This window comes from Drosophila yakuba, chromosome 2L (genome assembly GCF_016746365.2).
Source record: "Drosophila yakuba strain Tai18E2 chromosome 2L, Prin_Dyak_Tai18E2_2.1, whole genome shotgun sequence".
NCBI classification, from domain to species: domain Eukaryota; kingdom Metazoa; phylum Arthropoda; class Insecta; order Diptera; family Drosophilidae; genus Drosophila; species Drosophila yakuba.
In genome coordinates, this window is record NC_052527.2 from 30503875 (window position 1) to 30575963 (window position 72089).

The 72089-nt window shown below is 40.5% G+C and overlaps 3 protein-coding genes across 3 annotated transcripts; 1 reads left to right on the forward strand and 2 right to left on the reverse strand.

The window, feature by feature from the left end:
- Positions 1-21339: 21339 nt before the first annotated feature.
- LOC122319495 (craniofacial development protein 2-like) lies at positions 21340-22042 on the reverse strand. Its single transcript, XM_043206825.1, has 2 exons — positions 21829-22042; positions 21340-21734 (listed from the first exon to the last, which is right to left on the reverse strand). Exons 1-2 carry the CDS (start codon positions 22040-22042, stop codon positions 21340-21342), a joined length of 609 nt encoding a protein of 202 aa, XP_043062760.1.
- A 7281-nt stretch (positions 22043-29323) lies between these two features.
- Positions 29324-29949, reverse strand: LOC26536371 (thyrostimulin alpha-2 subunit). The gene is made up of 2 exons (XM_015189135.3): positions 29628-29949; positions 29324-29569 (listed from the first exon to the last, which is right to left on the reverse strand). The coding sequence occupies exons 1-2, from the start codon at positions 29928-29930 to the stop codon at positions 29477-29479; spliced, it is 396 nt and encodes a 131-aa protein (XP_015044621.2). The 5' UTR covers positions 29931-29949; the 3' UTR covers positions 29324-29476.
- A 9261-nt stretch (positions 29950-39210) lies between these two features.
- On the forward strand, positions 39211-44292 carry LOC122319516. Its single transcript, XM_043206876.1, has one exon. It carries the CDS (start codon positions 42958-42960, stop codon positions 44047-44049), a length of 1092 nt encoding a protein of 363 aa, XP_043062811.1. The 5' UTR covers positions 39211-42957; the 3' UTR covers positions 44050-44292.
- Positions 44293-72089: the final 27797 nt, after the last annotated feature.

Consider the following 72089-nt stretch of genomic DNA (forward strand, 5'->3'; position numbering starts at 1 on the left):
ATACGCCTTATCAGTTAAAAACCAACAACAACACTAACCATATAAAAAATTTTTTTTGGACAAACAAACGACATAAAAAGAGAAACAGAAAGAGACAAAGCAAAAAGGGCTAGTGGCCAATAAACAACAACAACAATGCCTCCCGATATAAATAGATTATTTAAATCATCCGACACTGGACCCAAATTCATAATCATAAAAAAAACAGACAATGAAACATTTAAAAACGTAAGCCCATTCTTAAGGAAAAAAGTTATTGACTATGCATGCAACGGTTAAGTGGAAACAGCCAAGGTCACAAAATAAGGATCGATGCTAATCAAATCTAAAGACACCCTACAAGCACAAAAACTTCTAAAAATGTCCAACTTTCACAACTTCGCCGTAGAAGTAAGTGAGCTCAAGACCCTCAACTTCTCCAAAGGAGTTATATACTCCAATGATCTCCGTAACATCGACGACGAAACAATTGTAAATGAACTAAAACCACAAAACGTGAAAGAAATACGGAAAATTAAAAAAATTGAAAACAACGAACCTAAAGAAACTGGCTTCATCATTATCACATTTGCATCACTAACGCTTCCAGAGACACTGATGATTGAATACGAGAGAGTGAATGTATGCCCATATATTCCTCTTCCACTCAGATGCCGAAACTGCCTAAGATTTGGACATTCAACAAATGCTTGCTCATCAAACAAAATATGCATCAACTACTCCGCAGAACAACACACAACAACAGACGAAATATGCACCAAAACTAAATTTTGCGTAAACTGCAAATACGATATTCCAGACAACAAGCACAGCCCATTAGAAAAAACATGCCCAGCATTTATAAAATAAAAGGAACTAACATCTATAAAAACCCTCGAAAAAGTCGACCACAAAAGGGCCCTAATGATTTACTACTCACGACTAACCCACCAACTTACACTATACTCAGCCAAACCAACTGAAAAAACAATAAAAGAAACCACGCCAATCACTAAACTACCCATCACCTTACCCAACTCACTTCAGAACGGAAAAAAAACTGCCTCCACCTCTTCAGCCGCTAAGCCCCCATCTAGAAACACAACAACATATGATGACCTCGACACACTCATGGACACCAGCCCGATCACAGCATCTACATCAACACTGAACTCCTCCATACAAGAAGACCTAAAACTAAGAATCTTCACCAACAAACCAAATACTCTCGCCAAACCCCTTAAATCTAAAGAAAAAACTGAAAAAAAAACAAAAAAAAAATAATAGGAACAAAATCCCACTTCTTAACAGCGACAGCGACAGTATCTAACAAAACAAAAATAAAATGAATACAAAAAGATAATGCAATTATACATTAAAACAGGTAAATTGTCTCTATTTCCTAAATTAATTAAAATCCCAATTTAAAAAAAATGCTTAAAGTAATATAGTGAGACATGAACGGTTACATTAACAACTACAACCAATTGCAAATTATTATAAAAAAACACAACCCTAAGAAAATATCCATACAAGAAACACACTTACACTCTACTCAAAACAAAGCTATTCCAATAAACTACACTATCTATCACGAAAACACCGCCACAAACAGTTTTGGAGGAGTTGCTCTCCTCGTCCATAACTTATAACAACATCAAAATGTACAAATCAGCGCCTTTGACTTCGGCACAATAGCAGTAACAATTCATTCAAAATTCAAGTTCACCATAGTTCATCTTACGTCCCACCCAATAAACCTTTTCAATACAAAACCTCAGAAATATATACGACAACTTACAACCACCCCTACTAATAACTGGAGATTTTAATAGCTGGCACAGAAGCTGGGGCTCACAAACCAACAACCAAAGAGGAAACACATTATTTAAATTTATCAACCAAAACTTACTCGTAACCCCATGCTCCAATGTTAATAAAGAACTCGCTATTATTACAAGAATAATAATTCAATCCGGCAATGAATCCATCCCCCAATCTAGAAATTACACACCGAAATTAGCCCAAGTTTACCCATCGAAAAAATATGGACTAAAATAAACCATTTCTGCGGCCTGAAAACTAGGCACCACATCCACTGCCTTACCGATCCCAATGACACAACACAAAGCATTATGGACAAACATGAAATAGCCAAAAACCTCTGCACCCACTGGTCTAAAGCATCGCTTGACTTCCACACAACATTCATACAAAAGGAAATCAAACCCAATCCCCCACACATCCAATCCCTACAGCGCTTAGCATCGAACATGACATATCTCTTACAGAACTCCTTGCTGCACTTAACCAACTCAAAGGAAAAACTCCAGGCCGAGACCGTATAAACTATCCTATGCTTAAAAACCTATCCACAAACCTACATAAAAGACTGCTAAAACTTTTCAACAACATCCTTAGCTCATATATACCTCAGCAACTTAAGAACAACGGACAAAACCAACATTAACTCCTACCGACCCATTTCACTCAATCCATGCATATCCATAGTCATTGATAAAATAATAGCAAAACGGCTATGGTGGCTAGCTTCAAATAGCAAGCTTCTAGATAACCGGCAAATGGGATTCAGAAAGGGAAAATCGGTTCTGATTCTCTAGCTATTCTAGATTATCAGATAACTGCATCCCTATCAAAGAAAAGCCACGCGTCGATCATCTCACTAGATTTCGCCAAAGTGTTTGACTGAGTAGGCATCCACAGCATCATTGACGAACTCATAGCCTGGAAAATAGGCCCAAGGATCTCCAACTACATAACAAACTTCCTCACCAATAGAAAAATAACAAATCCTACTCAAACCCCAACCACTACACAATGGAATACCGCAAGGATCCCCCTTATCTGTGATATTATTCGCAATAGCATTCAACCAATTAAACAAAATACTAGCTACGCACAAACAAATGGATTTCACTGCTTACGCCGACGACTTCACAACAATTTACAATCTTGGAAAAAAACAAAACAACCTCAAACTAGACGCACTTCTCAACGACATAAATCAATGGTGCAACTACTCGGGTGCATCCCTCTCTACCAACAAATGCAAACATCTGCACGTTTGTAGGAAAAGAACCTGCAACTTCACACTGCAAACCAACGATACCCCCATACAAAATGTAACGTCCCTCAAAATACTAGGAATAACAATAGCCAGAAACTACAGACGGAACAAACACATAGAAAATCTTACTTTAGAACCAGCTAAAAGACTAGACGTCATTAAATGTCTAGCCAACAAAAAATTCTGCACAATAATATATGTGGTCAAATCAATTATTATGTCCAAAATAGACTGCGGCGTACACATTTATGGAAATGCTCCAAAATCAACCCTGAGCAAACTAAGAACGATTTACCACTCAGCAATAAGAATCGCCTTCAATGCCTTTCGCACCACCCCAATAAAAAAGCTTTTGCAAGATGCTAACATACTGCCAATAGAACATAGAACAACATATGCAACACAAAAAAACATTAAAATCATAATCAACTCCAAGCTCTCACCAATTTAAAAAATTGACAACAAAATTAAAAATCCCATTTTCAATCAAGAAAGCTAAAGCATTATTGGTACTTATTTTAATGGGATGATTTTTCTCAATTTTCTTTTTTATATCAGATATGTTTTCACTGCTTATGCTTTTGTTTAACAAAAAGGCAAAATTTTGCAAAATTGAAGCAGCATGAACGAGAAGTGGTGTTGAATGCCCTTGTTCGGCAGCCAGCTAATAAGCTAATTATACCCGTTACTTCTAGAGTAAAAGGGTTCGTTGAAAAGTATGTAACAGGCAGAAGGATGCGTTTCCGACCATGTTAAGTATATATGTTCTTAATCAGGATCAATAGTCGATCTGGCCATGTCCGTCTGTCCGTATGAACGTCGAGATGGAAAGTTAAGATTAAGCATACACACTCCAGAGACATAGAGGCAGCTCAAGTTTGTCGATTCATGTTGCCATAACGCCCACAAACCGCCCAAAACTGCCACGCCCACACTTTTGAAAAAAAATTTTTTTTTTTTTCATTTTTGTATTGGTCTTGTAAATTTCTATCGATTTACCAAAAAAAAACTTTTGCCACGCCCACTCTAACGCTCACAAACCGCCAAAAACTGTCAGCGTTTAAGACTCTCCTTCGCACTTCCACTAGCTGAGTAACGGGTATCAGATAGTCGGGGAACTCGACTATAGCGTTCTCTCTTGCTTTCTTTTAAGTTGAGGCCCTGCATCTTCATATGTTAACTGCTTTCGACCAGGTTTGCATTGTGTCATTTCTGGCCTATCAATAACGACAACAATTTTAGATGCAAGCCACAATGAATGATTTCGTTTGAATCGCTCCAACATTCGATTGCATTTCCTTAACTGCTTGTTCACATAAGCAATAAATTGGTTCACTTTCTTTGAAATTGTAATCCTTAGCTCTTCAGTCATATAGTTCCCTTCTATATGTTCCAAAATATAACTGTTAACAGCGTCTGCATCGCGTTTGTTGTTGCTCCAAACATCCAGGAGCAAGTTTACCATTAAGACAATGTTTGCGCTGCAAGTTTTTCATTTTTTCCGCCAATTTTCACAATTGAAAGCCCCTCTGAATCAGCTGACTTTAAAAGCGCGCCAAAAATAAACAATAGCTCGTAAAAATGTTTTAATTATTTTTATGATATCTTGTTATTAAGGAATTAAAAAATTAAAGCATTATTAAAATATCAATAAAAAATTACATTACCCATAAAGCACTTTTGTTTTCGGGCCTATCTACTACGGTTCCGGCACGTAGAGTCAGCCCAATGCCTGTACTCCACCTATGGTGAAGAAACAGCAGAGCACGTTTTAATGCACTGATCCAGGTTTGCGGCGGAGATAGAGCAGCTGAAGGCCTTGACAAGCAGTCCGTTCATCCGTAGTGGCTTGTTCGCGGCAATGCAGGCAAAGATCGAGGCGTGGGAGCAGTGACACATAGTAATCAGTAATATGATGAAACGAGTCCGATCCGACGAGATGGCCAACAGAGCTGGTGGCTAAAAATAAAATACGTGTCCTGTGTGGTGGCGGGAGAAAAATACTACCTCAGTGTACCTGGCTTGTCGTAAAAGGCGACTAAAGGGTGGAAGGAGGAGCCCCCCATGGCCTACTACTAAGGAAGATAGTGCGATCTGGCCTCACATCCTGCTCATTAAAGTCATACCTTAGCTGGCAGTTCCGGTGAGCGAGAAAGGACTGAAGAGCACACGGAGGTTTTTGTTTAAGTACGTAGGCATAATCTCACTTGAGATTATGAATCGGCATGCCAACTACGTACGGTAGGTGGTATCTTTCAAAAATTTTAATTTTCCTACCGTTAGGCATAATATATAAAAACAAAATATATGCGAGTGTATGAGTTTGTGCAACAAAAACATATTAATAAAAATCAAAATCTTGTGAGGAGTTAAAACTCCGCACAAATGCGAATAGTGATCCGGTGCGAAGCCCGGAGAAAGAGAGTTTGGAGACTCTGGGCTGGAGAAAGAGAGTTTGGAGACTCTAGAGGAAAGAGTTTGGAGACCCGGGAAGTGGAGAGAGAGAGGATGGAGACTCCGGACTTGCTGAAAAGAGAGTTTGGAGAGTCAGCAGGCTCAAAGGCAAATAACGGGACAAATCGAACTTTGGACCGGGCCAACGGTAAAATCCTGGACTTTGCATCCGGAGACTGGAGACCAAAGGGGTAAACCGTTAGAGGAGGCCTATATAAACAGGCCGAACGCTGGAAGCGAGTCAGACAGTCGAGGAGAACAAGTGTACGAGTTAACAACGTTAGAACGAAGTCAGCAGAGGAGCTACGACCGTGATAGTCACCAAGGAGCAAGATCGCTACGTCAAGACGTTTGGGACGAGAAGGTCTCCAAACTGAGACGCAGGTAGCTGAGGTCCAAACGACGAAGCACGAGTAGCCAGGAGGCAAACAACAGGAGGGGCCAGACCTAAGCGGGCTCCCGAGGAAGCGTCAGGGATTGTGGTGTAGACCCGGTGGACTGTGTAGGAGATCGCGTGATTGAACCAGGCGATAGCCTGGTGTGTCCGTGCAATCCAAGCAGGCGGGGTACCGGCGCCAACAGTCCGATCCAGACGTGGGGTTGACGTGTTGCTGTTCCACAGGCGTTTGCGTTGGGGATCACAGCCGTGAGCTTCCGTGAGTCTGCGTACGACAACAATTCTCAGCCCACGCGACGAGCGCCCAACAACGAAGGTCCGCGGCACCCAGGATGACGAAAGCGGTAAGACAGTGGAACCAGGAGCAGGACATCCAGGTCCGACCGCACCGGCAGGAGAGAAAAGGTAGGGTGGAACGTTCGTCTTTCACTGGGCGTCTTGCTACAGGGACTGCGGCGTATCCGGGCGATAGCGCGGTGCGTCGGAAGGAACTGAACAAGCGTCTGGCGGGACCGGCCGGGACAGAGCAAGGGACAAGAGGTTGTGGCTAGCGAGGCGTATGCCTTTGAGAGCCCACCAATTGTTCACCCTAGTCTGGAAACGGTGACGCTTCCCTAAGCCCTCGACCTTCCTTCTTGCGCGTCAGCGGCAATATCAGGCGAAGGTCCGACGCTACGACGAGAGAGCAGAGGCGTCCGGACAATTGAAGTACATTGTAAACTGAGCTCAAATAAAGACCCGAGGACGAAACTGCGAGTGTTATTACTGGTAACCGGGTGATCACGTTATTCTATAAATTTGGTGGGACGAACGCACAAACTCTACTGAGCTAGCCGCACGTATTCCGTAGCGAGCAGACAAACAAAATAAGTTCGTTCAATCTAAATCAATAAAATAAAACCACGGAGCTAATCACTGCGGCAACGATTCACGTTAATGATGAAATTTTGTAAACGATAAACGCTGCGGCATTTTATTTTTTGCGAGTGTGTTTTAATAAATTAATGCTTGAAGGAGCTATAAAGTGGTGTGTGTCAGCACACTTGATACCCTTAGAGGTGCAAAAACATCCAGAAAAGAATGTCTCTATTGTAAGGAGGACCCAGACCTTAACCAAATAAATAAAAAAAAAATTACACCAATGATGTTTCTGGGTGAAACACCCTCTGGCCAAGGGTGAGTAAAACGCGCTGTGCAAAAAAAACCATATTGTTCTGCAAAAAAAGTAAAGAACCTACCAGCAGAAAATCAAAAATCCGACGAAAAGATACAAAAATTTCTCCCTTTTTTCCAATTTGTTCCTTTTATTTTCTAATCTCCCATTACACTTCCACTACGCTCAATTGTAATAAATTATCTGTTGAGCTAATGAGCTTTTTCAATAGCTGTTGCGAGAAATAAGTAGCCGAAGAAAGTTCTGTCTTTTGTCCGATACAGTTTATTTTGTTAATTATACTGGCAGTTAGGGCCGACCAAGAACTATAACGAATGCACAAGTAAAGTCTTTGCCGGAAAACGAAGAAGTGACATTGGCGGGACAGACAGCCAAATTCTGCCCCAAGCTTAATGTAGGTAGATAATAAGAGACGAAGGAATGAACGCCGTACAGATAAATTCATGCGAGAATAGCGCTTTGCACTATAGGCATCGCAACTGCTACTACTGACTACTTCGGCCCAACGTCCTCCCTCCGTTAAAAGCTTGGTTTTAAACAGAGTCCTCAAGGGGAAGCAGACACAGCTTGTTCACTGCCCGTCGTATTACTCCAGACGGTGCTCTCAATTCTGCAACTCGAGCGACGCCGTCTTTGCCAGGAATCAAATGCATGACTCTGGCCAAGGGGTATCTCATTGGGGGTAGACTCTCGTCCTTAACAAGAACGACGTTGTCTACGGCTACGTCAAGTATTCTTCCTTCCTTAGCGACCAAAAGATTTGCTGACGAAAGAAGATACGCTGTCAAGAGTCAAGCCGATTATAGTTAAGGCCCGTTACATCTGGCGAAGACTGATCACCATTGAGAAAATGCGCCGGCGTGAGGACGTCCAGATTGGCAGGGTTCTCTGAAATGGGAACTAAAGGTCTGGAGTTAATAACTGCCGAGATGTGGCACACCAGCGTCTTTAGCTCGTCAAAGGTCAGAACCGTCGTACCCACAGAGCAGTAGAAATGATGCTTGGCCGTATTCACCGCCGATCCCAAAGTCCACCGAAATGGGGCGACCGTGGAGGGATGAACCGCCAGTCAATCGTCTCCGAAAGGAGATGTTCGCTGTTTTAAGGGACTGCATATACCATACCTGCGCGCGCTGCACCAAACGTCATCTGAGTACCCTCTTAATTGTGTGCGATGGTAAGCCCAGGATGACGAATTACATTAAAAAATTTGTAAATGTATGCAAACACTCGTTGCAGTGAGGGGTAAGAACTTGAAAATTTGGAGCTAGCAACTACATCGACGGACGGCGGTTTCTCAGGACAAACAGATGGTGGCCAATTTTCAGGCTTCATAAGATAGGCGAGACCATGCGCCCATGACGACTCGCTAAGCTCAGACAGGAGGGATCCTTCGGATAAGATGTCAGCTGGATTTAACGCTGTTGGGACATAACGCCAAGCCGTGGCACCTGTCAGCCCCTGACTGGTAGCAACCCTATTTGCCACAAATATGTTGAACCTGGCGGGCTCATCTCGGATCCAGGAAAATTCCGTTACTCGTTTAAAACTATGTAACAGGCAGAAGGAAGAGTTTCCGACCATATAAAGTATATATATTCTTGATCAATAGCCGAGTCGTTCTGTCCATGTCCGTCTGTCCGTCCGTATGAACGTCGAGATCTCAGGATCTACAAAAGCCAGAAAGTTCAGATTAAGCATACAGACTTTAGACTTTGAATCATGTTGCCACGCCCACTCTAACGCCTAAAACTGCCACGCCCACACTTTTGAAAAATGTTTTGATATTTTTTCATTTTTAAATTAATCTTGTAAATTTCTATCGATTTGCCAAAAACGTTTTGCCACGCCCACAAACCGCCAAAAACTGTCAGTGTTGAGGAGTCTCCTACGCACTTCCACTAGCTGAGTAACGGGTACCAGATAGTCGGGGAACTCGACTAGAGTGCCAGCATTGATAGCAAGCTTGCGCTTTGGTATGGCTATTGAAATCGGGCGGACAAGTTCTCCAGATAATGTGCGCAGCTTAACTGCGCATGCATGGATTATGGATGGACTAGTCGCCTGCACTTACAATACGTTTTCTAAAGTCCATGCTCCTAAAAATCACCGTGTCCAGGTGCGACACGGTTCGACAACGTTCCCCTGAACGTTTTGCCAGTTATCCAGACTGTTGATTGCAACTTGGCCAAGATCGCCATCTGTTAAAGTAAGGGTTAAAGTAAGGAAGTAGTTTCCGATAGCTAGCCGGATATAAAGCTTTACGGGACGAACAGCTTATTCCCATTTTCCTTATCCCTATAATCATTGTTAAACGTCGTTCAGCAGTATCAGGTCTAGCATTTCCACAGCGTATGTTCTTGCTCGGCCTCTGGGTTTGGATACACTGCTGCCCCATACTACTGCATAGGCATTTAAGTCTCCAGAAATTATCTTCAAATTGCTCCCTCTCGCATGACTTGCAAGATCCTCTAGCATCTACTCGAACTGGTCGGTGCTGGCGCTAGACGCAACATGGCAGCTGTAAATATTCACACTTTTACCTTCGCATATGCAAGTCCCCGCATCTACGAGGCTGCCAATTCCCTTACATGAAGGAGGCTGAAACACTTATCTGTCTGGATCCTGAATAAGTGTCCCCAATCACTGGAGTATGGTTCGCTTAAGAGCAAGATGTCTACATTGCGCTCCACCGCCGTCTAAGCCAGTAAGCCCTGAGCAGCAGGGCAACGGTTAATATTCAGCTAGATAATGTTAATTTGGGCCTGCATTATGATAACTTCTAGCTTCTTTGAGGCAAGTTTTGCCGGTCGGGCATGCAAAACTGCCTTTTGTGTTTTTTTTTTTTCACCTCGCTGCTGCCGGTGGGTCTAGTAGGCGGATAAGAGAAAATTGATCTTCGGCGATCATGATGGCGACTTCGCTCCCGCCTTTTGTAATGGCAAGGTCTATCGTCTTCTGACTTGTCGAAGTAGTAGAAGCTGAAGGGGCCAAGATCTCCACCTCTACCACAACACTGCAGTCGCTAGTCATCGGAGGCAGCTTTCTCACCTCTCATCTCCGCCATAACCGTGTTTCCAGGTATATGCATCGGATGTCGGACTAGTTTAGTGGGGGACCTCAAAAATATGGAGCTCTTTAGTAAAACTTTAGAAAGGGTTCCACGTGGGCCACAAAATTTTTCCCTGGCTTTTTACAGGTCAGGAATTTTTTCTTCCTCTAATCGTACATCAGAGCCTCTGCATAGACCCCAAAACGGGAAAAGGATGATTTTTAATCCCCCTTTTAGTTCCCCTTTCTTAAAGGTTGGTCCGCTTGACAGAAATCAGTATCAAAATTAAATTTAAGTTTAAATACTATACTATTGATTGCCACTAGTTCTGGCTGGCAAGGCTCGGTAGGTCTTGAATTTTTTGCGCAGCGATACAACAACACGTCCGTATTACGCGGAAACTCCGACTCTACCGTCTGTACTGACAGAGTGCTAAAATGTGTTGTACTTAAATGTTTTATTTGCCCTGCAGTTCCAATCATTTATATATATATATATATATGTTGAATGACCATAATGGCCGTGAAGGGTGTTGTACCGAATGTTGGCGTTGACAATACATAAATGTTGATTGATTCATCCGCCAGCCATTAAAATAAATAAAAGATATTTTCGCCAATTGAGTATGACTACTACTGAATGGATGGCCCAGTCCAAAGAATGTCGTTTACCGATTGTCCGTTGCTAGTCCTTACGGAGGCATCGGAACTTGATGCGGAAGTACACAAGGTATTCCTAAACTGAACTGCTTTAATAGCCCACCGCCGGAGTTACCACACCCCCTAAACCCCCACGCCTACACCACTGGGAACATCGACACCCATGGGCCCTCGGGTACAACGAACAGGGAAACAAATAAACAAGTGTGTCAACATTGTATTACATTGTATCGATCAGCATTGTACCAACATCCGGACAAATGCTGACACCAACAGCAGCAAGACCAGACGACAAGAACGCTGACACAACATCAACCAACTCGTCTTTATTAAAAAGCTCCAATTTTATACAAGTGCCAACAACTTACAAAAGTATTACACCAGCGAACACCCAACATCTTTAGTCCTGCAGACTAAATCCTGTTAACTCACCTCCCTTCATTCGGCCTACTGGCGCAGCCGGTAGGATGCTATCCTACATCTGTATATTAACTTACCTGTAAGTAAGAAAATGTGTAGGAACAGAGCATAAGTGATAGCCGAATAAGAAAATTGACGACAAAATGTAAAAAGTGAATTGTGAGCTGCACACGGTGACGCATAAGTGCTTGAGTAAAATTAAAAAGAAAATTATTAAAACATAGCCAACAAACAAACCGAGTAATGTGCGCGAAATTGTTTGCAGCACACAACGCATTGTGTCAACAAAATAAATAAAAAAAAGGGAAAAAATTAAAATCGCAAAACATGTTTTTTCAACACAAAAAATTTTTTCCGCTGGGTTCACACCCAAACCGAATAAAATAATAGCTCACGGTACAACAAACTTAATATTCCCCCACCTTAATTTTTACAACCTAGGGTATTCTCTTTAATCGCAAATAAAAAAAAAAAAAATTTTTTTAATTAAATATCAAACATTACTGACTATTACTTAATAAAATATATTGCAATTATGTCACAATACACATTTTTTATTTTTATAAATCCACACACACTACAATGCGCACACAAGCCTGCAAATCAAATACTCTATGATATGGGTCCTATGGCATACGGCTCACGGAACAAGCGTGTTTCGTGCCGCTGTGGCATACCACCCATGCATACATATATATATCTAAAATACACAATATGCACACAAGCCTGCAACCAACGTATATACACATATATAGTAGCATAATATGCTTCTCATATTATGCTTACATAAACTTAAACCTAACAAAAACAACGCGCATACAATCTTGCGCGTGCATAAATACACAGCATAACGTAACGAAACTTGAATCCACAAAAAAGTAAAGCGCATGATTGTTGTATAACTTCATCATTCTTTTTGCATGCACTTAAACACAAATAAATAAAAATGCTGACAAACATATTTCCGTTTCTCGCGACTCACTTCGAGCCGATCAAAACTCTGTACATTCAGTCTTAAGCTGACAGTTTTAAAATAAAGACACTCACCGAAATCGTTCGTGTTTTAATTTATACTTGGCTTCAGCGTTGATCTTTGTCTTCGTTACAGACGGATCATTTATTTGACTCAAGAAAATAGTAACTACGTAAGTGGCGCAGTCGGTAGGATGAAACATTGTTGATGCGATAGAAACCCTATTCAATTCTTCAATCATCATCCGCTAAAGAACTTTCGCAAATCGCGTCGGTAATATCGGTACAATCGGTTCACAACAAAAAGTGCCAACCAACGGTGTACCTAATCCCACAAAGTGATTGTGAACGTGAAACAACTTAAAATTATAAAAATTTTAAGAAGACGCCTTTGAATTCGCTGAGTAGTAAATCCACAAAAGGTTACTCAAAACAAAGCGAAATAGCAAAGTGTGCAACAAATAATAACAGCTAAACTAAGTGAAAACCAAATAAACGTAAATACAACTAAGTGAACTACAATAACAACAGTTAACCTAAGCGAAAAATAAACTTAACCAGAAATAAACGAAAAATAATAATAACAGTGTAACTTAGTGAAAACTAAATAAACTTATTTACAACTAAGTGAACCATAATAATAACAGCTAAATTAAATGAAGACTAAATAAACTCAATTACAACTAAAACGAATTATAACGAATGAACAGTGCAACTAAGTGAAATATTATAATAATAAGTGAGCGAACTACAAGAAACCCTACCCAAGTTACGAACCGACAAATAAACCAACAGCAAATACACAAACATTAATCAAAATTCAAAGCCAACAAACCACAATGGCAGTAGCAGCGCCAACACAAATAGAACTGTCTGACTCGAATATGATTCAAGTCGAAAGACAAATACACGCAATCGAGGTTTTCAACGGAGATCCTAACACCTTGTACACTTTCATCAGTCGCATCGACTTCATCTTGGCTCTTTATCAGACTACAGATGAAAGGCAGAAGTTAATAATCTTTGGACACATCGAACGGAACATCAGTGGCGATGTTATCCGCGCCCTCGGAGTGACCAACCTCAGCAACTGGAGTGAACTCAGGACTCAACTTATACTTAACTACAAGCCCCAAGCACCGAACCACCAACTTCTAGAGGAATTCAGGAACACACAATATCGAGGTAACATTCGTCATTTCCTTGAAGAAGCCGAAAGAAAACGGCAGATACTTATAAGTAAATTAGAACTAGAAAACAATATTACTGAAACCACTCTATATACTAGATTAATACAAACCAGCATCGAAAATCTAATTCAAAAACTTCCAAGCCACATTTATCTCAGAATAATTAACTGTAATATTCCAAACCTGAGATCATTAATAAACATATTACAAGAAAAAGGTCTTTACGAGGCACCAACCTCAAGTAAAGATAATATAAAGCCAACTTCAATTCCAAACAAAGTAACAAACACTCCCCAAAACAGGCAAATGAGCTATCAAACCAGACCCCTTGCACCCTTCCAACCATTCTATAACAACGTCTATCAACCCTATCACCAAGCATATTCTCATGTACCCAGGTTTAACACAAATCCGATATCTCAATATCAAAATAGACCTATCTACCCACAACCTAACATACCTCTGACACAAGCACCCAGACCAAACACAGCTTTTAACCGACAAAATATTTTTGACCAAAATCGCTTTGGACCTAGCCACACTCACATGCCTACAACATATCCACAAACCGGAAACGTACGGACTAATAACCCAATAAAAAGACAGAGACCATCAGACAGCGGACAGTCTAAAATGAGCACAGAAGAGATAAGATACCAAGAAGTATCGTCTAATCAACCCGAATATCCTTATAACTATAATTACTATTATCCCTACTATCCAGAATATTTTCAACCTCAGCCTTATCCCTATCAATCGAACTATACCCCAGAATTAATTCAATGTCCCCCTGAACAGAACTATGACAATTCAGAAACAACAGAAAAGGAGACACCGACAACAAATGACAACGAACCAGACGACCCCGAACAAGCAGAAAATTTTCGGCTAGTAGCCCCGGATCAAGCCAATATATAACGATCAAACATAATAATACCGAATTGAAATGTCTAATTGATACAGGATCTACGATAAATATGCTCACGCGAAATATTTTTCAAACACCAACACAAGAAACCAATTACCTAATCCACACCAGTAATGGCCCGTTAATAATTAATGAACTTACGAATATACCACCTAACAACTACTTCCCTATTGCCCAAGAGTTCTTGATCCACCAGTTCTCAGATCATTATGACATGCTGATTGGACGCAAATTGTTGTCCGAAGCCAAAGCAATAATCGACTATAAAAAGAAAACTGCCACTCTATTTAACAAAATATACAAGATAAAAGACGGTAACAACATTACAGAACAGAACCATCTTCAAATGGACACTTCATTTCCACAAGACCCCACTTACTTAGAAACCTCCACACTTCAGGAGAACTTGTTCCGATTAGAACACCTTAACGTAGAAGAAAAACTAAAACTAACCAATCTACTGACAAAATACCAAGACATCCAATTTCGCGAAGGTGACAAGCTCACGTTCACAAACCAAGAAAAACATATTATTAACACCACACACAATATCCCCGTTTACTCTAAAGTTTATAGTTTCCAACAGACATATGAAAAGGAAGTAGAAAAACAGATCCAGGATATGTTAGAACAGGACATTATCCGAGAAAGTAATTCACCATACTGTAGCCCCATTTGGGTCGTACCTAAAAAACTAGATGCTTCTGGACAGCAGAAGCTTCGCATCGTAATAGATTATAGGAAATTGAACGAAATAACAATAAACGACAGATACCCCATACCAAACATAGATGAAATATTAGGGAAACTGGGGAGGTCAAATTATTTCACAACAATAGATCTTGCAAAGGGCTTTCATCAAATAGAAATGGACTCAGAGTCAATAGCCAAAACTGCCTTCTCTACAAAATATGGACACTACGAGTACACACGAATGCCATTTGGGCTTAAAAATGCCCCCGCTACATTTCAAAGATGCATGAACAATTTACTCCGTCCACTTTTAAATAAATGCTGTCTAGTATACCTAGACGACATCATAGTTTTCTCCACATCTTTAGAAGAACATCTTCAAGCCTTACAAGCTGTTTTCGAAAAATTATCACAGGCAAACTTAAAATTACAACTAGATAAATGCGAGTTCTTAAAACAAGAGACAACTTTCTTAGGACATGTTATTACTAAAGACGGGATTAAACCAAACCCGGATAAAATCAAAGCTATAGTTAAATATCCGTTACCAAGAAAAACTAAAGAAATTAAAGCCTTTTTAGGACTTACAGGATATTATAGGAAATTTATACCTAACTTTTCAGACATTGCCAAACCCCTGACCAAGTGCCTAAAGAAAGGAGCAACAATAGATATAAACAGTTTAGAATACTTAGAAGCATTCCAAAAGTTAAAATTATTAATCTCTGAAGATCCGATCCTAAAATTACCGAATTTCGAGAGGAAATTTACATTGACAACAGATGCCAGCAATGTAGCTTTAGGAGCTGTTTTATCACAAGACGGACACCCTATTAGTTACATCAGCAGAACACTAAATGAACATGAAATCAATTACAGCGCTATAGAAAAGGAATTATTAGCAATAGTTTGGGCAACCAAAACTTTCAGACATTATCTATTAGGGCGACACTTCGAAGTAGCTTCTGACCATCAACCATTGTGCTGGCTACACAAACTAAAAGAGCCTAACTCCAAGTTGACTAGATGGAAGATTAGACTATCGGAGTACGACTTCGACATAAGGTACATCAAAGGGAAAGAAAACCATGTCGCGGACGCACTGTCTAGAACCAAAATAGAACAGACATTTTTCGGAGAATCCACGCAACATAGCACGGAAGAAGATAGTAGCGGACTAATAGGACTATCTGAAAAAGCAATAAACTACCATAAAAGACAAATCATTTTTTCGAAAGGCCCCAATAATAATACAGAATATGAAACCTATTTCAAGAAACAAATAGTACGTATCTCCTATGCAGAAATGACCTTCGAAACAGCCAAACAATACTTACTCAACCACTTTTGTTCGAAGAATAGCGCCCTTTACATCGAAAGCGATGCAGACTTTGAAGTGATTCAAAGCGCGTACACAGAAACCATGAATCCAAAGTGTACAAAGATTTTCCGAAGTCTCGTCTTATTAAAAAACATTCCTACTTATGCAAAATTCAATGAATTAATCCTAAAAACACACGAAAAGTTATTACACCCAGGAATTCAAAAAACTGTAAAACTCTTTAGCGAAACTTACTACTTTCCTAATAGCCAACTCCTTATTCAAAATATAATCAATGAATGTCAAGTTTGTAACTTAGCCAAGACAGAACACCGCAATACAAAAATGCCAATGAAAATTACCCCTAAACCCGAACATTGCCGCGATAAGTTTGTAATAGATATCTATTCTTCTGAAGGGAATCACTATTTGAGCTGTATCGATGTTTACTCCAAATTCGCCACTCTCGAACAGATAAAGACAAAGGACTGGATAGAATGTAAAAACGCCTTAATGCGTATATTTAATCAGTTGGGGAAACCTAGACTTCTTAAAGCAGACAGAGACGGCGCATTCTCCAGCCTAGCCCTTAAACGTTGGCTCGAAACCGAAGACGTAGAATTACAACTTAACACTACGAAAACAGGTGTCGCTGACATAGAGAGGCTACACAAGACTATAAATGAAAAAATTCGCATCATAAAAAATTCTGACGACAACGAGACCAAGTTAAGTAAAATAGAAACAATCCTTTACATCTACAATCACAAGACCAAACACGACGCTACTGGACAAACCCCCGCTCACATATTCATTTATGCCGGACAACCAATTCTAGATACACAACACGATAAGGAAGTTAGAATTAACGAAATAAACAAAAACAGAACCGAATACAATGTTGACACTAGATACAGAAAGGGACCATTACAAAAAGGAAAATTAGAAAACCCTTTTAAATTAACAAAAAACGTCGAACAAACTGACGAAGACCATTATAAAATCACCAATAGGAATAGAGAGACACATTACTACAAAACTCAATTTAAAAAACAGAAAAAAATTAATGAACTTCCCATTCTGCAGGCCCCTGGTTCATCATAATACTCCTCCTCACGTCTACAAAATTATGCCAAACCCAACAACTTCAAATCAACAACATTGACACTAACCACGGATACCTCCTATTTTCCGATAAATCGATTCAAATCCCTTCAGAATACGAACATCATTGTCTTCGCGTAAACCTTTCCGATATAGATAACCTAACCCACTATTTTAACAATAAGATAACTAACTACACTAATATTCCCCAAATTGACCTTTTGTACAATAAAATGCGAAGAGAACTTAGCGGAATAACTTTACACCAGACAAATAGACAGAAACGAGGACTAATCAACATAGTAGGATCAGCGTTTAAATATTTATTTGGAACATTAGATAACAATGACCGAACAAAGATTGAAAAACAATTAGAATCAGTAGCAACAAGTTCAATAAATCTACATGAAATAAATGACATAATTCAACTCATTAACAGAAACATACAAAGAACAAAAGAATTCTTAGACGAACATAGTAACAGAGAACAGTTAATATACGAACTTATCCAATTTACCGAGTATATAGAAGACATTGCAATGGGAATGCAACTTTCACGACTAGGACTATTTAATCCCAAATTACTCAATTACGACAGACTAGAGAACGTTGACAACAGTAACATCTTACAAATTAAAACATCAACCTGGATTAGTACTAACCAAATACTTATCATAGCACATATCCCCATTAAGCAAAAAACTGTCCACACAATTAACATAATACCTTACCCAGATAATAACGGGTACCAACTCGATCACAACGAAAAAGATACTTATTTTGAAGAAAATGGAAAAATTTATAATCAAAATAGTAAAGAAATAAGTAACGAATGTATTAAGAACATTATAAAAAGAACTAAACCAATTTGCAATTTTGTCCCCACAACAGTTAACCAGATAATTAAATACGTTGAACCAAACAATATCCTTACTTGGAACATAAAGAATACTATTATAGAACAAGATTGCCAAGAAATAAATAAAAATGTAACAATTAACGGCAATAAAATAATAACAATAAAACAATGTAAAATTAAAATAGGAAAGATAACATTAAACGAAAACCAGCTAAATCCCGAAATAAATCTAACCCCATTGTACACACCCATTGAACTAATAAAAATAAAACCAATAGAACATAAGGACATTGTAAAACTAATATCAAATAATAATATTACAGTCTCTATTATTGTATCACTCATTAGCCTCACATTTTGTATAGTTTGTATCTACTTAAAACTAAAAACAACAAAAACAATTATGGAAACACAGGATACAAACCCAACTGCATTACCAAGATTATATACGTCAACCCCAATAGAAGCATAAGCTTCCTTTTAAGGGGAGGGAAGTAGCATAATATGCTTCTCATATTATGCTTACATAAACTTAAACCTAACAAAAACAACGCGCATACAATCTTGCGCGTGCATAAATACACAGCATAACGTAACGAAACTTGAATCCACAAAAAAGTAAAGCGCATGATTGTTGTATAACTTCATCATTCTTTTTGCATGCACTTAAACACAAATAAATAAAAATGCTGACAAACATATTTCCGTTTCTCGCGACTCACTTCGAGCCGATCAAAACTCTGTACATTCAGTCTTAAGCTGACAGTTTTAAAATAAAGACACTCACCGAAATCGTTCGTGTTTTAATTTATACTTGGCTTCAGCGTTGATCTTTGTCTTCGTTACAGACGGATCATTTATTTGACTCAAGAAAATAGTAACTACGTAAGTATATACACCAAAATACGCACACAAGCCAGCGAACCGATACTCTGTGATATGGGTCCTATGCTATACGGCTCATGGTACAAGCTTGTGCCATGACGCTGTGGCATACCACGCATTTACGCATAGATACCCAACGTATATACACATTTATACACGAAAATACGCACACAAGCCTGCGAACCGATACTCTGTGATATGGGTCCTATGCTATACGGCTCATGGTACAAGCTTGTGCCATGACGCTGTGGCATACCACGCATATACGCATTAATATCCAAACACATTATATGTACACATGCCTACAACCAATAAATACCCTTATACATATAACCATAAAATTACTGCAATATAAAAAAAAGATATACACTTCCACTCAAGTTTTTTTTTTTTTAATTCCTTTTATTCCTCTCGGGAACTTTGGGCTTCTACGAGAGCTTTCCATCTAACTCTATTTTGAGCTATCTGTTTTGCACTTGCCCATGTGGTATTTCTTTGGGCTAGTTCTTGGTAAGCGGTCCTTCTCAGGTTGCTCTTGGCCTTCCTACTCGCCTGCTTCCTTGGGGGTTCCAGTCTAGGGCCATCCTCACTATGCTACTCGGGTTTCTTCTGAGAGCGTGCCCTATCCACATCCATTTTTTCTTCCTTATTTGTATGTGATTTGGGGACTCGTCTGTAACGCGCCACAGTTCTGTGTTGGCTATTCTGTTTGGCCAGAATACACCACATATGACTCTCAGGCATTTGTTGCTGAAAGCCTGTAGCTTCTGCGTTATTTTCTTCGTGGCCATGTTTCACTTCCGTATAGCAGTATGGATTTCACACACGCATTGTAGATCCTGAGCTTTGTCCGTCGGCTGATTTGTCGGTCTCTACATATGCGGTATAATCTCCCAAATGCTGAGCGGGCTTTGCCAAGACGGCTGGAGACATCATCATCCACTCCACCACTGTTGGATATGATGGTGCCAAGGTATGGGAAACTGGCAACGAACTCGATTGGGTTCCCATTTACATATGTTGATGTTTACTTGGCTGGAGTGGTTGAAGTGCATAGCTTTTGTTTTCGCTATGTTTATCTCGAGCCCTACGCTGCTGGCTGTCCTGACGAGTCGTTGAGTCTGTGCGATATGAGACAGATGTCGTCTGCGTAGTCCAAGTCCTCAAGGTGTCTGGTGAGGTTCCACGTAATTCCGCGCTCGGAAGAGCATACTTCGCTCGTTAACTCGTCGACTACGATGTTGAAGAGGAGTGGTGACAGCGGGCATCCTTGCCGAATTCCGGTGTTTGTCTGGAAAGGTGCACTAGTTTTTCCATTGTGCAGTATTGCACAAGCGGGGCTCTTCATTCCACAGCTTGCTCGGTTATTATGCGTAGTGTATTTGCCTGGTCTACGCAACTCCTGTGTGGTCTGAAGCCTGCCTGTTCGTCTCGGATTGTTGGCTCAATTTTTTCCTGGAGGCGTTCGTTCAGAAGTGTAGCTAAGATCTTGTAGCTGTTGTTTTTGAGCAGTGTTATCCCTCTCCAGTTGTTGCAGTCACTAAGGTCGCCTTTTTTGGGAAGCTTCACAATGATTCCGCTTTTCCAGGAGGCTCGCCTTCCCATATGCGTGAGAGATGTGCAGAGGGTATCCTGCTACTCCCACTTGGCGGCACAACACTCCTGTAGTCTATGGCCACGTTTGGTGATGTGGTGTGGCTAATTCCCATGAAGTGTTGGCGCCATCTTCGGATTTGTGCGTCATCATTGGATAAGAGGTTACCTTCTAGATCTCTGACTGGTTTGTTCTGTTTGTGATATGTTCCTGTGATGTTGTTCTCGCCGGCTGCTCGTTCTGCGTCTGCCGCAAATCTATCCAGCTATGCTCTATTGTCCTTTCTGGCCGACCTTTTCACCGCTCTGCATAGTCCGCGATACTCCTCACGGTACTGTGTGAGCTGGACCGCCAGAGGCTTCAGGTGGTTCCTCCTTCTAATCAGGTCCCAGGTCCCTTCAGACATCCAGTCCGATCTTCCGCGTTGTTGCAGGCCGAGTACTTCCTCCGCCGTGGTCCATAGTTGCCTGCAGGTGTGCTCTAATGGGTGGTCTTCTAGGGGGACCAGCTGTTCTCGCAGCGTGAACGTCATTCTCGTCTTCAGAGTAGAGTCGCTAAGGAGGTGCAGGTTCAGGGGGTGCGCTCGACGGTGTTGAAAGTTATTGAAAGTTCTCCAATGACCAACTCATGGTCACTGTCTATGGCTGCTCCCCTTTTGTTCCGTACGTCCAGTAGCGAGTGTCTCCATTTCCTGCTAATGCATATGTGGTCGATCTGGTTGTGCGTATTACCACTTGGAGATGTCCAGGAGTATTTGTGGACATCTTTGTGTGGGAATATTGTGCCGCCGATGACTAGTTGAAATAGCTGGCAGAGTTCCACTAATCTCTCTCCGTTATCGTTGCGAGTCCCAGTTCCATACTGGCCCATGACAGATCTTAGTCCGGTGTTGTTGGGGCCAATTTTTGCATTGAAGTCACCCATGAGGATGTTAATGTCACCTTGCCGTAGCTTGTTGAGGGTTGCTGTAAGGACATGAAAAGAAGTCGTCCTTGGTGTCGTCGTTTGAGTCTTCCGTCGGGGCATAGCATTGAGTAATGTTTATGTATCTAGCTCTACATCTGAACCTGGCGGTCATGATTCTATCAGAAATGGGTTCCCAGGAAAACAGTGCCTTCTTTATGCGCTTGGACACGAAAATTCCCACTCCATATCTGCTGCCGTCACTGTTGCCACTGTGTAGGACTAGATTGCTATCTGATGTTGTTGTTTCCCCACTGCCACCCCACCTCATCTCGCTGATTCCAGCTACTGCAATGTGGAGTTTTTCCATCTCCGCCTCAAACTGTGCTTACCTAGATAGTTCTCTTAGAGTTCTAACGTTACATTGTCCAATTCGTGTCCGTTTTGAGATGCCTATGGTCGTTATCGAATTTGGGGAGCCGTTTATGTTTAAATTTCTCGTATTAGTTTCAGTAATCGTTGTAAGTTTTTCGACCGATCTGGTGATTGGCCAGGTGCGGCTTATCCCAGTGGTGGGGCTGCCACCTGTCGCCATTGGGGATTGGCGTCTACGGTGTTGTGTTGTTATTTGTAGAAAAGCGCACAGTCTGGTAACGCGCTCGCCCTGCTGGGTGTTGTTGCTGTTCGCAGAAAAACACAGGGTGCGCTTGGTACTATGTGGGTGCCCCCGTTTTTTTCGCATGTAGTGAGGAGGGGGTGGGGCGTTGAGGCAAGTGGAAGTTGCCGAAAATTGTTGTAATAGTCATTTATTATGTGGAAGAATACTTTCTAAAAGTTAGAAAAGCATATTAGAGAGTAAGTTTTTGTATGGCCATGCTCTCGTCATGGGTGGGGTTTGAACCCACGACCCCGTGGTTAGCAGGTAGTTGCGCTATCCACTACACCACGAGGCCCCATACTGAATGGCCCCACTCAAGTACTGAATGGCAAATGTAACACAATACCAATAGTCACGCCGTCAGCATAAACAAACAATCTATACTCTTGCACACCAATATGTGCTATACGATCACACTCGTACATATATATACGAATATGCATATATATAGTGAGTGGCCCAAGCCTATCGAGTCACAATTTCTTTATCCAATAATCGTCAACATTCACTTATGCTATGTTCCGAATACTATAAACTCTGTATATAACAATTTTATAATACCAACTATATTACAGATATTGAATCACATAAAATCCATACAAACACCAAACCCAAAATACGTTAAGTACAACCCTTCAGTACCAGTCCCTAAGGTTTCACTAACGAATCCCTAGGGAGTCCCCAGGACTCCTAGAGGAATCTTAGGGGAAGTCTCCATACAAATCTGACAGGAATTTCCATACAACAGGCGTTCGTGGCGAGGAATTCGAAGTTCCCGAGGAAATCCTCTGGAATTCCTCAGGTATTCCTCGGGAATATCGAAAAATAAGCAAGGGGTTTTCCTGAGGACGCATTGGCGTTGCCTATAGCGACAGTTTATTTTCTTAAAAAATTTAAAATCCTTAAATCCTTAAAAATATCCCACCAATAATTAGAACGGTCTCTCACTCTCATTTTCGGTCACTGCTCCTAACTACTTCGAAAAAAAACAACAAATATGAGCTTCGAACATAGGCAGCAGCAAAGCCATGACGAAATTCGGCCGGACTTCGGTGTTTGAAATGTTGTTAAAAAAGGCCTGTGAGATTTGTTTTTGTTTTTTCGAACTCTCGCGAGGGAAAATACGGGCGAGGAATTTTGGTACTGAAGGGTATATACACACAAATATATACTTATACACATTTATACAAATTTCACATTATATTAAAACTTGTTCATTATTTTCTTTTATATAAATTCCATATCAGAAAGAACGAAATTTCCTAATAAATTAGGTTAAATGTCCAAGAAATTAACTCAGAATATTAAGAAGACCGCACAGTCTGTATTAGAAGTCCCCACTCAGCTTCAAAACATACCCCGTTCGAACTATTTACCGGACGTACCCATACATTTGAAAACAATACTAAGTTCAACAATGAACACGAGTACTTAATTCAACTGAATGAATTTAAACAGAAAATATACCCACTCATCGCGTACAAATTAGTAGAAAAGGCATTACAAAGAACACTCAAAATCAATGAAACAAGAACAGTCCCCGTTATCCTACAACCCGAAACGTTGGTACTCAGAAAGGAGAATAGGAGAAATAAGATAACACCTAGGTTCTCATTACACAAAGTTTTACCAAGGTCCAACCCTGGTCACGCAGCGCAAGTTTGTCGATTCATATTTCCACGCCCACCCAAACGCCCACAAACCGTCCACGCCCACACTTTTGAAAAATGTTTAGATATTTTTTCATTTTTGTATTGGTCTTGAAAATTTCTATCGATTTTGCAAAAAACATTTTGGCGCGCCCACTCTAACGCCCACAAACCGCCAAAAACTGTCAAACAAATATTCAACTACAAAAACGTGATTTTTTCAAAAGGAACAAAAAGGAGCATATGAAACTAGTTGTATAATGTTATACACATGTTAGTTAATAACTTGCCGTTAAAATTTATTTGAAGTGGTTTGCCATACAATAGTTATTTTCCACGAAACACAGCTACATTTGTTAAGTTGACTGTAAAAACGGCACATAAACAAAATAAAACTACACAAAAACATATAACATACACAAAAATGTTAGTGAACTACAAATCTACATACCTGTGCTACTGTTTTCCATGACAACACTTTAAATTTTTTAATTCTCTGAGGAAATATAAACCACAAATGTCGCAAAATGATTTGCCGCCAATTTTGTCTTACGCATATTATCGACAATCAGCTGTCTTTGAGAGGTGTGCGATAAGCCTGTGTTGCATATAAAAGTAAAAATCGGCCGTTTTTATCTAATTGGACTATCCTAAATATAAAAAAACCATAAATCGATTTATTAGGTTAAAATTTTTTTTGACTTTCTGCCAAAATAAATAGAAAAAAACAGTGTGCATTGATTGGTTTTCTGCACTCGCGTACTCGTCGTCACTGTTATGGGCATTTTGTCCCTTCAATAAGATTTCACGACTTTCCGACGTTGAGAGTCCTGCTTCTCTGCATTTATGTTGCAGGTCTTTCTTGCTGACGTAATCCTTCTTCGGAACCATGTTTGGTGCACTATATCACTTATTGCGCACTATCCTATCCCACTTCTGAGAATGTTACATACACACCAAGAAATTTGGTTCGCGATGCATATGTGTGTAAGCTTTCAGTTTTGTCAGGAATTAAGCGAGTGCGTAGCTCGACACTATAGTATTAGGTAATTAATTAATCGAATAAGGGATGATACACGGAGTAAACAAAGAATAAGTTTTAATCGATGTTAGCGTTTTTGCCGCTCGTTGCAATCACGTCCGCTTCTATCGCTGGTTCTCTCTCGACTCTCTCATGGCATTCCCTTTTTATATTTTGCAACACCGAGTGTGTACATATGGAACTTATAAGGATGCCACCAAGTTGAGTTTTAATTGGAGTGTGACACATCTGTGGTGTACCGCTCCTCAAGTTCCGACATAGTTCGATCTTGCGAACCCATCTAGATTGACGATCACGGATTTCGATTCCTGAAACGCGTTCCGTAGTTCTTCCACCTGCTTCAGACGCTTTTTTAAATAAATTCTCGATTCGATTGCGAAATTCTGCAACGTCGATTTAAAGGCTTGGTACCGATTTGCCTGCAAATTAACTAATTCCACCAAACTCGGAGCCTCTGCATAAGATTTCATACTGAAGAGTGTAAACTCACACTAAGCGCAACTTACTAACCCAAATTCGGTAAATTCTTGTCCCAGCATCCACCCACAAGAAGCTGCCAAAACAGAAGAGAGCGTCGCAAAGTCTTCTTCTTTTCAGACAATTCGGCGAGTCGATTTGCAAACCTAACGCGGACGCGATCTAACGTTTTCTATTTACTTACAATAAACTGTGAAATTTAAACTTTTACACTTGCAGGTTGCCCTCATGGACCACTAACAACAGTTGTGTCCCCTAACAAGAGGTCATTGTAAGAGGGGTTCCCAGGCAAGAGTAAACACAGGTCGAATATATTTAGACGTTTTAATTATTCACTTATTTACTTTAAATTATGGTCTTGTACAGGCGTGTGTGTGTGTAGGTAAAATAGATAGCGCGTTTTACCGAATGCGGGCGTTCAGCGGCGTTCGCAAATTCAGACTGATTCTTTTCTCTCATCCGTTCTCTATCTCTTCTTCGTATGCACTGCCCAGCAACAAGCAAGCGAGTAAAAGCTGCCAACTTTTTTTTTTTTTTTTTTCGAACTTGTTGCGTTATTTATTGGATCTTCTTTTATTATGAGAGTAATAATAATTATTCAAATCTTATTATATAAATTAGTTTAAGTACAATATTAAATAGTTGTATTAGTTAGAGACGGCCCAAGGATTTTTACTTGATGGGCTGGAGAATCTTTGCGTTTTAGTCAGCTGTGACTACATACACGCGTGAGGAAATTCGCGAAAGGATTTTCGTGTGCGGCGAGCTTTGCTTGATGTTTACTCTTTCTCATCTGGATTTCCTCGTTGACGAGGTTTATGTTGAGGTCTCTATGGATGCTTTCGCTGCGTAGGTACCATGGTGCCCTTGTGATAGTTCGCAGAATCGCTGACTGAGCTCGCTGTATAATTTCAATGTTGGTTTTGGACGCGTTTCCCAAAATTCACAGCCGTATGTTCAAATGGGTTTCAGCACGGTATTGTAGAGAAGTACTTTGTATTCCAGACTAAGCGGAGAGTTGCAATTAATAAGCCAGTGGAGATTGCCTGCTTTAAGCTTCATATGAGTCCTTTTAGATTCTATATGTCGCCGCCAGGTGAGGCGTCTATCTAGGTGAACTCCGAGATATGTTACTACGTCTGATTGTGGGATGAGTGTATGGTTTAGGGTACATGGTGGGCAGGTTTGTCTATTCAGTGTGAATGTTACATGTCTGCTTTTGGTCTCCTTTATCTTAATGCGCCAGTCCGCAAACCATTTTTCTGTTGCCTTTGATGGGCATTTGGATCGGCTGAGTATTGCGGTATCGTCAGCAAACGTAGAGGTTGTGAGCTGATAGTTTGTAGGCATGTCTGCTGTATTTAAAGTGTAATGAACGGGGCCCAGCACACATCCTTGGGGAACTCCAGCATTGATGATGCGGTCGTGTGAAGTCGAACTGTTACACCTGATTGAGAACACTCTTTTGAAGAGATAAGATTCGAACACTTTGTGTGTATTCTGCGGAAGCAGTTTTGTTATCTTGTACATTAGTCCTTCCAGCCAGACTCAGTCAAATGCTTGTGCGACATCTAAGAATATTGCTGAGCAGTATTCCCGGTGCTCAAAAGCAGTACGAATTTCGATTGTGATGCGATTGACCTGTTCGATCGTTCCATGATTTTTGCGAAAACCAAATGGATGGGATGGTATTGTGTTTCGCATTCTTAAGTAGGGAGCTAGGTGTTTTAAAAATGCCTTTTCAAACAGTTTCGAGAGACACGATAGGAGACTGATTGGTTTGTAGGATGAGGGTTGCGTTTTATCTTTGCCTGGTTTGGGAATCATCACTATGACCGCCTTTTTCCACCTTTGGGGATAGTATCCAAATTTCGTAATAGCGTTAAAGAGATTGCATAAGGTCAGAAACGCACACTGTGGGAGTTCTATGATCATTTTTGGTGTTACCAAGTCGTGTCCAGGTGAGTTTTTAGGCTCAAGATCTTTTATTATAGATATTATCTCACGTTGACAAAATGTTATTGGATTTATTGGTGGGTGGATTTTAATTGCTACAGGTAGGACAAATGAGTTGCTAGCAGTATTTGGTTGAAATACGCCTTGAAGGTGATCGGCGAATGCACTTGCTCTGTCTTGTTCGCTTCGTATCCAGCTTCCTGAGGGGCCTCGCAGTGGAACGACTGTTTGTGCTGGTGGCTGAATATTTTTGTGTGCTTTCCACAAAGGGATCTTCTTGCTGGTGGGCGATAGTTGTTTGATATATAGGTGCTGGGCGTTTGCTTCCTCAAGCTTAAGTGCCCTGGTTAGTCTACGTGTTGCTATTTTTAGCTGTTCCTTAGCCTTTGGGGATCTGTGATTCTGCCATTCTTTTCTTAGTCTTCGTTTCGTCGATTTCGCGAGTTGTCTTGGTATGATTTGTCATTTTGTGTGTGTCTGGAGGGGTAGAGGCCTTGGCTGCAGCAACAAGATTTTCCTCCATCCCTATTCCTATTATTGCGAAGTCAATGAGAAGCTGCCAACTGAACCTATATTATTTTCACTGCAGCATCCTCGCACAAAGGTACCGTTATCTGCTTCTCCAATTATTTGTTCATTGCAATGGTTATACCCGTTACTCGTAGAGTAAAAGGGTATACTAGATTCGTTGAAAAGTATGTAACAGGCAGAAGGAAGCGGTTCCGACCATATAAAGTATAAATATTCTTGATCAGGATTAATAGCCGAGTCGATCTGGCCATCTCCGTCTGTCTGTCCATCTGTCCGTCTGTCTGTCCGTCCGTCCGTATGAACGTCGAAATCTCAGGAACTACAAAAGCTCAGATTAAGCATACAGACTCCAGAGACATAGAAGCAGCGAAAGTTTGTCGATTCATGTTGCCACGCCCACTCTAACGCCCACAAACCGACCAAAACTTCCACGCCCACACTTTTGGAAAATAATTTGATATTTTTTCTTTTTTGTATTGGTCTTGTAAATATATATCAATTCGCCAAACAACTTTCTGCCACGCCCACTCTAACGCCCTCAAACCGCCCAAAGCTGCCACGCCCACACTTTTGAAAAATGTTTTGATATTTTTTCATTTTTGTATTGGTCTTGTAAATTTCTATCGATTTGCCAAAAAACTTTTTGCCACGCGCACTGGCGTGGCAACATGAATCGACAAACTTGCGCTGCTTCTATGTCTCTGGAGTCTGTATGCTTAATCTGAACTTTCTAGCATTTGTAGTTCCTGAGATCTCGACGTTCATACGGACGGACAGACGGACGGACATGGCCAGATCGGCTCGGCTATTGATCCTGATCACGTTTCAACGAATCTAGTATACCCTTTTACTCTACGAGTAACGGGTATAAATATCAAAATATTTTTCAACGGTGTGACAGTTTTGGGTGGCTTGTGGGCGTTAGAGTGGGCGTAACTGCATTTGGAGCAAGCTTGCGCTGCGGCTATGTTTCTGGAAGCTGCATGTTTAATCTCAACATTCTAGCTTTTATAGTTTCTAAGATCGATGTGCCCATACGGACAGACAGACGGACAAGCTGACTTGGCCAGTTTAACTGGACTATTAATCCTGATCAAGAATATATATACTTAATATGGTCGAAAAAGTTTCGTTCTGCCTGTTACATACATTTCAACGAATTTAGTATACCCTTTTCCTCTACGAGTAACGGGTATAAATATTTAGCAAGTGGGTAATCACCGCGACCTTGTCAATAAATCGTGATTTGGTTTATAAATTATTTTTCACGGAGTTGTGCAAGAAAAATGTTAAAAAAATTTATGCGGAAAACAATTAATATAACAAATGTAGCATCGATTTTTCTTGTTTTCAGAATTTTGATGCTGATGCGATTTACAGAGCACCACTGAATAAGTATCATGTTTATTTATATTTGCTATTATGTTATAATTAAAAATGTAAATAAAAATGGTATTAAGAAATGGCTCAGGTATATAATTCTGTTCTCGTCTAATCTTTTTTGCAGTGATAACAACTACACGACAATGCACTTTTAAAAGTCACATTACGTATTCCTTCAATACATAGCACACGTCGTTGTATCTGAAACGATTTTAGAATTTTTTTTATGAAGGAATAGGGATCTAAAGGTGGAACTCACCTCCTCTGATTTCATCATGTTGCAGCATTGTCCAACGCTCACCACTGGTTTGGGCGTTTTAAATAAAACGGAAGCCGATGCACCCATTAAGGGAATTGCAGGTACCGAGAAGGACTCGCAGAATCCGCGACACGCATTTGTTGTAATGGTAAACTCAACGCAATCAGGGATAGACATTTTTCGAGTATTTCCAACTTTGTGGCACCCAGGACGCAGCCATGTGTCCTTACCCATTGAGTTACTATCGCAAAGCAAGAGCCAGGAAATACAGCCTATAAGCACAAGTAGTTGCGAAGACCTCATCTCGGTAACTGTTGAGATTGGCGAGAGCTTTGGCTTTTAAAGCGACACGGTATCCTGACGCCTGCGTAGGAGAACGTGGATATGTTATGCATAGGTGTTGCAATAGAAAAAATGTATATTTATATTCTATTCTATTATCTAATAGAAGGAAAATTGAACTTCATGAAATATTCATAAGCGATTAAAAAAAGCTTGATAATATATAATATATTTATATACCGTGAAAAATTTCTTAGTTTATTGGTATATCAAATAAACATTTAATGTAATAAACCATTTTTAGTATATTATTAAAATTTGTATGCGCAATCTATAATTGCTATTTCTAATATTTTGAATAAAAAGATTTGATTATGCTTAATAGTTCTTCTAGTTGTATCATTATATATTTAATACGATTAAAAAAAATGTGTTTTAACGTAGTAATCAGTTTCAAAGCGTTTGCTGTGAATATAATAATGAATAATTATACTTAATAGACTTATATTAGACTTGTTAACACGTACAAAATAGGTAGGAGAAATCGTTTCCGACCCTATAAAGTATTTTTATTCTTGATTAGTCATCCTAGCAGAGTCGATCTGATCACTTCTGTCCGTAAGAACGCTGTAAACTCGGGGACTAGAAAGCAAAAAATTAAGCATGCAGATTCTAGTTGTAATGCTTACGTTGTGCAAGTTTAGTTCAGATAGCTGCCACTCCCACTATAAAGCCCACAAGCCACCACGCCCAATCATTTCAAAGAAGTTGATTTTGTACATATAAATATAAGTTTGTATAGTAGTTTAACACAACCACAATTAGCAAAAATGCTTTACGTCTTTTTTTGGATATTTTAATATTTTTGCACTCTTACTAGCTGAATAACGGGTTTGTGATGGTCGAGACTCTCGACCGATGCGCTTCATCTTGGTTTTTATACCCGTTACTCGTGGAGTTTGTTGAAAAGTATGTAACGCCCAAAGAACATTGAAAAATGTTCTTGTATTTTGTTATTATACCCGTTACTCGTAGAGTAAAAGGGTATACTAGATTCGTTGAAAAGTATGTAACAGGCAGAAGGAAGCGTTTCCGACCATATAAAGTATATATATTCTTGATCAGGATCAATAGCCGAGTCAATTTGGCCATGTCCGTCTGTCCGTCCGTCTGTCCGTCCGTATGAACGCTGTGATCTCAGGAACTACAAGAGCTAGAAAGTTGAGACTAAGCATTCAGACTCCAGAGACATTGACGCTTCACAAGTTTGTCGATTCATGTTGCCACGCCCACTCTAACGCCCACAAACCGCCCAAAACTGCCACGCCCACAGTTTTGAAAAATGTTTTGAAATTTTTTCATTTTTGTATTAGTCTTGTATATTTCTATCGATTTGCCAAAAAACTTTTTGCCACGCCCACTCTAACGCCCTCAAACCGCCCAAAGCTGCTACGCCCACACTTTTGAAAAATGTTTTGATATTTTTTCATTTTTATATTGGTCTTGTAAATTGCTATCGATTTGCCAAAAAACTTTCTGCCACGCCCACTCTAACGCCCACAAACCGCCAAAAACTGTCCTTTGCACTTACACTAGCTGAGTAACGGGTATCAGATAGTCGGGGAACTCGACTATAGCGTTCTCTCTTGTTATACCCGTTACTCGTAGAGTAAAAGGGTATACTAGATTCGTTGAAAAGTATGTAACAGGCAGAAGGAAGCGTTTCCGACCATATAAAGTATATATAATCTTGATCAGGATCAATAGCCGAGTCGATTTGGCCATGTCCGTCTGTCCGTCTGTCCGTCTGTCTGTCCGTATGAACGTCGAGATCTCAGGAACTACGAAAGCTAGAAAGTTGAGATTACGTATACAGACTCCAGGGACATAGACGCAGCGCAAGTTTGTCGAATCATGCTGCCACGCCCACTCTAACGCCCACAAACCGCCTAAAACTGCTACGCCCACACTTTTGAAAAATGTTTTAATATTTTTTCATTTTTGTATTGGTCTTGAAAATTTCTATCGATTTGCAAAAAAACTTTTTGCCACGCCCACTCTAACGCCCACAAACCGCCCAAAGCTGCCACGCCCACACTTTTGAAAAATGTTTTGATATTTTTTCATTTTTGTATTAGTCTTGTAAATTTCTATCTATTCGCCAAAAAACTTTTGGCCACGCCCACTCTAACGCCCACAAACGCCAAAAACTGTCCTTCGCACTTACACTAGCTGAGTAACGGGTATCAGATAGTCGGGGAACTCGACTATAGCGTTCTCTCTTGTTTTTATATTAGTTTTGTAAATTTCTATCGATTTTCCAAAAAACTTTTTGCCACGCCCACTCTAACTCCCACAAACCGCCCAAAGCTTCCACGCCCACACTTTTGAAAAATGTTTTGATATTTTTTCCCATTTTTGTTAGTCTTGTAAATTTCTCTCGATTTGCCAAAAACGCCCACAAACCACCAAAAACTCTCAGTGTGAAAAATTCTCCTTTGTACTTCCACTAGCTGAGTAACGGGTATAAGATATTAGGGAAACTCGACTATAGCGTTCTCTCTTGTTTTTAGCTACAGACATTATTAAGTAAAATTAAGAATTGAGCGTGCTTGCGACAAATGGTAGCAAGTACACAAAATCGGAGGAAGCAAAAAACATTTTCAGAAATGTACAAAAGAAGGAGAAGGAGGAAAAATTTACTGTGATCGCGGATTGCCCTACCCTTCTGTGCCCTATGTCTGGAGGAACAGATATTAGATATTCAATTGTCGCTTTTGAGACTAATAACTAACAAAAGGGGGCATAAGAACTAATAATAAGTACGTAATGAATTGAAATTTTGCATTGTAAGGTAATAGTTACAGATTTATGTAAGTTTAAGTAAATATTTATAAGTTACATATAATGAAATATAATTATTATTACTAAATATTGAAATATATATTAATTTCTTTTCTCTTTTCAATTTTCAGTATAGTTCTTCTTAGTGTTTTTTTTTTTTTTTGAATAAATTACTTTCTATTTAGTTTTTTTAAACCGTGTAAAAAAAATTTAAACGAGTGATTCACGTGTAAATTCGGTTTGTCTATAATTAATATTTAATAGTTAACTTTAGAATTTAAATAATCAATAAATCCCAGCGTATTCTTTTAGATGCGTTTTTCTGTGGTCAAATTTTTCCAGAGAGAGAAAGTGAGGTTTTTAAATTCAAAATATTTTGAAATAAAATTATTTAATTATTCTTATTTAATTACTATACCCGTTACTCGTTGAGTACTAGATTCGTTGAAAAGTATGTAACAGGCAGAAGGAAGCGTTTCCGACCATATAAAGTATATATATTCTTGATCAGGATCAATAGTCGAGTCGATTTGGCCATGTCCGTCTGGCCGTCTGTCCGTATGAACGCTGAGATCTCAGGAACTACAAAAGCTAGAAAGTTTAGATTAGGCATACAGACTCCAGAGACATAGACGCAGCGCAAGTTTGTCGATTCATGTTGCCACGCCCACTCTAATGCCCACAAGCCGCCCAAAACTGCCACGCCCACACTTTTGAAAAATGTTTTGATTTTTTTCATTTTTGTATTGGTCTTGTATATTTCTATCGATTTGCTAAAAAACTTTTTGCCACGCCCACTCTAACGCCCATAAACCGCCCGAAGCTGCCACGCCCACACTTTTGAGACATGTTTAGATATTTTTTCATTTTTTTATTAGTTTTGTAAATTTTTATCGATTTGCCAAAAAACTTTTTGCCACGCCCACTCTAACGCCCACAAACCGCCAAAAACTGTCAGTGTTGAAGACTCTCCTTTGCACTTCCACTAGCTGAGTAACGGGTATCAGATAGTCGGGGAACTCGACTATAGCGTTCTCTCTTGTTTTTTTAGTATCCTTGAATTTCTTCAGTGCATAATCCGAATATTTGTACGATTTTTCTTCGTCAGTGATTTTATTTAATTTCTCTCACTATGTTTCAGTGTATAATTTCCAATAAAAATATTAATTCAGATAAAAAAACATTCAATTTTAATTCTCGGCGAACGATCGATCTCTCGGCACAGATGAGCTGAAATAAAATCGTAGCGTTTTTCACGAAGAATTCGGAAATAGACCGACACATACATTCACTTATATTTGTTTTCGAATCAAAACGTATTTAAATAATAATAAGTTATAAAATCCATTTTTATCAATTTTAAATATTGACGGATGTGTGTTATTCAGAAAATTTCTCTCATGTTTTTTTTGGCATTGATCGGTTCTGCTTTTTGGGTAATAGTCAAGTGGGTGGGCTTTTTCTCCTGGGCCACGACTCGTAGCAATGAGGGCCCAATACTTTCCGACGGCTTACGTTAGGTTATCGCTGCTAGTGGTGACCAACAATTACAGTTAACGTAAGACTAAAGGTTAGAGCTCCGCATAAAATTGCGCATTAAATTAAACCGTTTTAGAGCTTTTCTGTTGAACGGTAACATGAATATGGATTTAAATTTGTGTGCGCAAAAAAGTTGTTTAAATACAAGACTGTGTTTGGCCAAAAAAGTATTTTTAATTTACGATGGTTTATATGAATTTCACCTCTACATATCACTAAATAGGCACGACCCTCTGAACAGCTGATAACTTAACCATGCGTGACTTTTTTATTTAATTTCTGATACGTAACATTTAAGTAGTACTAACACAATGACAATAGCAAAACATGATTATAGACTTGAACAATGGGGTTTTGGCCACAAAAAAGTTATTATTCAGCCTATAGTTCATACCTTTGACCAAATAGGGAGTAATTTTTATTGATGTGAGTAGATGGAATATAGGCTCGTATATACGTATGTATATATAAAAAAAAGCATATCATAATAAAACCGTTAAAAAACCGTCGTTCCCGTATATTCCAGCTACTCTCAGCTAAAAGCTATGGAGCCGTTGAGAAGAAAACCCAAACAATCTGAAGTCATAGCGACTTTCAGCTTAAGGCCGCCCACGTTTTAAATGTAGGCCTTGCAAAATGTTACATATAAAGTAACAATGACTAGATGATGAATTGATGAATATCAATAATTTCCTGAGTCCTGAATGCGGTCATCCGAAATAATTCTATTCACCTGCATCCAAACCCATAGCTCGCCCTCATTTTCTGACTTCACCATTGCAGTCTGTGCAGTCTGCAGTCTGTGAAGGCTCCATAATTCGAGAACCAATCAGGTGGATTCTAAGAGTGGACACCCCCGTAGATGTAAAACTCTCTAATCCTCGTGTATAAAAATGGATCCTCTTAAATTGCTCAGGATCCTCAGCACTGCATTCTTATAATAAAATTTCGTTCGAACTGGCTCGGGATATCACGTCTAACCGTTATTATTGTTTGTGTGGACTAGAACCATTTACTGTGAAACATTTTAATAACGAATTAAAATATATAAATAAAAAATATTTATTAAAAAATTCAAAATGGAATCATCAGTAGCTTGTGATTTGTGCAACCAATGCATCGAAATAAGTGAGTTTGATTTTCATTACGCGAAGTGCTCAGAAACCAGTAAAGCCTGCGGGGCTTTCATGTTAAACTGTAACATTAGATGTGACTTATGCTCTAATCTAGTAAAAAATTGCGAATTTGATAATCACTACCAACGCTGTGAAGGACCCCGAAATGCATTCAGTATTTTAATGGGTAGAGGAAAACTGAAGAATCTACAAAACCGGTCAAATCATCAAGAAGACCACCCTATGATATCAGCTAAGTCTTTAAAACGATTGAGGATGGAAGGAAATATCTAACACCCCCCCCCCCCCCCCCCCCCAACCCCCCAAAAAAAAAACAAATTGATTTCAGAAGGGAACTAGAACTAGAAGGGAAATAGAACTTTTCCAACCCCCCAGCAAAGGAAATATTCTAGAGAAAGAATGACAAAGCATCAAAGCTATAACATTAATATAATAATATTGATGAAAATATAGAGTAGAGTATTTTTCGGGAATTAAATTTCCAATCGAAAAAATCGGAGTTCGACATTTTGAGAAAAACAATGTTAGCTTCAGCATAAATATTTATGAAATTGATGAAGCTGGTGAAAAAATTGTTGGTCCCACGATTAAAACAAAAGAAAGAAAACATTAACATATTGGGAATCGATAATATTACCCAAAACATTATGCATTATGCGCATATAACAAATCTTTATACACTATGCTCTTCACAATTTTCTAAAGGATGTAGTGTGTAACGTAGTGGATTTATAACTCCTGGCATTAATCAGCCTTTCGAGGATCTGAGCTGCGGGGCACGCTTTAGATTCCAGCTCTAGCTCGTCGGCTGGGGTTGTGGTCATGCTCACCCAGATATCGGACACGGACTACAAAGACAAGAAATGAGCGTGCTTGCGACAAAAAAATAAGAGCTAGAACTAAACCGAAGAAAATAAATAAATAAATTCCAGAAAGGGAAAGTTAAAAGAAAAGTAGAGAAAAGGACAGAGAGAAAATTATCATTTGCGAAGACACGGATGTTGTTGTGCTCGCTTTAGGCCCACCCAACCTATGATCATCATTCGCATGAGCATGGCTCCGATGATCCCTTGAAACCTTACGACCGTGGAGTCATCAGTAGAGTCGGTAAAATAAATGTTTAGTTTCTCATGCTTTCGTTAAACATTAAATGTAATAAACATAAAGTAGTTAAGACTAACATCCTATATAGGTAGTTTAATTATAAGCCTAGATAGTTATAAGAATATCTATGTATCGCATGATTTAATAGTATGTAGTATGGAATGTGGTGATTTAGATATAAATGTTAACTTTAATAAGAATTAAATGAGTAAGAAATTTTTTCGATTATCTAATTTAATTCATTGGTAGACAACTTCTCGTTTAACTCCATTGTGAACTTTCTTTTAATTAAATTCAATTAAACTTCATTTTAGTTCACGACAAATTTTGCAAAAAAAACGAATTTGTTTGTTGCGGCATTTAAATAATTTCTTAACTTCTTTTATAGCATAGCCATTTAGTTCATTTCTCTTAAGTTTTGGTTTGCACTTAAAACAAGGTTATATAAACTCACGCATCTTATCCGTCGGCAAAAGATCGATCTCCCTCGAAGGTGTGCTGAAAATCGTATGGCTTTGGCAGGCCACTTTGGGTTTTAAGGCATTATTTTAAACAAAAGAGTCAAAAGTGGCATTCTTCTTCATGATTCGTTTCAATTCGCAACAAGAGAAATTTTCTTAGATTTTATCTAGCTTAACTTAAATTATAAAAAAAATTTTTCATATTCTTCAGAGGTTTTTTCATCAAATATTCATGGCATCTAGTAATAGCAATCAAATTCACAAAGCATTTCAGATGAGTGTCGTAAAGGGTCTCGATACAGGCTATGACCAATTTGTGGCGAAAATGATGTGAAATTAAATGAAATGGTTTTGATTTAACTCACAAGAAAATTTACAGTCGGACATCGGATGCTTTATTCCGCACCAATAGCACTGATCTACACTACCCCTTGGGGTTACGTTCACTTTTTAAATTTTTTTAGGTGCTGGGGTTAACTGGGGTCAAAATTATTGGGACACTTTTAGCACTGCCAATTTCCCATTAGAAGTTTCATAAAGCGCCAACGCTATATTCATTCTTTTACCGAACTTCGAGCGACTTACTTCAACATCGAAAATCCTCCTCGCGATCAACATAAAAATAAGCTAAAAGGAAGAACGAATTCTCGTCCACGACTTAACTGGCGCAGGCGGAAAAGGAACCTAAAGGAGATCCAGAGCATCCAAAAGAAGAAGGATATGAAGATCACCGGAATATTATTAAATATTATACTGTAATGCAGGTAAGCAGCCGGCCAAGTGACTTCAATAGGTGAATGCAAATGCAAAAAAGAAAAGAAACGAAATTAAAAATAATGCAGTGCACCCAAACGAATTGTAAACTCGCGCTTAAAAGAAAAAGAACCGACTCCAAACATACATAAATACCTTTATATACAAGAGCAAATATGCAAAATCAACAAATAACGGTGTGCGGAAGCAAAATAAACGGCATTAGCAATTGTGCATTACACACGCAAATCTAAAAGCATATTAGTAAATATATATTAAAACGACCATCAATTGCTGATCGCCGCTAATGCATCGCGCATTAAAATATGTAAACACTAAATATGCAATGAAACGAATATACTATTAAACCCCAAAAATGTCAATTTAAATTTCGTACTACCGAACTAAACATATTTTTAGCAAGAATCAATCGCTGATTGTCGCTACATAATGCATTGCGCATTAAAATATGTAAACGCCTATTATGTGCCACAATAAAAAAAAAATAATTTCGCATATTACACAAAAAAAAATTTATGCAATCATATTTTTAGCAACAATCAATCGCTGATTGCCGCTACATAATGCTTCGCGCATTAAAATATGTAAACGCCTAATATATGTGCCACAAAAAAAAATAAATAATTTCGCATATTACACAAAGAAAAATTATACAAACATATTTAGACGGCAATCAATCTTTGCTAGCCGCTCATGCATCGTGCATAAATATGTAAATATAACCACACTGAAAAAAAATAGGGAAAGCATAACGAAACCTATATGCCACAACTTAATAATTGCCAGTGCTCCGCCACCTAATTAATGCATTTGTGAATATAAGTGCGGACGATCATTTCTTTCTGTGTGCCAGGCAAGAAAGGGGAAACTGGCACCGACAGCAGTTCGTAGGGAGCCCCCCTCCAGGCCTCGGCAGCCGCACTTGATAGTCGACCACTTGAGTTTGTTTATGTGGGCGCACATACTTGTATGCACGCCGCAGCGTCCGGCCGCTACATTGTGGACGGTGTCGCATAACAACATAAGCTGTACCCAGTAAAATCGACAAGACGACCGCTGCGGAGTCGGATCATAAAAGAAAAATATACAAGTAATCGAATCTTATGGCTGCACAATGTACACTGGAAAACACTTAAAAGTAGCATTGTATTGAGACCACTTGGCCCGGCGGCTTTAATAGTTACATTTTCTTGATGCTATAGACACATATAAATAATATTAAATTACAGATCCCAACGTATTCGTTAGGATCGACAACGCACCCCACTAACGATAAGTACAAGCAAACAGGATATACACGCACTTAAAAAAAATATCCAGAAGAATTTAAGGAAAAGGGAAAGAAAAAGAATACGCTACATCTTTAAAACTATATACGATATTATCCGTATTATTTTTAAACATATTCATACATTCATTATACACATATTTTTACACAGTCACCGACTATCTCTCTTCGAGTGCGGACGTCTGTGTCTTTCCAATTGCAAGTGCTTTGCTTATCGCGAAATTACCATGGCCCCCGGGCCACCCAATATAGGGGATAATCGCTTTGCCAGCCTCAGCGTTAGCCCCAAAGCTAAGAAAAAAAGACCAGTTCAGAAATTACCAGTTGACTTCCCAGACCTCCCTGAAACACAGTGCAAGAATCCGAGATTCTTAATAGTCTCATCAATAAACTCTTCGAGAACCATATCCGAGTAAAACTGCTTTGCCGTCCATAGAGCCCTTAAGTATATTAGCAAAGACATTATATCTATCTCTAATCTTCGCGATGGTAGCCTTCTCCTGCTGGTCAACTCCAGGGAAATTAGTGACAAATTCACCAAAGTGACCTCTTTGAGTGCAAACTCCACAACACTCTTAACTTTGTCAAAGGCACCATTTATGCACCCTGTCTTATTAACATTCCAGAAAACGAAATTGTTGAGGAACTAAAATCTCAAAATGTACACAGCGTCTTTAAGTTCACCAAAATGATCGACGGCACTCCCAAACCATTTGGAAAAATCCTTGTAACGTTTGACCGTTTTACTCTTCCCAGTAGACTAACCGTTTCCTGGCACACAGTTAAGGTTTCAGAATATATACCCAACCCGATGAGATGTAAGTCTTGTCAATTATTGGACCACACTTCAAAGCACTGCAAGAACTCAGCCGCCTGTGTATCATGCAATCTCACCCCCCACCTTCCCGTGCGCTGCACTCGCATTTTCTGTGCAAACTGCGCCGGCGAACACCCAGCTTCCTCACCCGAATGTCCACAATATCAAACACAAAAACAACTTCTTCACATCAAAACAAGCAAAAAATGCAGTTTCCGTGAAGCTCGTACGATCCTAAATCAACAGCAAAACACAACAACTAACTCCAAGCCTACCTACTTGACCGTCGCAAGCCAGAACCCAGCACCCGCTGTTCTTATCACAAAAATCCGAAACCCAGACACGATTACAAACACCGACTTGCCCACCAGCTCGGCAAAAGTACCAACTCCTCTCTCACCAACATATCCCACTTCTCGTGCCAACTCTTTGAATCTCGAAGAGAATCTTACTTCCTCACCAAGCAACTCTGCCAAAACTGATTTCTCTTACTGTAGCCCAACTAGTAAACTGAAAATATGTATGGAACGATCTCGCTCCCTTAGGTCGGAAGCAAATGCTCTAATCGGACAAACCTACAACGACGACAACAATATATCAATGACCTCAAGATCCAACTCAAACGAATCAATTCCTTCACAACACAACAGACTCAGACGACACTATGGATGATCCCGACTCTTAGTCTCGATCCTCTCACCCTTACTATCATATACACATACTCATACACACCACAAATAAACAACAATATAATCCAATAAAATTTAATCATGACAATTACTATATTACAATGGAACATCCACGGTATTTTCAATAATTACAACGAACTAACTTATAAAAGACCACGCTCCCGACATTGTATTTTTGCAGGAAACCAACCTTCCATGTAATTTTACAAATTTTATTTTCCCCAAAGAATATACTGGTTATTTTCAAAATTTTTCTTATAACACCTCAGCCAAACAAGGCATAGGTGTTCTTATTAAAAAGAACGTCCCACATACATACCGTAACATTAACTCCAGCGTACTCTGCTCCGCATTGCAGCTTAATTTTGAACAAGTTATTACTATTGTTAATGCGTACATCCCGCCAAGTCAAACCTTTTCATCCTTTGAGTTATCAGAAATTCTACAAAATCTGAATGGATCCACCTGAATGGATCCCTGAATGGGTCACCAAGGAACCTAAACTCATGGAGTCCTCTATGGGGCTCGCCGCGCACAAACTCAAGAGGTAAAAAAATCGAAAGCGTAATTCTAGAAAACAGCCTAATTGTCCTTAACGACGGGTCCCCGACTCACCTTTCAACTCACAACACTTTCACCCACATCGATATCTCACTAATATCTCCACAGATAGCCCATAGGTGCAGCTGGTCTATATCAGATAACCTCCATGGAAGTGACCACTTTCCCATAACCATCCACATAAACACACCTACCCGCCCCGATAATACTCTACCCCTGCCTAAATACAAGACAGACCTAGCAAACTGGGAACGCTTTAATAAAAACTGCAGCATTCCCCAAACGAAAAGGGTGATCCACAAAGCCAAAGTGCCATGGTGGAACGCTAAGCTTCAACAGCTTCGCCACCAAAAGCAATGCTTGTTCTCGTCCTACAAAGCCAATATGAATGATATAAACCTCATCAGATACAAAAAAGCAAACGCCCTTTTTAAAAAAGCCGTACTTTCGGCCAAGCGTACCTCCCTTGAAAAATTTACTTCCAAAATCTCCCCAGTATCCTCCACAAAAAAGTCCGATATAAAACGCCTAGCCGGCATCCCTCCCACACCGTTCAAATATATAAAATCCAACTCAGGTACTCTAACTGGATCATTTAACATCGCCGAAGAGTTTGCCTTATCTTGGTCTGAATACTCTTCTGACCAAAGTTTTTCAACTGAGTATATACGAGAGAAAAATCGGTATCTTTCAGAGCCCTATCTTATCGGTTCACTTTCCCCGTCGGCCACATGCTTAGATTCCAATTTCACATTGCTTGAAATAGAAAATTCAGTAGCAAAAGCAAAAGGAAAAAGGCCTGGGGCCGACAGAATATCATACCCTATGCTCAAAAACCTATCTTCCCACCTAAAAACAAAACTTCTGGATATATTAAATGAAATGCTAAACACTGGAAAATACCCACATACATGGAGATCAGCTACCATTATCCCTATCCCAAAACCAAACAAATCTCCTTCCGATATTAACAGCTACCGTCCAATTTCCCTGTTATCCTGTCTAGGTAAAACCCTAGAGAAAATAATAGCACAAAGACTTATCTGGTTCATTAAACGCCACAGCCTTATTTTCCATAATCAAGTTGCTTTCAAAAGAAATCATAGCACGATGGACGCGTTATTTCGTATCCAACACTTCGCGTCGAACGCTCTTTCGACCAAAAAATCACGTCTCTATCTTGGCGACGGATTTTGAAAGAGCCTTCGATCGCGTGGGGATTCATGCCCACTCTACTTCGTAGTCTACTTTGTAGGAGGTCCAAGGCTTTTTAACCTAATTAAAGCCTTCATGACCAATCGGTCCTTCAGGTTTCGAATAAACAATGTCACATCGAGTTTCCACATTTTACACAATGGAATCCCGCAAGGTTCGCCACTCTCTGTGGTTTTATTTATGATAGCAATTGAGGAAATAAATAACATTGTAACACGGCACAAAGATATTTACATCTCACTATACGCAGACGACGCCATCATCTTTACAAAAATAAAAAAATATTAATGCAGTCAGAACAAAATTTTTAGAAATATTGCAAGAAATTAACTTGTGGGGAGCAACCTCTGGAGCCTCTCTTGCCATTGAAAAATGCCAAACATTACATATTTGTCGGAAACAACGTTGTAACCTTTCTGACATTAACTTTAATAGCCGCACAATATAATGTAAACTTTTTAAAAATCTTGGGGATAACCTTCGACTCCAAACTACTTTTCCAACAGCACTGTCAGATTTTAAGAAAGCAATTGGAAACTAGATTTAACATTATTAAATTTTTATCATATAAATATTCTTTCATACACATTAAAACTCTCATAGATATTACGCGCTCATTAATGTTATCTAAAATTGACTACGGTCTGCCAATCTTCGGTTGGTGTGCTAAATCGCACTTAAAAAAGCTACAAGCCCCATATCACGGAGCGGTCCGTCGCGCCATTCACGCATTTCCCACATCGCCAGTAGCGTGCACATTGGCAGAATCCGGTCTTCCGAGTATCCAATCACGCGTAGAAGAAACTACATTGATGCTTATCCCGAAGCTGTACACCACGTCCAACTGCCTGCTAACCAAAGACTTCGGAGCCATTTTCAAACAAAAGAGGAATTTGAAGTGTATATCCACTCTAAGACGTTGCGCCAACTACATCAAGGAACTTGACTTCCCCTTGCCTAAGCCCAGGAGGTCCTTCATATCGCCAGCACATTGGGGTTCAAAACAGCCTAACATAAACCTTCAAATCTACAATGCTGCTAAAAAGGATACATGCCGCTTAGAATACCAACAACGTTTTTGGAGTGCTCAACAAGATCTTGGTGAGAAAAACTGGATTTACACCGATGGCTCAGTTACCGACTCAACCACCTTTGCGGTTGTCGACTGCAACCGTAAAATAATTGCAGGAGGTAGGCTCCCGTCATACAACTCCATATTCACAGCCGAAGCCTTCGCCATCCTCAAAGCATGCCAATTCGCCTCCGAAAACGCTGGTAAATCTGTTATCTGCACAGACAGCCTCTCCTCTCTTTCCGCTATACGCAACAGGAATCACAATGACCTCACAATACAAGAAGTCAGGCACATTCTAAGTTCTCATCCAACAAAAATCACCTTACTCTGGGTTCCCAGTCATCAAGAAATCCATGGAAATGAACTCGCTGACAAAGCCGCCCAAGAGATGAGACTTACACCGTCAATTTTCTTCACCCCGTTCAACTGCAAGGCTATCCAAAGTCGAATACAGCTATACCTCAAAGAAAAAAAACTCTCCGAATGGGCGCTCTTCATGCACAGGTACCAGGTTATTACCCCAAATTGCATCATGTTTAAGCCACCACCGAACGTACATACAATCCACACATCAACACATACTGACGAGAACGGCGCAACCAACATGCCAACTTTGCGTGGACGATCTCACCGTTGACCATATTCTCGACGCCTGCAGTCGATTGCACTCAATTAGATCTGTATTATTTGGTACACATAGTCTTTCAAATTGTTTAAGTAACCCCTCTTGTGAAAATATCTCAAAAATTAACAAATTTGTCCAAAAAGCTCAGTTTATTATATAAAGAAATAAACCATAATTTTCGAGTCGAAGCCCCCCGTAGCTAGTACTTATTAAATTTATTAGGTTTAGTATTGTATACTAGATTTAATTTTGTTAAATAAATAAATAAATAATATTTTTACAAATTTCTATACCTTATATATTTTTTTGCTAATTCAAAAATTTTTTTTATTATACCCTTATTACCCCAATATTCCTATATACATTTTACCAGGGTACAACAACCCCTATAACAATACATATATACATCATTCTCTCAAACTTCTTAGTACCCTTGCAAATGTCCAGAAAAACAATCGTGGATAAGACAAAATCTAGGCTACGCCTTAGAAGTAGCAGCAGTTTACCAGAGATAAGCGAGGAAGAAATTATACTTATGGATTCCAGAAACAGGTCAGGGGGATCGGGGACGACAAGTCCGGCACCCCACGTAATAAACATGGCCAACGCTAGCACACTACTAAACACCTCAATGAATACATCAATTAACATGACACTGAATCCCCAAGATATACTAGCCTTTGTAAAACAACTGCCAACCTTCGAGGGTGCACCGGGGACCCTACAAAAATTCATAGTGAGCGTGAAGGAAGTGATCATGCTCATTAGGGGCACTGATCAGACTCCGTACCGGCAGCTACTGCTACGTACACTAAAGAACAAGGTTATAGGCAAGGCGGACGAGGCCCTGAATATGCTGGATACAAAATTGGAATGGGACAGCATCAGGGATAACCTGAAACGCATGTACGCATGCAAGAAATCGGAGCCTATTTTAATCTCCGAAATACAGAATCAACCAGACGGTCTCCCCTTCGGGAAATTGTTCCATGAAATTACCAGATTGAGAAGCGAGCTGCTGACACTGTCCACCACTTCCGAACAAGAAAGCTGTGCAGCATCGAGGAGAGCTCTTTACGACGGCATTTGCCTAAATGCCTTTCTAGTAGGCATCCGCGACCCGCTCAGGACGGTCATCCGGGCTAGGAACCCGTCGACCATAGAACAAGCCCACGAATGGTGCTTGGCAGAGCAAAGCTTCATGTACCAAAGACAGAGTAGGCCCAGGAATAATGACAACAACAATTTCGACCAAAACAGGGTACCCCCAAACAGACCAGGGGGACGCTTCGAACGATATCGCGACTATTCTCAAAACAACTACAGAGCGGATAACCGGAGGGATAACCCCTTCCGGCAGGGGGAATACCGCAACTACGACAATAGGGGCCGGAAAAACAATTTCAGGGCAGGACCACCGGCCCCGAGACAAGTCAACCCAGACCGACGCAACGGACCCCCTCCAAGGGCTCCAACCAATTTTAACAATATCGACGACAATGTAAATTTTCAACCAGGAGCCTCGACCGATAAGTCGGCTATCTAAGTAACATGACGCATGGCTCGACTCTACCCTACATAACGCTGAACCTATTTGACCCCCCTCAGGCCCTAAAGTTCCTTATCGACACCGGTTCCTCATACTCCTTCATCGAACCAGCCATCATTCCGCAAGAATCAACCCGCACACTCGACCAAGAAATCAAAATAACCACTGTCATGGACAGTTATACACTGAAAATGCTAACAGTATTGCCCATGCCAAAGGAATTTGGAGAGCAGGGCGAAATAAACCTTCTACTCTTTAAATTCCACCCATACTTCAATGGGCTCCTGGGCATAGACGTCCACAAAACTCAAGGCAAAGATTGATATCAAGAACCTAAAACTTGAGACACAATCTGCCTCAATCGACATAATAATACAAATTAACAGGGGTACGAAGGAACTCCACATCGCGCACCACAGCAAGTCTCGAATTAAATTACCAGTAGACATAGACGAGGGAGACTTTTTCTGCAATTCAGTAGGCATCAATAAAGACCTCACTATCACGGGCGGACTTTACACTGCTATCGACGGACATAGCTACCTCGAGGTAACAAACAACTCCCATGACGAACAAACACTTTGCTTAGACCAACCAATAGAAGTTGCACCATATGACGAGGACGAATACGACCAAATTTACAGCATGACATTGGGGCCGGACCCCACCGAACAATTCAAACAGCCTATCGACCAAATCCGAACTGAGCACCTAAACTCAGAAGAGCGACAAGTACTGTTCGCGGTCTGCAACCAGTTCCGGGAGCTATTCTATGACGAGAGGGAGACCCTCACCTTTTCGAATACAGTTAAACATTCCATTCCGACGACAGACGATACACCGGTACACGTAAAGACTTACAGGTACCCGTACATCCATAAAGAGGAAGTACGGAACCACATAAAAAAGATGCTAAAACAAGACATAATCCGAAATAGCCACTCACCTTGGGGCGCACCCGTCTGGGCAGTACCCAAGAAAACCGACTCGGACGGCATAGATGGTTATAGATTTCAGGAAACTGAACGAAAAAACCATCGCCGACCGATACCCTATCCTAAACATAAATGAAATCCTCGACAGCCTAGGCCGGGCCAAGTACTTCACCACCCTGGACTTGGCAAGTGGGTTCCATCAAATTCAGATGAACCCGGAAGATAGGGCTAAGACAGCATTTTCGGTCGAAAACGGCCATTATGAATTTACCAGAATGCCCTTCGGGCTGAGAAACGCCCCCGCCACATTTCAACGTGTCATGGATAACGTCTTAGCCACGCTAATAGGAGATATCTGCCTAGTCTACCTAGACGATATCATAAAATTCTCCGCTTCATTCCAGAAAAATTTAGATGACATAAGCTCCGTCTTCAAAAAACTCCGTACAGCGAATTTGAAAATCCAACTCACCAAGTCGAACTTCCTACGTAAGGAAATAGACTTCTTGGGCCACGTAGTCACTCAAGAAGGAATCAAACCGAACCCTAATAATTTCCCTGCCCCAAGACCAGTCGACAAGTTAAGTCTTTCCTGGGACCTATAGGCTATTACAGGAAATTTATAAAAGATTTCGCGCAAATTACTAAGCCTTTCATCAACCAATTAAAAGGTGGCAAGTCGGTAATAATCAACAACGAATTCCGCGAAGCCTTTGAATTCTGCAAGACACTCCTTGTCAACGACCCAATTTTGAGACACCCAGACTTCACCTTACCCTTCACCTTAACTACAGACGCGAGTAACGTCGCGTTGGGAGCGGTGCTGACCTGTGACAGACCAATATGCTTCGCAAGCAGGACCCTCAACGAGGCTGAAACTCGCTACTCGACGATAGAGATGTAAATGTTAGGAATTGTGTGGGCAGTAAAATATTTCAGACCATACCTCTACGGCCGGAAATTTAAACTAGTTACCGACCACAAACCCCTATTAGGACTCAAGAATTTTAATGGCCAGAACGCAAAACTTATTCGCTGGCGGGATGCCTTGAGCGAATATACTTACGAATTGGAACACGAAAAGGGTTCCCAAAACGTCGTCGCAGATGCTCTGAGCAGGGTGGAACCAAACACCCACATAAACATATCTATGCCGAGCGGACCAGGAGACATCCCGGTATCCCAAAGCCCACTCAAAGCATTTAATTTGCAAGCCACCCTCACGGTTTCACCAGACTCGTCATGCACGGTCTGCGAGATAGTTACGGATATCTTAAAGGAAACGTTAGAACCGAACAAAACCTTAGCCGTGTTCGCTACCGACGAAATTTTCGAAATAATTAAAAAAGCTTATTCCGAATATTTCACAGGAACTAACAACTATAAAATCCTCAGGTGCTTAACGTTCCTTAAGGAAACTTCAAGCACCGGCGAGTTAATATCACTTATTAAAACAACTCACGTAAACAAAAAACACCGAGGGGTAGACGAGATGTACGCCCACCTAAAAAGAGAAATCTATGCGCCCCACTTAAAAAGTCTCATCGCACAAGCAATTCGGGACTGCGAGACATGCCTTACACTCAAGTATGACAGGCACCCGCAGAGACCCTACATAATGCCCGAAATCCCGAACGAACCACTAGATATCCTGCATACGGATATCTATACAATCAATAAAAACTACAACCTTACAATCATAGACAAATTCTCTAGATTCGCGCAAGAATTCCCCCTACCCAATAGAAATTCCATCAGTGTGAACAAAGCATTTAAAAAATTCTTCTGCCAATTCGGTATACCCAAAAAGGTCATATTCGACCAAGGAGCCGAATTCGCGGGAACCGTTTTCACGGATTTCCTAGAGCAATACGGTGTAGAGGTGCACGTGACATCCTTTCAACAGTCAAACAGTAACTCGACAGTCGAAAGGCTCCACTCAACACTGACGGAAATATACCGAATCATCCTTGCAAAGAGGAAGGAGGGGAAACTGGACTTGGACCATGAAGAAATCGTATCAGAGACAGTTGTCACATACAACAATGCGATCCACTCGAGCACGAACCTAACACCGTTCGAACTCTTCAGCGGTCGTACCCACGTTTTCACAAAAACAGTCAAGTTCAACACTGAACACGACTTTCTAAATAAACTCAATGAATTTTGAACCAAAATCTATCCAGAGGTCAAAAAACACTTGGAAGACATCGCTTTAAAGCGCACGACTAAACTCAACGAAACGAGGGAGGACCTCCTGCCTGACCTACCGGAAACACAGTCTTCCGAAAGGAGAACAGGAGCAATAAAATAACAACCCGTTTCACGAGACAAACAGTTCTACGGGACAGCGGACATACACTCCACACGACACGGAACCAAAAAATACACAAACAAAAGATTAGGAAGATTTCCTTACCAAAATGACCACCGACATGGACAGTTACACATGGGTTCTCCTTGTTGCTTATTTTTCCCTGTATTGGGGATTTAAATTTGGGGTTCCGATTAGGTTATTTCTGCGGCTTTAATTACATTCCATCCCTTTAGTTGGACTTGGATTATTGGAGCTCCTTATTATTTTCTTACCATCAATGGGTTTTATATTCTTCCACTAAATATTTTTGTGCACTAGGTCATGGTTTTTGGTTAACTTCTATTACCGACCTTTTGACCTGGGATTTCGTTGCGCTGATACCTTTATCAAAATCTTACATAAAGAGTTACTAGCCTAAGCTTATTGGCGGCGCATACTACACCACCAATGACTAACTAGAAACATTAACTGACGTCTATTACAGATTGACGATGACCAACGCCAAGGAACTGACATTCGAACCATTGACCAACGACTAAGCAATAATAAAAGTCCAACTAGGAAAGGCCAGAACGGTATCGGCATTCACAACGATAAAACATATAATACACCTGAACGAGTACGAGAGCGCAGCCAAAGGGTTGCACAAGCTCCCGAACAAATCGAAGGCCACTAACCTTAAATTCCTACTACTCATCAATCATAGGTTAGCCTCTCTGCTACCCAACACCAATAGCGGTAAAACTAGAAGAGGCTTGATCAACGGTCTAGGGACAATAGTGAAAAAAGTAAGCGGTAACATGGACGTTAATGACGAGGACAGAATAAACAAGCAACTAACAAACCTAAATAACAACGAGGAGAGAACGAATAGATTTAAAAACGAACAATAATTAGATTCAGGGAAATAGCAACACACATTTATAGAGAACAGGTGGTAATGACTGAAATCATTAACTCAAATCAAAATAAAATTTTTAAGGAACTATACACAGAACAAAGGGACGTAGAGCTAGACCGTCTTATCCACAGGTTAAATATCAACTTAGACCTCCTCTACGCTCATTTGACTAGCGTAGCGGAAAGTCTTTTATTCGCAAAATTAAGAATAATCCCCAAATACATCTTAACCAATCCCGAAACAGTTAAAATCAGGAACTCTCTAACGAAACAGGGAATACAAATCAAAGCAGACCACGAGGTCTACGAATTATTATCACTTCATACTAGCACTAATAATAATACTCTAACATTCGAAATTAAGATCCCAATTTTGTCTATTACAAATTATAAATTGTACCGAATTATAGCAATACCGTTCAACGGTACGCAGATAGTAAACCTACCCAACTGCATACTAAGAAATAACGAGGAATTAAATATTGTACAAGACCCATGTATCAAAGTAAACTCCGAATTTGTATGCGAAACCCCCACCACCCCCGGTAACCAGCCCTGCCTCCACAACCTACTCAACAACAAACCAGCGACATGCGACACGGTGGAAACCGCAAGGAACCAGCAAATCTACAGCCCAATAGAAGGAATACTCATCATCACCAACGCAGTAAGCCTCAACATAACAACAAACTGCGCACCGGAAAGAATAGTAAACGGCTCGTTTATCGTAAGATACGACAACTGCTCAATCCTGGCAAATGGAACGAGATATGCCGACACCATCACCACAATCACAGAGAAAGTACAGATTACCTTGATCAAAGCCGAAGAGGTAAAAACCATACCCGCAGAAGAACCACTCAGCCTGCGGAAACTACAAATAAATACGCTGAAAACCGAAGAAGACATCGCAACAATATACGCCAACGCAACGACCCACCTTACAGTCATCTACGTCCTGATTGCCGGCTCTACGGCATTAGCCGCCGCCGCCTGGACGTTAAGGAAGAACAAAATGACGTACACCACCACGCATGTCCTTCCTACCGCAACTCCGGCCGTACCTTCGCTATGGCCCTAGTTCCGTCTTGAGGGGGGAGGAGTTATCGGTGACGACACAAGCATGCCTTCACCTCCCCCGAAACCCCCACGGGCAGCGACCTACTTATGAGACACTCAACCCGGACACACACCGCAGCGAAGTCATCAACCCACACTGGATCAGCAGAGTCAGGATTCCAAGAATCAATCCGAAGCACTGGAAGGGGCATCCGGGCGAAAAGCGCCAACGCAAGGGGTTTCGCAGAACAAAAAGAATTGTACGCTAGGCTAAGAGGAAAATTATTCTGTAAATAAAATTCATTCTGTTACCAAACTTCGAGCGACTTACTTCAATATCGAAAATCCTCCTCGCGATCAACATAAAAAGAAGCTAAAAGGAAGAACGAGTTCTCGACCACGATTTAACTTCCGCGCTGTTGTCCAGTTAAGCCGCACTTAATATTATTTGTTAACATTCTCCTACTGCTTCTGCTGCTGCTCCCTTAGTACTCCATCATGCCCCTCCGAGGGGTGCTCCTCGGGACAGGGACATATTTAAATTTTCTAATTTTATGGGCGTTTATACAAACGTTTTGTAAAACTCTTAAAGAAAAAACTTTAAGTCTGTATTACAAATATTGGGTCAACTCCAAAAAACCGAGGGATGAACGGCTTTAGAATGGAGATTGTTCCGCCTGTGAGAAAGGGATAAATGCGAGCGACCTGGAGAAATTCTTCGACCAATTTTCTGGAGAATAATTAGGTCCCATTCATAAGAACAATAAGCAATAAGCATAAAAGCAATTAAGAGCTCTATATAGCACTTACACAGACTATAAAAATCAATGCTACAAGCAGATATAAAATAAGATACATAGATTCAGTCCGATTTTTATATTCCAGTTTAGAAAAACTATCAAGCTATATGGAGGATAAAGTTTTTAGCTGGTGGAAGGGGCTGTTTCCCTATGACTACTTAGATAGTTTTGAAAAGTTTAATGATACCCAACTCCCAAGCATTGATAGTTTTTATAATTCTCTTAGTAAAGAAAATTGTAGTATAGATAACTTTAATTTCGCACAGAAAGAATGGGAGATATTTAACTGTAGAACTATTAAAGACTATTTAAAACTATATTTAGAAAGCGACGTTGTGTTTAAAAATGTTAGGAAAATTTGCAAACAAAATTATAATTTAAATCCTATTAATTATGTAACTGCGCCATCAATATCATGCTCAAGTGCACTTTGGGATCAAGTTGATTCATCCGACTATAAAAATACAGTATATGATGGTAGTATTGGGTATATGCTAGAAGTTGATCTAGAGTACCCTGCTGATAAGCATAATTTACATAATTATTTACCATTCTGTCCTGAAAATAAAATTCCACCCGGGGGCAAGCAAAGAAAGCTTATAGCTGATTTAACCAATAAAAGTGAATACATACATAGTTCACTTAAAACAGCTTCAACTTTGTTTAGATCATGGTCTAATTCTAAAAAACATTACAAAAATTGGCTGAAAATGATTTTGAAAAAAGTTTTTAAGCTAATGAATAATACTGTTTACGGGAAGACAATGGAAAATGTAGCAAAGCGTCTTCAAGTAGCTTTAGTTAAACATTACCAATCTAAACAAAATTCTCCAGGTTTAAGACAGCGCATAGCTAGAATATTTGGGTCCGACTAAGCAGCAATTGAGTCAACACCGTCTAAAATTATGTTTGATAAACCCATATATATATAGGAGTAACGGTTTTAGAACTCTCAAAATGTCTAATGTATGAATTTTATTTTAACTTTCTTTTGATTAAAAGTCCTTCTACGAAAATAATATATATGGATACAGATTCATTTATATTATCTTCAGAAGAAGATTTTTATGAAACTATAAAACACAACCCACAACGCTTTGATACTTTTAACTATAAGCAAGAAAGACAATTTAATATAATAAAGCTAGTGGTAGTGCGAAGCACAGTCTTCAACACTGACAGTTTTTGGCGCTTTGTGGGCGTTGGAGTGGGCGTGGCAAAAAATTTTTTGGAAATCGACAGAAATTAACAAGACTAATACTAAAAGGCAAAAATATCAAAACATTTTTCAAAAGTGTGGGCGTGTCAGCTTTGGGCGGTTTGTGGGCGTTAGAGGGTGCGTGGCAACATGAATCGACAAACTTGCGCTGCTTCTATGTCTCTGGAGTCTGTATTCCTTCTAGCTTTTGTAGCTCTTAAGATCTCGACGTTCATACGGACGCACAGACGGACTGACGGACAGACAGACGGACGGACGGACAGACGGACGGACAGGCGGACATGGCCAGATCGGCTCGGCTATTGATCCTGATCACGAATATATATACCTTATATGGTCGGAAACGCTTCCTTCTGCCTGTTACATACTTTTCAACGAATCTAGTATACCTTTTTACTCTACGAGTAACGGGTATAAATACATTTTATGGCTCACAGCGAGTAATTCGTAGTAGGTCTCACATTCTTTATTCCGAAATTGTAAATAAAGTTATTCTTAACTATAAGGATGATAAAAGATATATTTTACCAGATAATTATAACACGGTCATTATATGTATTGAGCGGCAGAATTTTATAAGAGAAACACCGTGTGTTCGCTGCGGAATTTAATTTGCGACTAAATTGCGACGAAATGATGAAAGAAATGACAAAATTATTATACAAATTAACAAGACCGTTTATTTTAAGTAAAGAATCTTTATTTCATCCATTACATCTCGGCAAAGCAACTTTATTTGTTTTTATCAATTGGAGAACAAAATTAAAACTGGAACTTAGGGTCAACTCCGTCGGACCACGAAGCCGCCGCTGCCGCTGGAAAGTCGGCTGAATGTTGAGTCAGCGTCTGCAACGGGCGGTCCGGCAGCTTACGCGTGCGAGTCTCTGGTTTCGGCTGCAACTTTGTCACGACGGCATCCGGCGTAACAGCGTTGTTAGCAAACTTAAGCTTGCGCGTGTTAACTCCTCCCCTACTAGTTTAAAACGCGTCTTCGGGTTTCTTCTTTCTCATTCTGCGCTGGTACAATTTCCTGGTGCCCAGGAGGAGTAGAAATAGGGCGATGAGTGCCAAGCCGCCATATGATCGTGAAGATAATCCTGTTCTAAGATCCCCGATATGGCGGAGATTCTTCATGGTGAGGTCATGTAGGAATGGGAGGCTCAGATGTTCTCTGAAAAGGGTGACGTTGACCACGGTTGACGTGGATACAGCAGGTTTCTTCTTCAGGATGCCTCGTTGGTTCACGTAACGGGTGTCATTCAGTGAGACGTAATCGTCGTAAGTCGCGAGGAAGGTTCCCGCGATTATCTGTTTGTGTCCAGTGCTGTCCACTGGTCGCGTTGTTTATTACTGCAATGCCCTCTCCGAATACTATCACGGGCGCCAGGTGACCGGGGCGTGTGGCACAGCGTGCGACGGCTCCAGATACCAGTTGTTGCGCGCATGAAGTATTTTGTAGTCTTCTGCAGAAAGTGGTGCTCACAGTAGCAGCGCAGTCACGTACAGCGTAGGTCCTTGTTCCGCAGTCGGCCACCGTATTACCCTCTTCAAGATCTAATATTACGTTATTATGCTGGACAGAAAGAATATCTATTTTTTTACAGCTTAACAAAGGTTTTGGATATTTGATCAGAAAGTACAATAATTCAGAATTTTGAAAAGCTTTTATATGAGAGACCTCTAAAGTCGGTTATACTAATATTGGTGAGTTGTTCATTTAATAATTCTTTAATGTCGATGCTGTCTAGTATAAGGGGGCTGATTAAATTTATTTTTGCGAGTGTAACAGTAAGGATTAAGTCCTCAAGGTTAATAATTATCATTCTTTGCCAAAATAGTTGCATAAAAATGTTCGACCTCTGCATCTGGTTTCAAAATGTTATTGATGGCCCTTGAAACGTCATTGAGTCTTGTTTGGAATTTAGTGGTGATCTCTATCTGCCTGCTTTCGGATTCTATTAACTGATTTTGTTTGAATTTTATTTGTTCCCAGTCATCAAAATCTGGGGTTCCTGCAACTGCCTTAAGGGCACTACCTATCATGTTAATGCTACGTGCTTGTCGGTGATGAACGGTCAAGGAAGTTATTAAGGTGGCTATGTGCTGTACGTCCGTTTTCAATACCTGTCTCATATGATCTTTGAATAGTTTGTCTATTAGTTTCCATGTCTCGTCGATGTAAGTTTCGAAAGATGTCAGGTTCGTGGTGTGTCCCAAGTAAGTGTACGAGTCCCAGATTGTTACGTCTCCGTCAACTATAGGTATGTAGTCCGCGTGGGAGTAGTCGTTGAGTCTTAATGTCGCTTCGGTCAAGGTCATGATTGCTATTATTAAACTGAAAAGATATAACCTAAAAAATGTAATGAGTTAAAAATGATTTTCCAAATGTCAAAAGCCTATTTAAGATTGTCCTTATGGACCACCCTCCCTTTAATAAGAACCGTCGTACCTAGGTCTGCTTCCACTATACCCTCTGTGAATAGGGGTGATAGTTTATTTCCTAATCGTTTATTGTTTTTTATCCAAACCCGATCGCCAGATACGACTTATAGACCCTTTTTATATTCATTTGGTCAAGTGTCTTTTGCTGAGCTGACGCAATTTTTTCTTTGATCTGGACTGTACTATCTTTGGAGACTGCGTGAATTATGTCTATGGGTCTCTCGTTTGTCACCGAATGTATTGACCTGTTCTACTTTATGGTTGCAAGGAGAATGTTTTCGACAGTGTCCTCTACCTGTGTTTCCAACTTATAAGAGCGCGCTATATCCCCAAGAGTTCCGTGGAACCGCTCGACTTGTCCATTAGAGAGACTATGCAAGGGTGGGGCGTTTGAAATCACGAAGCCAAAGTTATTGTTGAGCATTGATTTAATGGTTTCTGAGTTCAAGGATTTCTCATTGTCGTAGTAAATTTCCTTTGTTTTGGGGAACATGTTCAAAAGTTGCAAAAGTGGAGCTTTTGTATCCACTATTGCGCGAGACCGTATAGGTTGTACTACTGCAAACTTGGAAAACTTATCGATGCAGGTTAGAAAATATTTACCGGCAGTGGAGTAAACATCTATATGCAACATTTCTCCGGCGAACGACGGTATCGGGGCTTTCCCTATTTCCTGTTTTCTTGGGTGCCGATCATGCTTACTCATAGTACAGATTCTACAGTTTGCAGCTATTTCTGAGGTTAAGTGACCCATTTTTGGAAAAAAGTAGTCCCTAAGTATTTGTTTCGCATTTTCTTGCGCTGCTCTGTGCGCGCGATTAAGTTCGGCTGTCGCAATTTCCCTCTGTTCCGTTGGGTTTACAATATCTGTTACCAAGTTCCTGCAATATCTAAAGGTGGTGGAAGGGAATGCCGCAACTAATCCGTGTTGGATGAAAGCCAGTATGGGTAGCTCGTTATGAATTGCGTTGACTACGTCAGCATTTACTGCATCTTTAATGCTTTGCAATAATGTGCTGCGGTCAGAGAAATGTAGTATGTGACGAGTTTTTGTCTTAAACAAAATAAGCGTCTTCTGATGGGGAATTGTTCCTTCTTCCAAAATAATTTGGTTCCGGAAACAGTTCACCGGATTTTCTGTGGCTTCAATGGTATACATGAGGGATTCTTCGCTGTGGATGGTGGCGACATCCGAGTCCACTGAGTCCTCTAGTGCATTGACATTTTGGCGAGACAGAGCGTCTGCTACCAAATTCTCCTTTCCGGGTTTATAAATAATGTTCGCGTTGTGCTCATCAATAAAGGCTTTCCAACGCTTTATTTTTGCATTCGGGTTTTTGTCCGATACCGAAAAGGTTAATGGCTGGTGGTCTGTATAAATGTTAAGATTCTTAACACCATACAAGTAATTTCTGAGGTTCTTAAGTGCCCATACGATGGCGAGAAGCTCACGCTCATTTGTGGCAAAATTTACCTCATTACCCCACAGTGTTCGCGATATCATTGTTATCGGGCGGCCGTCTTGAGACAGTACCGCTCCCAGTCCGTAGCCAGACGCATCTGTTGTGAGGTCAAAAGGCTTTTTGTAATTTGGGTAGGACAACTTTGCCATTTTCGCCTTTCAAGATATCTGTTAGGGCCCTTGCGATGTCGGCAAAGCCCGCTATGAAGCAGCTATAGTAGCGTGCTAGACCTAAAAATGACCTAAGAGCGAATAGTGTTTTTGGTGGGGGAAAGTCCCTAATAGCCTTAATTTTATCGGGCGAGGACTGAATCCCGGCTCTGCACACTGTAAATCCCAAATACTCCACGCTTTTTTTGAAAAACTTGGATTTTTCTTGAGACACCCGCATGCCTGCGTCCCTAAGGTTTTTCAAGACCCACTCAATGTCTCTGACGTGGTCTTCTTTGGACTTGGAGAAAATTATAACGTCGTCGACGTAAACATAACATATCCTACCAATTTGTTCGCGAAGCGCATCATCAATGGCTCGTTGAAAAATACTTGGGGCATTTTTTAGCCCGGAGGGAAGTCTACAAAACTCGTTCTTCCCGTTGTTGACAGAGAATGCTGTATTTTTCCTGTCTCTTTCAACCAATTCGATCTGGTGAAACCCTGACTTGAGGTCCAGCGTAGTAAAACACTGAGCCTCGCCCAAATTTGACAATATAGTCGAAATGGATGGGATAGGGTATTTGTCGTCGGTTGTCTTATGATTTAGTTTCCTAAAATTAATAACCAGGCACTTTTGTTTGTGACCCGCTTCGTCGATGCTTTTTTTGTCGACGACCCATATCGGGCTATTGTAAGGAGACTTTGACGGTCGTATTATGGTGTTCGCTAGAAGTTGTTTAACTTCTGCATTGACAAAGTCAGACACGCCCTTTGGATACGGATACAGTTTTGAGTAAACTGGTTCGTCATCCGTTGGTATGGTGGCAACCGTATTTATGTTGTACGGTAGGGACTCATTAACGTCCGCAAATGCCTTTACCATTTTTTTTATCATACTATCAAAAGTAAGTCTGATAGCAGGAGGGACATCTGCGTCATTAATTTGGATGTGGTTCACCTGTTGACATTTGGTGAACTCGATTTTTTCCATCCCATGGCCATGTTTAATGACGTTGTTTGTCAGATCTATTTGAGCATTGACCTGTTTTAAGAGGTCAAGGCCAATTATGCCATCAAAGTCATTAAGTGATTCTAGCATGAAAAAATAGGACTTTACATCGAAAAGGTGGATGAGGCATTTCTGCTCGATCTTATTGTGCCCATGAATTGATTTGACTTGAAAAGGGCTGTCAACTGACACCCAATGTGCCAGTTCGGGAAGGGGTTTTATATAATTTTTTGAAGCCCCTGTGTTTATCAGAAGTCTGATAATTCGCCCTGCAACCGTTCGCCTTATGAACGAAAGCAGGGAGCTTCCGCTAAAAAATTACAGCTTTCGACTCCGGACAAATCGTCCTCAACCTGTGTCGTTTCATGCTGTGACCGTGACTCGTAGTCACCGCTACTATCTTCTTGGGGTAGATGATTCAGGTTTTGTTGGGTCCTCATGGACTGGTCGACGTAAATTTGATTGTTCCTGTAGCCCTGTGCGGGTTGCCTATAGCGCGAGGAGCGATCCACCTCCATTGGCTCGGGGACTCGCCCCTGAAACTTTTGGTTGTTAAAGCGCTGTTTTGTGCTATTTGGGTTTTGCTGGTCATTTCTATCTTTTTGGTTCTTTTGGAAGTAGGGATTCCTGTTTTGAGGATTTTCTTCCTTTGCCTGTTGGGCGTTCTGACGCCAGCTCTGAGACTTTTGCGAATTTTGTTTTTGGGGTTTTTCCTTAAGGTGTTTTGCAAAATTTGCTGCGAAAATGCCTCTTTCGTTGCTTGATTCTGCCTCTTGAGCTAGAGCTAAGGCTGAGGGGAGGTCTATATGTTGCGCCGGGAAGACCGCCCACTTCAAAGATTTTTTTAATCCTGAGACGAAAACGTGAAGCGTGTCATTTTTAAATTTTTCGTTTAATATAGCTGCTGCGACGGGGTCGTGCGTCATTAGTGTTTTATTTGTCAATAGTGTGAGTTTTTGTTCGACTTCGTCGAAATATTGTATTAGTTGCAAGTTGCCCTGCTGAAGCGTGCTTAGTTGCTGTTGGATTACGTGAACCGGTGTCTTGTCCGCGTATGTGAAATCTAGCCTAGCAATAATGGCTTTAAAATTCAACACTGTGTTGAATGAGGCCAGCACAGCATCTGCTGGTCCCCTTACTTTGTTTCTGATTATAGCTACTGCCTGGTAGTGTCTTGAGGTGCCGTTGTATGGCTCGAAGACTTTATAGGATGCGGAAGCGGCTTGCCTCCACGAAACGTAGTTTTCTATCTTTCCGTCGAACTCGGGGATGGATTTTGCTACATCTAAGGGCTCGTCGCAGCGGGTCCCTGGTACTATTTCAATTTCTTGGAAAATTTCTATCTGTGGTGCAGAAACTCTAGCTTTACTAAGCTGGTTTGTCAGTGAGGCTATCCTCTCTTAAAATAAGAGGCCTTGTTCCTCAAGGGCTGCCTGCACCTTTGCCTCCGTCCGGGCAACCTGTTCAGTATTCATTTTTTTTGATTGCTCTAAAGTCCGCTCTAAGTATGAGGGTATTAGTTCGTCGCCACTACTGTCGTCCGCCCTTTCTTGGTATTGCCCCGGACACAACATCAATGATTCAAATCGTTTCGGAATTAATTTTTGTTTAGGATTATAGAGGTTCTTCAGCACCCTATTGCAACAGACAGAAATTTACTTAAGTTTGTTTTAATAAACACTGAAATCTCACACTAGACAGCTCTGAGTATTTTATTTACTTTATTTTAAATAAAAAATGAACATTTCACTTACATTTTTTTTGATATGAAATTCTAGCTTCGATCAAGAGGTGGGGTGGCCGCTGCGATATGCTGTTTCCCGTCGGCCGCTCGTATTGTTGATTTGTTTTATTAATTCGTTCAGCTCTTTTGGCTGGGGGTCTTAATTTTTTGTATTCATTGTGAGTGCGTATTTTTTGCACTATTTTTTTTTGCGGTTGTTTTTTTTCACAAAATTTGTTTTTTTTGGTTCACTTTGAATCGTACCGCAACTCTTTGCGTTAGCTCGAAGAGTTATTTCGGTTAGATAATAGAGTAACTGTTCACTTGTTGATTTGGTTGTTCACTTTATTGAACCGTACCGCGACTCTTTGCGGTAGCTCGAAGAGTTATTTCGGTTAGATAATAGAGTAACTGGGTTATTTTCCGTTTGGGCGCCAATTAACAAGACCGTTTATTTTAAGTAAAGAATCTTTATTTCATCCATTACATCTCGGCAAAGCAACTTTATTTGTTTTTATCAATTGGAGAACAAAACAAGAGAGAACACTATAGTCGAGTTCCCCGACTATCTGATACCCGTTACTCAGCTAGTGTAAGTGCGAAGGACAGTTTTTGGCGGTTTGTGGGCGTTAGAGTGGGCGTGGCCAAAAGTTTTTTGGCAAATAGATAGAAATTTACAAGACTAATACAAAAATGAAAAAATATCAAAACATTTTTCAAAAGTGTGGGCGTGGCAGCTTTGGGCGGTTTGTGGGCGTTAGAGTGGGCGTGGCCAAAAGTTTTTTAGCAAATAGATAGAAATTTGCAAGACTAATACAAATATGAAAAAATATCGAAACATTTTTCAAAAGTGTGGGCGTGGCAGCTTTGGGTGGTTTGTGGGCGTTAGAGTGGGCGTGGCAAAAAGTTTTTTTGCAAATCGATAGAAATTTTCAAGACCAATACAAAAATGAAAAAATATTAAAACATTTTTCAAAAATGTGGGCGTGGCAGTTTTGGGCGGTTTGTGGGCGTTAGAGTGGGCGTGGCAACCTGAATCGACAAACTTGCGCTGCGTCTATGTCCCTGGAGTCTGTATACTTAGTCTCAACTTTCTAGCTTTTGTAGTTCCTGAGATCTCGACGTTCATACGGACAGACAGACGGACGGACAGACGGACATGGCCAGATCGACTCGGCTACTGATCCTGATCAAGAATATATATACTTTATATGGTCGGAAACGCTTCCTTCTGCCTGTTACATACTTTTCAACGAATCTAGTATACCCTTTTACTCTACGAGTAACGGGTATAATTAAAACTGGAACTGGTCCAACTCCGTCGGACCCGCCGCTGCCGCTGGAAAGTCGCCTGAATGTTGAGTCAGCGTCTGCAACGGGCGGTCCGGCAGCTTACGCGTGCGAGTCTCTGGTTTCGGCTGCAACTTTGTCACGACGAAATCCGGCGTAACAGCGTTGTCAGCAAACTTAAGCTTGCGCGTGTTAACTTACATATTTTCTTATTCCTAATTCGTTAGAGCGGGATAAATCTATGATCAGTAACGAAATACAAGCGTGCATTGTATACATACAGGGCATATACAGGGCCTCTATTTTCTACACCCTTCCTCAATGCATGCATGTTTACAAATTATATTTAATACAAATTTATCATTTCTGTAAACAATTCGTGTTTGGTCTTCGGAAGGTTCTTGGTCAAAATATCTGCTATCATTTCAGTGGTACATTTATATTTTAACAAAACTTTCCCTTCCTTTACGACATCTCTAACAAAATGATAACGTATGTCAATATGCTTCGTTCTGGAATGGTTAACAGGATTCTTGGTTAACGCCTGCGCGCTCAGATTATCGCCATATACGACGATCGGGGTGTTGTCGTCTCCGCAGCCAATTTCCAAAATTAGCCTTCGCATGACTATCGTCTCCTTAAAAGCCGCTGACAGTGCCATGTACGCCGCCTCAGTACTGCTTAACGCCACGCTTCACTGCTTTTCTGAACGCCAAGAAACTGGACCACCGGCCAACAAGTAGATGTAGCCAGTGTAAGACATCCTGTCAAGCATATCTCCTGCCCAACCCGCATCCACGTATCCACAGAACGATTGACCACATTGCTGATAATGTAATTTCACGTCAACGAGAGGTACCTTAGGATGTGTTTTATGCCAGCCATGTGCTCAGCATGCGAATTTTGGTTTCGTTGAGCCAATTTGGACAATTTTTAATTTCCACCAAATCCTCGTGCGATTGGCAAGCTATAAGTATATCGTCAACATATACAAGAATTAGTAAAAGGTTACCTTGTCCGCTCTGTTTGTATAAACATGGCTCGTTGTTGCAGGATATAAATCCCATATCCACCAAAACGCTATTTAGCTTTTCGTTCCAGGCCCTTCCTGACTGCTTTAAGCCGTATATTGCTTTCCTCAGCACCAATACCTTGTCAGGATTCTTCTCGTCAATATATCCCTCCGGCTGCTTCATGTAAACCGTCTCTCTTAGATCGCTGTTGAGATACGCCGTGCATACATCCATCTGATGAAGATATAGCTTAAGCTCTGCCGCCAGTGCTATCATTAGACGCACACTCTCCAGTTGGCATACCGGCGAAAAAGTTTCCAGGTAATTTACGCCAAACTGCTGGGAGCATCCCTTTGCAACCAGACGAGCTTTGAAACGTTCTATTTGCCCATCCTTATCTCGTTTCACGTTGAAAACCCATTTGCAACCAATTGCTCTCTGATTCTTCGGTAAATCAGTAATCTGCCAAGTTTGATTGGCAACCAGGGAATCATATTCCTTAGCCATAGCTTCGCGCCATTCCATGGCATGCGAACTTTCCACCGCCTCTTTACAGGTCAAAGGGATCGGAACATTTTCCGAAACAAGAGCGCCCAAGATGTTATATTGTTTCTTTGGACGTCCAGGTTTTCCAGTTCGGACAATCTTGGGGCGACCAGGACCTCTGCGTGCCTTTTCTAGGACCTGCTCTTCATTATCGTCAGCACTCTCATACTAATCTATGCTCTCATCCGCGTTGCCAGTATCGACGGATATGTCAGATACGGTTTCATCGTCTTCGGCCCCATCTCGCTGGCAGGGCTCGTCGAGTTCCTCCAAGTTGATCAGCACAAAATCATCTTTGGATGCCGCAGCATGATGTTCATCAAACAAAACATCCCGTTTCTCGACCAGTTGTCGAGCTGCTGGATCATACAGCCGATAACCTTTGGCTGCCACAGAGTACCCAACCATTATATACTCCTTGCCATTGGGTTGAGACTTGCTGCCCTTTCTCGGACCTTTGTCCAGAGCAACTGCAAGAGATCCAAATACTTTTAGATGTTTCACGCAAGGCTTCTTACCAGTACACGCTTCCATAGGAGTCATACTCTTTACCGCGCTGGTCGGAGATCGGTTACGCAGATAAGCCGAAGTGTTGACAGCTTCTGCCCAAAAACTATCTCCTAGCCCCGCCTGGACCAGAAGACATCTTGACATTTCCACCAGCGTCCGATTTGCCCTTTCCGCCACGCCATTTTGCTGCGGCGTATGCGGTATGGCAATGCCTGGCAATCCCATACTTCCTGAGGTATTCATCAAACTGCTTATTGACAAACTCTCCGCCGTTGTCACTCCGCAGGCATTTCAGACACCACCATGGCCTTCTCTAGGTCAAATGTCACCTTGCATCTGTTCTGCACAGCACTGCTCACGGACATGAAATTTCCTGTCATCTTCGGGACGTAGAGAACATTCTTAAGAGTCAACATGCACAGGCCTGTCTGAATCTTGACGTCACCTATACTTTCAGCTTGAAGAAATCCAGCATCGGCCAGTCCGATCTGCTCTGTGTGCTTCTCAAACTTTATGAAAAGCTCCCGTGCACAACACATATGGCTTGTTGCACCGCTATCTAAGCACCACATCAAGTTCTGTAAGTTGTTGACGTCACAAGCATGCAGCAGACTGCTTTGTCGATTCACCAAATTTTTTGGCACCGTGCGATTGCTATCTCCTTCGCTCGCACTCCGACACTGGGACTTAATGTGCCCTTGCTCACCGCACCTAAAGCAAACGATATTTTTTCGTTTCTTCTGCCCATACGTCTTTGTCTGCCAATTTTGCCTCTGTGTTGCAGCGAATGCTATTCCTTTTCGTTCGCTCTCTTCTTTCAACTTTATGGTCAGAATCTCGAATGTAGGCAACTGATCTCGTGTTTCCATGGCCACCACGAAATGTTCGAATTGTTCAGGAAGGCTCGACAGCAAAACGATAGTTCGTAACTCATCGTTTAGCTCTATTCCAACTCCAGGTAGACCATCCAGAATTTCCACAAACTCGCTTATGTATGTCGACATACTCTGCCCCTGCTCCATCCGTTTGTTGAGCAGCTTCTTGTACAACTGTACCTTTCGTACAGGCCCGCTTGGCTGATGTACGTCCCTCAATTTGTTCCATGCCTCCACAGCAGTCGAGAAATTCTTGATGTAGGCCAACTGAGATGTCTTTACACTCAGTGTTATTGTTGCTAACGCCTTATTGTCCAAAACCACAAAGCTGTGTCTCTCTGGAATGTTCGTTGCTGTTAGCTCTCCTGACGTCACACTCCATAACCCGGAATGCACCAATACAGATCGCATCTGTATTTTCCACGCATCATAGTTTTTCTCCTCAAACTTTTCAATTTGATAAAGAGAACTCATTGTTCTTGATCGTGAGTCACACACTGCTTAATCAAAACTTTATTAAATTCACTAATGCCTGGGCCCCATAACCTATTGAGAGGCAGAATTTTATAAGAGAAACACCGTGTGCTCGATGCGGAATTTTATTTGCGACTAAATGATGAACGAAAGAAATGACAAAATTATTATACATATTTTCTTATTCCTAATTCGTTAGAGCGGGATAAATCTATGAATAATTTATATGAAATTTTGTCATTAATTCCCTAAAAGCGGAATTGATAAATTATTCTCCTTGATCTGACTGAATGTTCTTAGGTCTACATTTACTATTTCTAAAAACGGTTTCCATTGCCTGTACTACATATAGGGCAGACTTTGTATTAACCGCTTCGGCGAACGCATACTTTAAAAACGTGTCAATAACGGTTAGTAAATATTTATATCCCTTAATTTCTTTACTAAATGGAATCATTTCAACTAAATCAATTTGCCATGTATCATTTATTCCTTTTTGAACGAATTTTCAGCGTTGAAAGTTTTTCCGAGCAGGCTTATGAATTTCATAAGCAACTTGTTGTTTGCTCATGATCAGGATTTGATTTGTTTGAGTTATTTTTTATTATAAGACGTTTCTTGATTAGATAATAGTGATTGCTTATATACTAGTACATCCCTTTGTATTTCAACACGCATCTATTTAGAAATTTCAAAACATAATCGAGTTAAATCTATTTGAACATCTTTTTCATAGGAACCCTCTAAATCAGACAGTTGAATATTTAACTTTTGTAAGAATGCACACTTAGGAATTATATGTTTGTGATAAAGATAAATAACTTGTTGTCGTAATATGGAATTGCAACACAAAAATGTGGTAAAAAACAAGCCCAGTCAAGCTTCAGCTGTATATATTCCTTATATGTGAGCAGTTGCATGCATTCGTCTTTATCAAATCCAACGTAATTTTTTTTACTTTCCTGCATCAAAATCATGGCCGAAAAACTACGAGAAGTTGACAGACCACATTTTAACTTTATGTTATGACCAACATAATATTCGAAACCAAAAATGACTTCATGATCCTGGCTCTTTCGAGAAGATTTCATTCTTTTAGTTATGCACGTATCCATTGGCTTAGAGTGCTTCATTTAAACTTAAAGTACATTCTGATCTTGGCGGTACATAAAAGGAGGAAGACCTTCCAAACTCACCCTCAGTTGATTAAAAAGTCTCAACCAACCATCATGAATACTGTAGATCGAAATTCAAGCATTATACTAGACTTTCCATATTTACCTGGAAACAATAAACAAGTTTTTGTAAAAGAGTTAACGTTTATGCCGGCCGGAACTGTCATACCTAATTTCTTTCATTTTAAACTACCATTAACCATTAAGGAGTTGGATAATGGAACTCTTAAGCAACAACATCTTAATCATCAGAAAATAAACGGATTGGACTGGTCAGCTGGAGATTTTTCGTATACATGCCTTGAAGAAATACTTTCCCCGCTAAACAAATAGCGTACAGTTATCGTTAGTGGTGAAAGTAAGAAAATCTTTTTAAGCAAGTATTTAACAGCAAACATAATTGATCGGAAAAAGTTTAACTCAGCTACCAAATTTTTGTTACCAATTGTAGAATACATGTTGACACAATCACCCAGCAGAAATTCATAAAACAGAAAATATAGTCGTAATCCTAGCTCAATAGTCTTGGTAAGTTACAGAGCAAGCTTTAGAGATAAGAATATTGCGGCACTTGTTATTCTTAGTCGATCGATCTTTAGAGATAACAACTCTTTTGTACATGCTCCAGTGGATTTTTGGAGATCATCAGCGGCGGTCATCACCACGCAAACTTACTCGAAGTCAACTCAGCCAACGCATTCCACGTTGATATTACATAATTAATAGGCCACGCTAGACAGCAAGCCGAATAAATAAATATTGTTCCTTAAACTATTAAATAAAATCTCTTAATTGGCGCCCAAACGCATATTAGAACCAACGATAAATTATTATAAATAAATAACAAAAGGAGCATCCAGAGAAAACCAGCGGCATTGGCTTATCAAATTTAACCTAAATAATAACCTGATTTAACGAACTTACATAAAAAATATTAGTTTACTAATACCATTTTACTTTATAACTTTTTGTTAAGCACTACTAATATATTTTAAGTATAACGCTTATCGAGCGAGTCGAATACCAATACTTTTTATTACTCTATATTTGATGACAAAAATACATGAGTGATAGTGATAACCTTATAGACGACCTCGCGTCAAGGTTGGATAAGTAATCAGCGCTCCAGGCAAGAAGAAAATAATAAGTCGTCAGAAAAATATTGGTAGTCAAGAACAAATACAGCTAGTGAAATGGCGTTTAGTGAAGCTCAGTTAAAAGCAATCGTCGAGAGTGCGGTTACAGGTGCGCTCGCAGTCCAAAAACAATCATTTGAAATACAGTAACGAGATTAAGGAGATTAACGAACAAATCGGCTAATTAGATGCTGAAATTAATCCAGGTATTGTTTGCTAAGAACCTCTAGATATAGCTAAATCTTTGGCAGATTTTGAGGGTAAAAGTGAAACATACGTGTCGCGGAGAAAAGCTGCTCATGTCGCTTTAAAAGTTTTTGAAAAATATGAGGGAAGTTCAACATTCTAACAAGCTCTTGGTATTATGCGAAATAAAATAAAAGATCCAGCGAACACTGTATTGGCTTCTTTTAATGCTCCGTTACATTTCACAGCAATAATCAGCCGTCTTGATTTCACATATGCCGACAAAAGACCGATCTACCTAATCGAACAAGAGCTATCAATTTTGCGGCAGGGTGACATGACACTTACTGAGTTCTATGATGAAGTCGAGAAGAAACTGACCCGACTTACTAACAAGACAATAATGACATTCGATAGTGCCTTGGCGATGTCTTTGAACGAAAAGTATAGGGTGGACGCTTTACGTGTTTTTATAACCGGAGCGAAGAAATCGTTGAGCGATATTTTTTTTGCAAAAAGTCCCAACGATTTACCAACTGCTTGTTGGTGGTAACCATGAGAGTTACCAATTTGCCCTTAATTATTCTAAAGGTGTTGGAGTCAGAGGTCAGAAAACCGACCAATGGGAAAATGATAGGGATATGAATTCGATCACGCCAATACAAAACAAGTAAAGCGTCGAGTATCTCGGATTAATGTTATCATGTGGAGGTATCAAAACCAGTCCTAGCAAAGTAGAAGCTATTCAGAAATATAATTATAACTGTTTAGTGTTCGATCGTTCTTGGGGCTAGCAAGTTATTACCTCTGTTTATTAAGGACTTCGCCTCTATTGCTCGACTGACATTCTGAAGGGAGAAAATGGAAAAGTTTCCGCAAGCCAGTCTAAAAAGATACCAATTTCGTTTGATGAAAAACAATATTCTGTTTTTGAGAAACTTAAAAACGTTCTTGTCTCCGAAAATGTAATGCTATTGTATCCCGATTATAGAAAACCCTTTGACTTAACTACAGACGCTTCGGCTGTTGGCCTGGGTGCAGTCTTATCACAGAATGGCAAGTCTGTTACAATGATTTCGGGAACGTTTCAGGATAGAGAGCTACTTTTGGCCATCGTTTGGGCTTTAACGTCTCTTAGGAACTATCTATATGGTGTCAAAAATTCAAACATTTTTATAGACCACCAACCGAACGCCAAATATCAAGAGATTGAAGGCGTTTATAGACGAACATAATGCACAAATTTTCTATAAGCCAGAGAAGGAGAACTATGTTGCCGATGCACTATCCAGAAGGGCCATTCATATTCTAGAAAACGAGCCCCAGAGCCGAACTAAAGCAGTAACCTGAAGCCGTAATCTAAAGCCGTAACAGAAGCCGTTATCAAGTGCTGTTGTCAAGTCTCTTACTTATTATAAACATTGGCCGAGCTATTATTCGTTGTATTACTTAAATACCCATTATTTATCAATAAACTACAAACATATATCTACATTTGGGGGCTCAACCATGCCTAACCGTGACGAATCGTGCGTGATCAAAATGCTGAAAGTGTGCTTATAAATAGTTAAATGTGCCAAAACTGTAACAGAATATGAGAAAAGGAAGTTCGCCAAAAAAAGCCGCAAGTACACTGAGAAAAGCCGCTCAGAAACCAGCAGTGCAAAAGAGACAGAACGTTGAAGCGAAACCTTTAGTTGTGCAAATGTCGTTGGAACCGTCGAAACCATCAGTGCCAGAGGGACAACAATATAACACACGATCTGCGACTGGAGAAAAAACGAAGTATATGTCGGAAGCAGAAAAACAAAAGGAAGACGAAAAATTGGCTTTGAATAATCCTAGAAAAGTAACGATGAAACAACAAGTTTGGCAAAACAGTAGAAATCTCGAGGAAATTGTGAAGTTGCTGAGCACACAATGCCAAAATTCTCAGAGACCACAGAACACCAGCATAATATCAGCAGAAAGTTTTACACCGGAATTTGATGGACAGAATATTCCAGTAGAGCAGTGGTTTTTTAACTTTGAAAAAAATGCAGATGCCTACGTTCTGGATGAAAAGCAGCGATATGTACAAGCACGCAGTAAAATGACCAAGGCAGCAGCTTTATTTTTAAATACAGTCTTTGTCGGTTCATACGAGGAGCTGAAAAGTGTATTAATCGCTGAATTCAAACGTACGTATGCCAGCGCTGATGTACATAAGAAGCTGGGCGAGAGAAAGAAACGAGAAGCCGAATCGTTTCATGAATACGTTTTACAGATGAGGCAAATTGCTGAGCTCGTTGCAGGTGTCTGAAAATAAAAAATGAATACAAATACAGCATGTACAGCTGCAAGACTTACGATGAACTACCGAGCCAGTTTTCAATTTACGAGCAAATGAAAGAACGCGAACCAGTTCATAAATATACAGCCGGAACAGGAAAAAAAGCCGAACATGGAGGTAGATCAGCGCATTGTTTCAATTGCGGATCCACAGATCATCTAAATGTTTCAAGTGCGGCGAAAGCGGTCACATGTCGAGAAATTGTCCAAAAGCTGTGCAAAGCGTAAGAGTGATACGATAACAATAAAGTTGCGATCGATTGTCTGGTTGACACAGGCGCTGATGATCATAAAAGCCAGAGCGTTTCAAATGTTTCCTGATGTCCAGCTGCAGAAGTCGGTATCAATGCTGAGAGGTCTGGGCAACACTAAAACATTGCCGATAGGACATTTTGTCGCTGATGTGCTGGTGGACAACATACAAGTTCAGTAGAAGTTCGTCTTGGTGCCGGATGACAAACTAGAGTACAATGGTCTTCTAGGCTACGATTTCGTGTCAAAATTTTGCGTTGTTTTGGATCAGAGTGGCTTTCACTTTTCTCAGAAGGTTACGCCGGTGGAACAGGAGGCGAGCAATGAGCTAAGTATTATAATGTTGTAGAAGACGATATTGAAATCCACACTCCTCCGCAGTTCGAGCCAGTTATACGATCCATTGTCACGGCTTATAAGCCGGAATCGCCCGCTGCAAAAAGCCCAATCGAGCTGAAGATTGTGCCAAAGGAGAGATGATACCACTTAAACACCAGCACAGTCGATACTCAATGGTTGAATGCGAAGCGATTCGAAATCAAGTTGCGGAATGGCTACGAGACAAAATAGTACGCAAGTCGACGTCAAATTTTGCTAGCAGAGTCGTCATCGTCAAAAAGAAAGATGGATCCAACAGAGTCTGCGTTGATTTTCGTCAACTTAACGCCATGGTTTTAAAAGACTGCTTTCCCGTGCCGCTTATGGATGACATCCTCGAAAAACTGCAGGCAGCAGCAGGCAGCTTTTTGTCGTCATGGATTTGGAGAACACTTTTTTTCACTTCCCTGTAGAAGAGGAAAACCGAAAATAAAAAGCATTTATAACCAGGGAAGGCCTGTTCGAGTTCAACAAAACGCCCTTCGGATTTACAAACTCGTCAGCTGCGTTTATAATGCAAATTTATATGGATGACATTATCATATATGGCATGTCGGTAGATGAATGCTTGGAAAGGCTTAAATTAGTCCTGGAGGTTGCTGCTCGTTTTTCATTGATGATAAAAATTGGAAAAAATGCCTGTTTGGGAACGAGACACCGCGCGAACAAGTCACCCTTTATCTTTGTTTACATTTACATTTGCATTTGTCTGCAGCTGCAGCGGAGCTTATCAGCGGAATCAATGTAATTGTCCGCGAGCTTGCCCAGTACTTTTCCAAACTTCTAACTTCTTCTAACTGTAACTTGTTTACGTCTTATGCTAGTTTAATCGTATGGCGTGAGTACAGCCAAAGCTTAAGTCAGTCACATTTTTGATCTGCGAGAAAACGTACGCATCGGTGTCGAATTAATTAATATTAAGTGTCTGAAATTAACAAATAAATCAAACTAAACAGTAACACTGGCGGTTTATTTATGAACATAAAAAATTGGTCCTTCGAGAGCCGGATTACCGGAACTGCGTTTCTTTCGGGCATTTGATTTTGATTATTGGCCTTTTGGCGGAGTGTGATTCAGCAACGGGGCTTCTGCAAAAGCCAAATTACTCGTGCGCATAATAATAACTTAAAATTAGTTGATGACATTCATTCAGTGCAAACAATAGTTGTCCGCCTGGCGCAACTACAGGAAAATTATTTGCGGTTCGTACGGCTCTCGGAAGAGCTGTATGCATTTAAATCGGAAGCCGATTGGGAGGACCCTGACGAGGATTTTGACGCATATCAGGACAAACATTATGCTACACACGCTATTTTCAGCAATACTTTGGAGGAGTTGAGACGGGATGTCACCTCAAACAGTGTTGATGCCACAGTTCAAGCCGCAGGCACATCCCAGAGAAGTCATGTCGATTTTCAGTTCGAGCGAATTAAACTTCCGACTTTTTCTGGAAATTATGAGGACTGGAAACATTTTTCGGACATGTTTATTGGATCGATTGCTTCCAATTCGAGCCTGACGGATTGCCAACGATTTCACTATTTAAAATCGTGCCGGAGACGCGCTTGCATTAGTTAAACATATTCCAGTTACTAATAACAACTATCGGGAAGCATGGGATCGGCTGGAACATCGATATAACAAATAATCGCTAATTATTCGATCGTTCTTAAACAGTTTCATGAGCCTTCCGAGTGCTATAAATTCAAATATCGGCACAGTGCGGAAAATTGCCGATGGTGCAGACGAAGTTATTCGTGGTCTACGAGCGCTTAATTGCGAAGAGAGGGATCCCTGGCTAATTTTCATTTTACTTTCAAAATTAGATAGCGATACCCGCCAAGCCTGGGCTCAGTGCGCAGAATCCAAAAGAGTTTGACCATCAACCGATTCCTGAAATTTCCCACATCACGCTGCGATACGTTGGAGGCTTTTAACTTAACTCGATCAACCCAAGCTCGACGCGCAGCTACAACGCACCACGCAGACACGCATCCAAGACGGGAAGAGCCGAAGTGCACATCGTGCCAGCAGAATCACCAACTGTTTAAGTGTCCTCAATTCATCGCACTCGACATTGCGTCTCGCCGAGACTTCCTCAAATCAAGAAAGCTCTGTTTCAATTGCCTTAGCCCGGCTCATATGGTGGGCAACTGTACATCGAGGCATACTTGTCGGATCTGCCGCCGCAAGCATCATACTTTGGTTCATGGCTCGTCGCAGCCAATTCAAAATGGCAACAACATTGACACAGCAAGTGTTGACAGCCGCGATCGACCAGCAGTCTCACATGCGGGATCTACAATTGGCCACAATCA

Excerpts from the sequence above, each read along its gene's own strand:
- LOC122319495 (XM_043206825.1), bottom strand. The coding sequence starts at position 22,042 with ATGGAAAAACTCCACATTGCAGTAGCTGGAATCAGCGAGATGAGGTGG. Across the intron at positions 21,735-21,828 it reads CATGACCGCCAGGTTCAGAT|CAACCCTCAACAAGCTACGG; the intron begins GTAGAGCTAGAT and ends ATGTCCTTACAG.
- LOC26536371 (XM_015189135.3), bottom strand. The coding sequence starts at position 29,930 with ATGAGGTCTTCGCAACTACTTGTGCTTATAGGCTGTATTTCCTGGCTC. Across the intron at positions 29,570-29,627 it reads ACATGATGAAATCAGAGGAG|ATACAACGACGTGTGCTATG; the intron begins GTGAGTTCCACC and ends AAATCGTTTCAG.
- LOC122319516 (XM_043206876.1), top strand. The coding sequence starts at position 42,958 with ATGTTATCTAAAATTGACTACGGTCTGCCAATCTTCGGTTGGTGTGCT.